At 39.2% G+C, this 72089-nt stretch overlaps 1 non-coding gene across 1 annotated transcript; it reads right to left on the reverse strand.

Annotated features, from left to right (window-relative positions):
• Positions 1–45679: 45679 nt before the first annotated feature.
• On the reverse strand, positions 45680–45752 carry TRNAF-GAA (transfer RNA phenylalanine (anticodon GAA)). Its single transcript has one exon. It is a non-coding gene; the product is annotated as a tRNA-Phe (tRNA).
• Between the last annotated feature and the right edge of the window lie 26337 nt (positions 45753–72089).

Consider the following 72089-nt stretch of genomic DNA (forward strand, 5'->3'; position numbering starts at 1 on the left):
CGGCGATGAGTAGGTGATTTCCACATTTTTCGGGCTGCGTCCGCGTATGTCGTTTAAAAGTACAACAGTTTCGCCAGCTATCCTGCTGGCGTCCTCAGGTCAAGGATGAAAAGAAGCTTGTTGTCCCGTCTTATATAGGAAAAATCCGGCGCCAATACCGGGAAATTTCTTGGCCAATCAGGGAACGTCCTCATATTTGCGCGGGATTATTCGTTTCCACGCACTGTGGAGTGGATATCCATCCTCTCTGTTAAAATTTTTTGGCCTTTTAACGATTTCAATGGCCTCTCTGATTATTCTCTGGAAGTATTTTCCTTCTTTCGCTATTATTTTAGCGTCGTCGAAGAGAATAGAGTGTCCAGGTTCACTCCAGGCGTGCTCAGCGATGGCCGATGCTCTAAACTGTTTGGCCTTGGTTGCCCTCTGGTGTTCACTCATGCGTGTTTTCAGCGCTCTGCACGTTTCACCGATGTACCATTTGCCACAGGAGCATGGCACTTGGTACACGCCTTCTGATATTAACGGTGAAATTCCATCCTTGGGTCCGGGTAGGGTGTCAGCTATCTTGGTGACGCAGTTGAATCTGGTCACCACATCATGTTTCCTTAAAGCCCTCGCGATTCTTTCCGAAGTCCCTGCGATGAAGGGGATGGTGACGTAAGCCTTCGGACGTGGTCTGGAGTCTTCCTCTCTGTCAGGAACAGCGGTGGTTTGTCTCTTCTTTTCTTCCTTCTCGGCCCTTTTTTGGATCATATGAGCGCTGTATCCATTCCTTTGCAGGGCATTTGTCAAGTGTTTCTTCTCGTTGGCAATAGAATCGGAGTCACATATTTTATATGCTCGGTTGACAAGTGTGTCTACCAGTGAGGTCTTCTGACTGGGATGGTGGTGCGATGCAGCATTAAGGTAGCGGTCGGTGTGAGTAGGCTTCCTGTATACTCTGTGTCCAAGCCTCCCATTCCCTGTATTTCTCTTCACCATGACGTCCAAGAAGGGCAGTTGATGATCCTTTTCCACCTCCATAGTGAAGTGGATGGCTTGATGCTGTGAGTTCAGATGTTTCAGGAACTTTTTTAATTCTTCCTCTCCGTGTGACCAAATGACAAAAGTGTCGTCGACATATCTTAGCCACAGTGAGGGCCGCTTGTCGCAGGATTCCAGTGCTTTCTTTTCGAAGCTCTCCATGTAGAGGTTGGCCACAACCGGGGAGAGGGGTGAGCCCATCGCAGCTCCTTCCATCTGCTCGTAATGGTCACCATTCCATAGGAAGAAGGAATTGCGGAGGCAATGCTCCACCAATCCTGGAAAGTCCTTAGGGATTCCGCGGGAGGTGAGTTCCTTGATGATATTCAGCGATTCCTCAATAGGGACGCTGGTGAAAAGCGATTCAACATCGAAGCTGACCATGAGATCGTTGTCGTGGATGGTGATGTTTCTTATTACGTCAATGGAATGCGTCGAGTTTTTTACGAAGCTGGGTGTCTGTCCGACGTGGTCCTGCAGAGACCGCGCCAAGTACTTGGCGAGTTGGTAAGTCGGAGCGTCAATCTGGCTCACAATCGGTCGGAGAGGTACATCCTTCTTGTGAATTTTGGGCAGGCCGTACAGTCTCGGTGGTTTCGGTGCAGTCGGAAGCAGGCGTCGTTGCTCTTCTTTTGGAATAAGCGATCGTTTAATGATAGCCCTTGTGCTTCTCTCCGTCTTGGCAGTCGGATCGCTTTTCAATTTCCTATAAGTCGGACTGCTGAGGATGAGCGATATTTTCCCTTCGTAATCCTCTCTATTTATCAGGACTGTTGCGTTGCCTTTGTCAGCTGGTAAAATGATTATACTCTCGTTGTCCCTTAGCTCCTTCAGTGCTCTCCTTTCTTTGCCGATGGTGTTTGATCTTGGTGGTTTTGCGCCATGGAGGATACGTGCGACATCTTCTCGGATTTCGTCGGCGGCCGCCTTCGGAAGTCTCCGGATCGATGACTCTACCTCCGCGATGATCTTCTCAAGTGGTATCGTCCTTGGGGTCAAAGCGAAGTTCAGACCCTTAGATAAGACTGCGAGGGTGGCTTCATCTAAATGAAGGTCCGTCAAGTTCACAACCGATTGGCCATTGTCAGCCCCATTAATCGAGGTCAGTGGATGCTGCTTACAATGAAGTTTGTTGAATTTGTTGACTTGCTTTTCCCGCGTCGCCATTAGACTGGCTCGGGAAGAGTCGTACGTAATCCGCTCGGTTGTGTCCCAATCGTCAGCTTGTAGGGTGGCAGCCAGCTCCAAATGAATATAGTACAATTCTTCGGAGAGGCGGTCGAGGTTCCAACGTTTATCGTGAATTCTCTCTCTCAGAAGGTCTTCGCTGCAGCGGCGGAGGATCTTCTTAGCCTTGGGTGTGTTCAGGTGGTGTTTGACTTCTACGCAGGTAGGAATCGTCTCCGTGTCTCTGCATCGTTGAAGGAACGCTAACGATGTCAAAAGTCTCTCCTTCCTCGTTCTGAGCTTCTCGAATCTCCTTATCTTCCTGTGAATCTCCTCCCCGTAGAGGTGAGTAATGTTCGTTCGAAGGTTTCCGCGGCGATGAGTAGGTGATTTCCACATTTTTCGGGCTGCGTCCGCGTATGTCGTTTAAAAGTACAACAGTTTCGCCAGCTATCCTGCTGGCGTCCTCAGGTCAAGGATGAAAAGAAGCTTGTTGTCCCGTCTTATATAGGAAAAATCCGGCGCCAATACCGGGAAATTTCTTGGCCAATCAGGGAACGTCCTCATATTTGCGCGGGATTATTCGTTTCCACGCACTGTGGAGTGGATATCCATCCTCTCTGTTAAAATTTTTTGGCCTTTTAACGATTTCAATGGCCTCTCTGATTATTCTCTGGAAGTATTTTCCTTCTTTCGCTATTATTTTAGCGTCGTCGAAGAGAATAGAGTGTCCAGGTTCACTCCAGGCGTGCTCAGCGATGGCCGATGCTCTAAACTGTTTGGCCTTGGTTGCCCTCTGGTGTTCACTCATGCGTGTTTTCAGCGCTCTGCACGTTTCACCGATGTACCATTTGCCACAGGAGCATGGCACTTGGTACACGCCTTCTGATATTAACGGTGAAATTCCATCCTTGGGTCCGGGTAGGGTGTCAGCTATCTTGGTGACGCAGTTGAATCTGGTCACCACATCATGTTTCCTTAAAGCCCTCGCGATTCTTTCCGAAGTCCCTGCGATGAAGGGGATGGTGACGTAAGCCTTCGGACGTGGTCTGGAGTCTTCCTCTCTGTCAGGAACAGCGGTGGTTTGTCTCTTCTTTTCTTCCTTCTCGGCCCTTTTTTGGATCATATGAGCGCTGTATCCATTCCTTTGCAGGGCATTTGTCAAGTGTTTCTTCTCGTTGGCAATAGAATCGGAGTCACATATTTTATATGCTCGGTTGACAAGTGTGTCTACCAGTGAGGTCTTCTGACTGGGATGGTGGTGCGATGCAGCATTAAGGTAGCGGTCGGTGTGAGTAGGCTTCCTGTATACTCTGTGTCCAAGCCTCCCATTCCCTGTATTTCTCTTCACCATGACGTCCAAGAAGGGCAGTTGATGATCCTTTTCCACCTCCATAGTGAAGTGGATGGCTTGATGCTGTGAGTTCAGATGTTTCAGGAACTTTTTTAATTCTTCCTCTCCGTGTGACCAAATGACAAAAGTGTCGTCGACATATCTTAGCCACAGTGAGGGCCGCTTGTCGCAGGATTCCAGTGCTTTCTTTTCGAAGCTCTCCATGTAGAGGTTGGCCACAACCGGGGAGAGGGGTGAGCCCATCGCAGCTCCTTCCATCTGCTCGTAATGGTCACCATTCCATAGGAAGAAGGAATTGCGGAGGCAATGCTCCACCAATCCTGGAAAGTCCTTAGGGATTCCGCGGGAGGTGAGTTCCTTGATGATATTCAGCGATTCCTCAATAGGGACGCTGGTGAAAAGCGATTCAACATCGAAGCTGACCATGAGATCGTTGTCGTGGATGGTGATGTTTCTTATTACGTCAATGGAATGCGTCGAGTTTTTTACGAAGCTGGGTGTCTGTCCGACGTGGTCCTGCAGAGACCGCGCCAAGTACTTGGCGAGTTGGTAAGTCGGAGCGTCAATCTGGCTCACAATCGGTCGGAGAGGTACATCCTTCTTGTGAATTTTGGGCAGGCCGTACAGTCTCGGTGGTTTCGGTGCAGTCGGAAGCAGGCGTCGTTGCTCTTCTTTTGGAATAAGCGATCGTTTAATGATAGCCCTTGTGCTTCTCTCCGTCTTGGCAGTCGGATCGCTTTTCAATTTCCTATAAGTCGGACTGCTGAGGATGAGCGATATTTTCCCTTCGTAATCCTCTCTATTTATCAGGACTGTTGCGTTGCCTTTGTCAGCTGGTAAAATGATTATACTCTCGTTGTCCCTTAGCTCCTTCAGTGCTCTCCTTTCTTTGCCGATGGTGTTTGATCTTGGTGGTTTTGCGCCATGGAGGATACGTGCGACATCTTCTCGGATTTCGTCGGCGGCCGCCTTCGGAAGTCTCCGGATCGATGACTCTACCTCCGCGATGATCTTCTCAAGTGGTATCGTCCTTGGGGTCAAAGCGAAGTTCAGACCCTTAGATAAGACTGCGAGGGTGGCTTCATCTAAATGAAGGTCCGTCAAGTTCACAACCGATTGGCCATTGTCAGCCCCATTAATCGAGGTCAGTGGATGCTGCTTACAATGAAGTTTGTTGAATTTGTTGACTTGCTTTTCCCGCGTCGCCATTAGACTGGCTCGGGAAGAGTCGTACGTAATCCGCTCGGTTGTGTCCCAATCGTCAGCTTGTAGGGTGGCAGCCAGCTCCAAATGAATATAGTACAATTCTTCGGAGAGGCGGTCGAGGTTCCAACGTTTATCGTGAATTCTCTCTCTCAGAAGGTCTTCGCTGCAGCGGCGGAGGATCTTCTTAGCCTTGGGTGTGTTCAGGTGGTGTTTGACTTCTACGCAGGTAGGAATCGTCTCCGTGTCTCTGCATCGTTGAAGGAACGCTAACGATGTCAAAAGTCTCTCCTTCCTCGTTCTGAGCTTCTCGAATCTCCTTATCTTCCTGTGAATCTCCTCCCCGTAGAGGTGAGTAATGTTCGTTCGAAGGTTTCCGCGGCGATGAGTAGGTGATTTCCACATTTTTCGGGCTGCGTCCGCGTATGTCGTTTAAAAGTACAACAGTTTCGCCAGCTATCCTGCTGGCGTCCTCAGGTCAAGGATGAAAAGAAGCTTGTTGTCCCGTCTTATATAGGAAAAATCCGGCGCCAATACCGGGAAATTTCTTGGCCAATCAGGGAACGTCCTCATATTTGCGCGGGATTATTCGTTTCCACGCACTGTGGAGTGGATATCCATCCTCTCTGTTAAAATTTTTTGGCCTTTTAACGATTTCAATGGCCTCTCTGATTATTCTCTGGAAGTATTTTCCTTCTTTCGCTATTATTTTAGCGTCGTCGAAGAGAATAGAGTGTCCAGGTTCACTCCAGGCGTGCTCAGCGATGGCCGATGCTCTAAACTGTTTGGCCTTGGTTGCCCTCTGGTGTTCACTCATGCGTGTTTTCAGCGCTCTGCACGTTTCACCGATGTACCATTTGCCACAGGAGCATGGCACTTGGTACACGCCTTCTGATATTAACGGTGAAATTCCATCCTTGGGTCCGGGTAGGGTGTCAGCTATCTTGGTGACGCAGTTGAATCTGGTCACCACATCATGTTTCCTTAAAGCCCTCGCGATTCTTTCCGAAGTCCCTGCGATGAAGGGGATGGTGACGTAAGCCTTCGGACGTGGTCTGGAGTCTTCCTCTCTGTCAGGAACAGCGGTGGTTTGTCTCTTCTTTTCTTCCTTCTCGGCCCTTTTTTGGATCATATGAGCGCTGTATCCATTCCTTTGCAGGGCATTTGTCAAGTGTTTCTTCTCGTTGGCAATAGAATCGGAGTCACATATTTTATATGCTCGGTTGACAAGTGTGTCTACCAGTGAGGTCTTCTGACTGGGATGGTGGTGCGATGCAGCATTAAGGTAGCGGTCGGTGTGAGTAGGCTTCCTGTATACTCTGTGTCCAAGCCTCCCATTCCCTGTATTTCTCTTCACCATGACGTCCAAGAAGGGCAGTTGATGATCCTTTTCCACCTCCATAGTGAAGTGGATGGCTTGATGCTGTGAGTTCAGATGTTTCAGGAACTTTTTTAATTCTTCCTCTCCGTGTGACCAAATGACAAAAGTGTCGTCGACATATCTTAGCCACAGTGAGGGCCGCTTGTCGCAGGATTCCAGTGCTTTCTTTTCGAAGCTCTCCATGTAGAGGTTGGCCACAACCGGGGAGAGGGGTGAGCCCATCGCAGCTCCTTCCATCTGCTCGTAATGGTCACGGACCCAAGGATGGAATTTCACCGTTAATATCAGAAGGCGTGTACCAAGTGCCATGCTCCTGTGGCAAATGGTACATCGGTGAAACGTGCAGAGCGCTGAAAACACGCATGAGTGAACACCAGAGGGCAACCAAGGCCAAACAGTTTAGAGCATCGGCCATCGCTGAGCACGCCTGGAGTGAACCTGGACACTCTATTCTCTTCGACGACGCTAAAATAATAGCGAAAGAAGGAAAATACTTCCAGAGAATAATCAGAGAGGCCATTGAAATCGTTAAAAGGCCAAAAAATTTTAACAGAGAGGATGGATATCCACTCCACAGTGCGTGGAAACGAATAATCCCGCGCAAATATGAGGACGTTCCCTGATTGGCCAAGAAATTTCCCGGTATTGGCGCCGGATTTTTCCTATATAAGACGGGACAACAAGCTTCTTTTCATCCTTGACCTGAGGACGCCAGCAGGATAGCTGGCGAAACTGTTGTACTTTTAAACGACATACGCGGACGCAGCCCGAAAAATGTGGAAATCACCTACTCATCGCCGCGGAAACCTTCGAACGAACATTACTCACCTCTACGGGGAGGAGATTCACAGGAAGATAAGGAGATTCGAGAAGCTCAGAACGAGGAAGGAGAGACTTTTGACATCGTTAGCGTTCCTTCAACGATGCAGAGACACGGAGACGATTCCTACCTGCGTAGAAGTCAAACACCACCTGAACACACCCAAGGCTAAGAAGATCCTCCGCCGCTGCAGCGAAGACCTTCTGAGAGAGAGAATTCACGATAAACGTTGGAACCTCGACCGCCTCTCCGAAGAATTGTACTATATTCATTTGGAGCTGGCTGCCACCCTACAAGCTGACGATTGGGACACAACCGAGCGGATTACGTACGACTCTTCCCGAGCCAGTCTAATGGCGACGCGGGAAAAGCAAGTCAACAAATTCAACAAACTTCATTGTAAGCAGCATCCACTGACCTCGATTAATGGGGCTGACAATGGCCAATCGGTTGTGAACTTGACGGACCTTCATTTAGATGAAGCCACCCTCGCAGTCTTATCTAAGGGTCTGAACTTCGCTTTGACCCCAAGGACGATACCACTTGAGAAGATCATCGCGGAGGTAGAGTCATCGATCCGGAGACTTCCGAAGGCGGCCGCCGACGAAATCCGAGAAGATGTCGCACGTATCCTCCATGGCGCAAAACCACCAAGATCAAACACCATCGGCAAAGAAAGGAGAGCACTGAAGGAGCTAAGGGACAACGAGAGTATAATCATTTTACCAGCTGACAAAGGCAACGCAACAGTCCTGATAAATAGAGAGGATTACGAAGGGAAAATATCGCTCATCCTCAGCAGTCCGACTTATAGGAAATTGAAAAGCGATCCGACTGCCAAGACGGAGAGAAGCACAAGGGCTATCATTAAACGATCGCTTATTCCAAAAGAAGAGCAACGACGCCTGCTTCCGACTGCACCGAAACCACCGAGACTGTACGGCCTGCCCAAAATTCACAAGAAGGATGTACCTCTCCGACCGATTGTGAGCCAGATTGACGCTCCGACTTACCAACTCGCCAAGTACTTGGCGCGGTCTCTGCAGGACCACGTCGGACAGACACCCAGCTTCGTAAAAAACTCGACGCATTCCATTGACGTAATAAGAAACATCACCATCCACGACAACGATCTCATGGTCAGCTTCGATGTTGAATCGCTTTTCACCAGCGTCCCTATTGAGGAATCGCTGAATATCATCAAGGAACTCACCTCCCGCGGAATCCCTAAGGACTTTCCAGGATTGGTGGAGCATTGCCTCCGCAATTCCTTCTTCCTATGGAATGGTGACCATTACGAGCAGATGGAAGGAGCTGCGATGGGCTCACCCCTCTCCCCGGTTGTGGCCAACCTCTACATGGAGAGCTTCGAAAAGAAAGCACTGGAATCCTGCGACAAGCGGCCCTCACTGTGGCTAAGATATGTCGACGACACTTTTGTCATTTGGTCACACGGAGAGGAAGAATTAAAAAAGTTCCTGAAACATCTGAACTCACAGCATCAAGCCATCCACTTCACTATGGAGGTGGAAAAGGATCATCAACTGCCCTTCTTGGACGTCATGGTGAAGAGAAATACAGGGAATGGGAGGCTTGGACACAGAGTATACAGGAAGCCTACTCACACCGACCGCTACCTTAATGCTGCATCGCACCACCATCCCAGTCAGAAGACCTCACTGGTAGACACACTTGTCAACCGAGCATATAAAATATGTGACTCCGATTCTATTGCCAACGAGAAGAAACACTTGACAAATGCCCTGCAAAGGAATGGATACAGCGCTCATATGATCCAAAAAAGGGCCGAGAAGGAAGAAAAGAAGAGACAAACCACCGCTGTTCCTGACAGAGAGGAAGACTCCAGACCACGTCCGAAGGCTTACGTCACCATCCCCTTCATCGCAGGGACTTCGGAAAGAATCGCGAGGGCTTTAAGGAAACATGATGTGGTGACCAGATTCAACTGCGTCACCAAGATAGCTGACACCCTACCCGGACCCAAGGATGGAATTTCACCGTTAATATCAGAAGGCGTGTACCAAGTGCCATGCTCCTGTGGCAAATGGTACATCGGTGAAACGTGCAGAGCGCTGAAAACACGCATGAGTGAACACCAGAGGGCAACCAAGGCCAAACAGTTTAGATCATCGGCCATCGCTGAGCACGCCTGGAGTGAACCTGGACACTCTATTCTCTTCGACGACGCTAAAATAATAGCGAAAGAAGGAAAATACTTCCAGAGAATAATCAGAGAGGCCATTGAAATCGTTAAAAGGCCAAAAAATTTTAACAGAGAGGATGGATATCCACTCCACAGTGCGTGGACACGAATAATCCCGCGCAAATATGAGGACGTTCCCTGATTGGCCAAGAAATTTCCCGGTATTGGCGCCGGATTTTTCCTATATAAGACGGGACAACAAGCTTCTTTTCATCCTTGACCTGAGGACGCCAGCAGGATAGCTGGCGAAACTGTTGTACTTTTAAACGACATAAGCGGACGCAGCCCGAAAAATGTGGAAATCACCTACTCATCGCCGCGGAAACCTTCGAACGAACATAGTTTTCCTCTTTTTCATAAACTGGATACCGTTTGCTTCAACTTCTTGGATTTTAATCTCATATCTATTGCACAAGCTATCGGGTCAACTCAGCGATTCTTGAAATCCCTCGGCTGACTGGAGAACCTAAAATTGGTCATCCGTAAACCTGATTTTGTGAATTTGGTTCCGCCCATCCCGGCTGTCCATCTGACACTTGCTTCTGAGCAGTCTGAGATGTGCAGTCTACTATACCTCCAATCTACCTCTATTTTCTGCTATACATTCATCAATTCTACCTTAAATTATCAATCAAACCCCTTATTGAAGTCTACGAAACGGGAAAATACATTCTGATTCTACTCCTCCATGATTCTCTCAATTAGTGACCGCATTACTGCTCTAGCATCACGCGTTTCTCTCCACATCCTTAATCCAAACTGTTGAAACCTTAAGTAATCATTTTTCATGCTCTTTATCATCTTCTTGGTAATAATGAGTAACACACTACATTCGTCCACTGCCAAACTTATTGCTCTAAAGTTCTCATTTATGGCTTACTCATTTATAGATTGGTAACTAACACTACTCTGACGAAATATTCAAACTAAACACTTCCCTTGTCATACAAATTAACTCATTAAAACTTTCCCTCCCACTTTTTACTAAACCTTTAATAGCTTCGTGGGAATAATATCTAACCTCACGGCCTTGTTTGACTCGACACCCTTAACGCCCTTTCCATACCTCCATTAAGTATGCCTGGATTTAACTTGTCGTTGACTACACCATCTTCCCTTTCCGTAGCTAAGCCCGCTAGTCGAAAACCTTTATCATATAGTTCCTCTATCTATTCCTTCCATCTCTTTGGAACCATACCCGAGTCTTTCAATATTATTTCTGAATTGTCATTGATTTTTTATAGATTTTTCGTTGTAACTTCCTGATAGTGCTTTTAAGTTTCCCCAATCCTTTGTTAACTTCCCATATCCTCACACAGCGTCTTTTATGACCAATTATTTTCCCATCTCATTTTATTAATCAACTCTTTCTAACTTCTTATACCTGACTCTGTGTTTATATTTGTTCATTTCCTTCTTCTGCCTTGATTCCAAATCAGCTGGTCTATAATCCATGGTTTTCTTGCCCTATTCTTCTTTACTGTTCACATCCTCTGATTGAAACTTGTGGTTCTTCATTTTATATACTATATTTCCATTTTTCTTCTAAAATATCCGTATTTCTATTAATAGCTATCATTTTATATGCAATCTGTTAGTCGTCCTACCTTTTCATCTCGATTTTTTCCTCCATATTTCATTTCAGCAACTGTTTTCCTTGAGTTCTCCTTTTTGAAACATTAGTTACACTTCATTTGTTCTGAGTAACTATATGCATAATTTCACTAGAGAAAATTTTGGAATCAAATGAAATAAATGTTGTAGAATAATTATATAGTCGAAAGGAATAACCTAAAATACGAGTGATTAATTCCTATGAACATTTAAGGAATATAAGGTTAAAGTAAAAACTGCGAAAATCATTCCTCAAACTGTTTCCAGAAGATTTTTATATAATATTGACTAAATTTGTAAACTAGCAGAGGTGAAGTTTGTGCCCCAAAAAAATTGATATATAATATCAAATTTGACCGCCGCAAACACTCAATCGTCCGTTCAATAAACGCCGATGATTATGGTTTCTAAGATACTCAAGAGAAAATACTACATATGTTTATTATAATATTTGAATGAATAATATTTTCATTGCTAAAGAGTTATTGCAATTTACATTGGAATTTAAAGTGCGCTTGGAAATAATTGATCTGATTGCCTTAACCGAGACCCCTGCTGGAATTCGTCCGTAAAGGTAATTTGATACTAACCTAATCCCCACTGGAATAACTTTGTCGATGATTAGGGAATTTAATCAGCTGTTTATAAAACTATAACTGCGCATTGCAGGTGTCTAATTTAATCTCTAAATAAGTAACAATAGAAGGAAACTCAACTGGGGCTAATATTTTATTTTATAAATATCCCCATAGGTTCATAGGCAGTTGATTCAAACTCACAACATATTTCCGAAATATGAGTACAATTGTTTTTTTTTCATTTTATCATTCATGTACATGTCTTTCATTTTGTTTTTGGGGATAAAGTACGGTATCGAGAAATAGCGTACCCTTGGGTTTTCATTCACATCCCACAGAGGCGCCATCACTGATATATATTGGATCGAGTGGAGCATCTGCCAGCTGTGACCATAATAAACAGTGGCGCCGGTCTCACTGGGGTTTGTGCATTGTCAGTATGAGAGCTTTTATAAACATTATAGTAGATATACAATGAGCTATTTTTCGCCGTTCATATTTGCGTGATGGGCTTTGATTAATATTTCACAGGTGACAGATGGGAATTGAGATTCCCATCTGTTTTGACAATGTAGATTCGCAAACCTTTCACAGAACACTTTTTATTGATCACCATGGAAAATACTGGGATATATCTCAGTATATTTACGGGTTCATAAACAATACAGGAAAATTTCCTAAGAGACAGCAGATATTGACTTCAAAATATCTTAATTGAATTTCCTTTCCTGAGCACTCACTGTTACAGTAAGACGTTATGCATTTAACAGTTATATTTGAGAAAAGAATACTGGTTGAACGTTATGCCGTAGTAAAGAATATACTTACGTGATTAACGTTTAATATTATCATCGATTTTGAGGGCAGTTATATTTGACTCCAAGTCGGCAATTATGATCGCAGTAATGATGCCAAACGGTAGGTTTGATACGCAAGTGAAAAGATCACACCGAATCAAGTCATAAGGCGCGTGAAGTTCAGACAGTCTGGTCGGCGTGGTATTTCTTTCAAATGCGTCACTTTTTAGTTTCCAATTATACTTATAAATAACCAGTAAACCACGCTGCTGATATTTTCAATGCTTGTAAAAAGGCATCACTGAAGATACATTGCGGTGCTTCACGATTTTCTTTGGTTCCCCTTATATAATACACGGCTTTCACCATTTGGATGATATCCAGACTATGGGCACATCTTCCACCGTTCATCTGATGGCCCAGAATTATAAGAGAGTACAGCGCGTTGTATTTCAATCCCTCTGTTTCTCTCTCGAGGAATCCTCCATCAAGAGCTCTCCATTCCTTCCCGAGTAACATCGGGATTAATGGGCTTACCATTTTTTTGCATACCAGGGCCTCGCATTGCTGCATTTATGAGGAAAGCATAGTTTTTAATGAAATTTGTTGTTTATGAATGGAATTCAGCCGTAGGGCACATGATATCTGTGCTCGAGTTGAAATGGAGGCTATAAAGAGCATATATAATCGCCATAGGATATGCATATCAATTGTGAACACGAGAATTGAGATGAGTAGAAGAAATCCACGGAGGATTTACTTCCTTTGTCTCAGACTTTTAAATGTGATGTTCCGAATCCTCCACCTTTCTTCAACGGAAGAGAAAAACTGCCCACCAAAAGTTGACCAATGTATCTGAATACTTAAAATAGAAGCTAAGACCTTCTCCACAGTGCGGATAAATGTGCACTAATCAGAATTTATGGCCTTACATAATTAAAAAAGGATACTCTATACTAAGTTTGATATATTTCAATATCCGCTCGTATATATACTTTGAATCCTTTTATAACATTTAAATTTAGAAGTGACAGGACGAGTTAAAAATTTGATATATCGTTTTTTAACACCTAAAACGATTAAAACTCGGTCCCTCCGGTCAGTAGTCCAGCGCTCCGCTCCCTGGACAACACATTCTACCTCGAAAACTTTGGTTGATACAGGTGCAGGTTAAGCTATAAATATTTACAATATTGTGAGTGTCAAACATATGTGTTGAATGTATTACATAGTATACCTACCGGGCCAAACTGTGTTTCGCCTGGACGTTTCGCCTGTATTTTCAGCAAGGATAACACGGAACCGATCTGAATGCAAAACGCAGTATTTTTTGCTTAATTTTCAAGGAAAGTCACCCGTATTGAATTCATTTTTTATTGTTTTTCTTTATAAATGCATCCACAAGCACACATGTGCGAGGAAGAGAATTTTTTTTATTCCTCATACCTCGGTTTTGTCTCGATAGCGAGGAGGGATGACGAGAGGCAAAGGATGCTTTTCCGGGTTCGAAAATTTAACGAAGATAAAGGGTTTGGATGGAAGGAGAGTGTGTGTGTGAGAGGGAGAGAGAGGGTTGAAGGTGGGAATGGATTCGAATACCTGAGGGAAAGAACGGGGGTAGGGAGAAAGTGTTGCTCTCGAGGTTTATATGGACAGGGTTGGTGGGGGAGGAGGGCTGACGAGAAGGGAGAAGGGACCGGCGGGTCGCATGGAAAATGAATGCGATGGCGAGGGAGAAAGGTGGCTGACTGGGGAAGGGAGTGTGAGTTCGGGGCGAGGGAGGGAAGTGTGGGAGGCGGGATTGGAGGTGAAGGAGAAGAGGGGGAAGGAGGGCGGGAAAGAGTGAGAGAGAGATGGAGGGTGCAAGGGTGCGGGGAGAGACGCGGATGTGCCGTTTGGAAGGATGAATCACTTTCCAAGTCGTTGATCTCGGGGTCGAGACCCCACGCTCTCCGTAATTATGATGCGGGATTCCCTAGTTTGGCTGATGGGACCCTTGGTCTCGGTGTTTCAGGGGTGAGGGAAGCAGCGGAACGTTTCCGGGGGAAGGCAGGGTAAGGCTTTAATACATTGGTGCCATCCGTTCTTGGTTTTGTAACCGTGTAGGCGCGAGATTAATTCAGTGGCTCACGGACTGCGTCGGTCGTAGTTTAAGTTATGGCGCCGGAAATTCTACGTGGATAATGACTGGGGTTGCCTTTTGATGGCGCAATGTGCCTTTTGATCAGGTTTTCCTCCTTTCCTGTAGCAATTGGATGAATATCGCTTCCTATCGTCATGCCTTATGGATAAAATATTTCTTCCAATTAATCGATTCGCTCGTATTTATATGACCTGAATCGGTTCTACTAATATTCACAGAGACGTGTTTGCAGGATTTGCTATGGTTTGGCAAAGTAAAAAATGACAATTTAAACTTGTGGAAAGTAAACAAAAAATTAATTAGTTTTGCCCGAGTTTGGATAGTTGATTTTCTTGATTTGATAATTTTTAGTTAAAAAATGTATGATTGCATTGTAAGAATCATACGCAATTATTCCTTCATTGGCAAAGTAATATTATTCACCGCTAAACCTGTTTGGGAAAATCCCGTTAAGGTTCTGACTTTGATTTAATGTGGCTCATATTAAATCAATTTCAGAACCTTAACGGATTTTCCTAAACTAGAGGTAACTAAATGATTTCATTAATATTTTCAATTTGGTTATTTTTTCATGAAGTTTTTTTTAATGTTAGGGCTGTGTAATCGCAGTTTAATTTTTTATCGCGTTTTTTCCAAATACTTTTTATTTCAATTATAATTTTTCTCTGTCGCTAAGCCTCCTTTTTAATTTTTTTTATCTTTTTATGCTTATCATTAAAATAATTTTATTTTTACGGTCGATGAAATTCATTCCTTTAACTTGCATTATAATCCGGAAATGTAAATGTTTTAACTTAACTGATTTTAAGGTTCTCATATAGCTTACATGTCTTTTGAAAGAGGTGGCTATTCTTAGCTTAGAACGATAGCAGAGCCATATATTAAGGGTTCAAAAAACGTAAAAAATGAAAAAAATTAAGAATAAATTAAACACTGAAATACAATTTACCAAGAGATTTACAGATATATTTGAACCTGAATATCTTAGAAAGTTGCATTGCTGATTGAAAAATGAAAAACGATATTCTATATCTATTCAATAGTTGAATTTTAAGTTGAAAGTAAGGGAAACTTTAATAAAGCCTAAATTCTCTTCATATTTCTATTTCCAGGATATGTTGTGAAACATTAATTAGTTAAAATGACTATTCCAACTAAAAATTATGAAGGGAATATCGTCGGGGCCATTTTTTATGGTTAATGCTATTGGGAAATTAAAATGTAAGAATCAAGACATTTTACATGACACTACAGTAATGAGAAATCAGTTATAGGTGTGATTCTTATTGTACAATTGTGCTGTAGATAACAATAAGTAGGTCAGCAATAGCTTTGTGTGAAGTCAACGAGGCCTCGGAGGCATTCAATATTACAGAGTAAGAAATGTTCACAAAGAAAATAGGGGTTTCTTGCTGCGTCCACCCTCTTTATACAGTAAATGAAACCAGGTAAGGAGAGTAACTTTAGCCAAGAAGTTTGTTCCCCAGTGAGACGTGCATACACTGGTGTGCTCGGTACAGTCCCATCACCCTAACAAAGGGTTTGCTTTGATTTTATTTGGAATTTACCCCCAAAAGTTTTCATTAAATATCACCAAAGTTATGCATCCCTTTATCTTAGTGTTTTACTACAATCAGTCACATCACTAAAAGCCCCGTATTCGGCAATCCACCATTTAATAATTTGAGCAGAGGATAAAAATGATTAAGTAAAACAGAGGAAGGTTTAAATAGTTATACCAAAGGATTACCGAAACAAATTCTGCCCTGGGATAACGTTTCACAGCAACTGACTTGTTGTAAAGTTTCTCCTGGCTTCCTAGCTAATTATTGATTTTAATTAGGAGACCAACTTTTCCAATTTTTTTATATCCACATCATCGATTTCATAATTAATTTTATGACACGAATAAATACGTAGATTCATTAATTTTTATCCTAATCCTTAAAATCAGTTATAAGACTTATATTAAGTAAAATGTGTACTTATGTGTAATTTCGAATGAGTTAGTAGGTATAGAAAGCTCTAGAAATAAACGAGGGTGGTCTGAAAAGTTTCCAACCTCAAAAATTTCAGATAATTTCAAAATAATGTTTTGTATCTAACAAAGATACCAAACTTTTTTTCTGAAATTATCTGAAATTTTTGAGGTCGGAAACTTTTCAGACCACCCATATATATGTGTGAATGTAGGTAGGAATGAGTATCAAAAGGGTCAAATTGTATATAAAAGGTTAAGAATGAAAATACTACAACTCCTGTCAAGCGTTTTGTAAAGGACATGGATTTGAAGAAAAAATATGACTCATGCTGTAAATATAATTGCTATATAACCAGTCTACTTGTGAGTGATTGCATGTGCTTCCATCAGTATACAAAGGAAAAGCTGTAGCTATTCAAAAGAAGAGTCATTCCAGCATATGCCTTCAATGAAAAATATCATTTCATTTTGCATGATTCGTACGGATTAACCGAACGGAAATCATTAAAATTTTACCCACAAATGCATCATCCACGCTAAACTACATATTTAAGTGTCTTTCTTTCTCGTGCAATTATATGAGCTATCAATTTTTATAGTTGAATTATTTATACTTTGAATGTAGGTCATCGAAGGCATAAAGCGTTCCTCCGATTGGCCAAATTTTCAGAGATGTTTCCGCTTTATCTTTGATATGATGATATGATTTTAAATAATTTTTTTTCGTATTGATTTGATTTACCATAAGAGTTTTATTTTAAAAAGTCCCTGGAGTTCTATTTTCTGCGTGAAATGTTTAGGCAACCAGTTTTCATGAATGCAATTCAACACACATTAGAAATGCAAAGGTATAAAATTAGCAAATTACTATACGAAAACCATCTCCTCTGGTCAAACATGATTGAAAGGTATTTATTTGAAGGACAGAGAAAGTGTTTTACTCCTAGGATTGAATGGGGTCAGTTAGGAATTGTTTTCACTCACTGTTAAGTTGTGCGTAAAATGGAAGCTCGGGCAAGCATGGTGTGGTTTGGTCCATCAGGTTTCAATTGCATACATCCGGAGGCCGAGGCGGTTTGGGTTGAATAAACAAGGAAAACGGTGGAGCGTAGGAAATACTCTGTAAGGGTCGCGGTTATATTAAGATCCGGAAGCTGGATTCAGCAAAACACACCAGGATAACAGCTTTCTCATCAAGAAATCCTCTATTGTCAATAAGGATTCGTGCCCAATGCTGACTACATAGAAAAAATGACGGACACTTCACGACTTAGGTGCCGTCTACGTGATGTTATGAAAATAATTGATAATTTTAAAGGTACATTAAAATTCAAAAGTACAGCAGAAAATTACGAAAAATTGCATATATTCATCAAATGCTTAATGCATGCTTGGATTTTTTATATAATTGACTTCGCCCTTATTTAATTTTTAACATTACGGTAACAAGTAAATAAATCAGCCCTAGCAATCACAATTTAAAATTGAAGGACAAAATTATAATTTTTTATGTAAATATTTATATGCTTCCAACGGGTTTATTACATTTTTATAGCAAAATAATCGAGAAAGTGCTAACATTATTGGAAAAGAGGCCAGACTGCTCGGGATTGATCTAAAAGAGGTGGGACGAATTGATACTGAGTGTTTTAAATCGGTGAAGGGTTGTCGAAGAACATGATAAAGGGAAGGATGTTCAGCGAGCATGGAAGGGGTAAAAATAGGTATTTCAAATGTTACGATAGGAGGAAGGAAGTATGCAGAATTGAAGAAGGGTTCATTCTACCGTCAGATGTCAGGTGATGCGTAGTTGGGAGAGGCAAGGAAATGTTTTGTTAGATCATTGTTAAGTCAGTGTCCATTCGAAATCTACTTTTGACGGAAGGATGCCAATAATAATAACAATGTTAGTATTTTAAACGATAGTTATATCAATTCATTGTGTACCCACTATATTGTATACTCGACGAATAGGTATGTGTACCACATACCTGTTCATGGACGTAAGAGTTATCATAATATGTATTTATCCTACAATAAAATATTATAATTTTGAAATCATCAGTTTTTCTTTTTTTACATCGTCGTAATAATTGCATAACAATATCACTCCGGTGACTCTATTTGAGAATTCGCGGGACTGGAAGGCTTTTGCCCAAGCTCTAATGATGGATCGATGTTCTTTCTACCGCACTGTTTCTCTATGGGCGCATTTGTTGTATAAAGGAAAAGTGACATTTTAAAGGAGGCGTCCAAGAATAAATTTTTATAATTTTTTCAGTGATTTTGCTTTTCTTTTTTTGTCACCATTGCTCTTTATGTTGCAGGTGCTACAAAGGCAGGGGCCAATTTTCACTCTTTCAATGTGGATAAGATGCATGGCTTACTCCATGGAATTAAATCGGGGTGAAGATTGGTAAATATGGCCAGATTGTTCATTAAAGTTTTAACTTTGTGAAAAATGTTGCTTTAGCATTTAATGTAAAGATTACATGAAATTTTTCCGTTTAAACTACTTTTTTTCCTGGGAGTTGAAAAAAAATACAGAAGTGTGGCCATTGGGTCTCACTCTAATATTCCTATTTCTAATAATCTCCACCTTAATGCTGCTGAATTTTAGAATTTTATCTAAATATATTTTAAGCAGGCGGAAATGTTTATATTATATGACATTAAATCCAAATGACGCCATGAATCCATGGATTTCTAGAATTTGTGGTTAATGCTTTGCTATGCGTTGACCAATCTCTGCATCAAAAATATATGCACATGGGTGCATCAATATGTTTCAGTATTAAATAGAAAAATGTATCGATACATGGAACTATTAAGGATGAAAAGGCTAGCATGGGACTATACATTTTCGAGAGCTGTTGCAAACAAGTCACTGAGTTAACAAACCAATTAATTTGCTATCTAAACTCGTAGCTCAATCGTGAGAAATTTTATTTTCAATAACACTATTGGTCATTTATGGATTCCAAGACTTCTAAATGTAAACATGTTTTTCATATTTATAATTTCGCTACAGTGACGCAGTAAAAAATTCATTAAAGTTGCTAATTGTGAAGAATGCATGCAAAAGAATGTACTTTTAATCGTAATTTAAGCCAATATTGGGTACCAAAATACAAATGTTTCACTTGGTGTACTTTAAAAATGAACCCGAACCCCGAAAGTTGATGGGGGTGCACGTACATTGGTGTTATACCCTACGTTCGGTAGTTTTATCGAAGTTTTTTGTGATCGGTTTTTTCTTCGCCTAATTACAAGATGGCGGATATTACGAAGGGCGGCAGGCGCATCACGATCGAGCAACGGAGGGGGGAAGGGGCAATGGAAAGAGAGCATCGCCTAGGGAGACGTCCTGGGTGGATCGGGCGGTGGGGGTTGACGGTAAAGTATAATGGGAGGGCAGGAGGGGAGAGGGTGGAGGCTCTCTGAGAAGGAGGCCGGGAGAAGAAGGGTGGCGCGGGATTTGGGTGGAACACGGGGAAATTGAATCGTGGGCACTGGAGCAATAAGGGAAGGAAGTGGGGATGGGATAAGACAGGGGTAGAGCTGGATAAAAAGGGGGAGAGCAAAGACAGAAGGAAGAACGGGGAAGGGCAGAGGAGGGTCACCTTAGGACGTAGGGTCTGACTCCAAGGATTGGACGGCATATTTTGGCGGTGGCGGACGGCACAATTTCGGTCTTGTAGTGAGAAGGGGAATTGGCGGCTGGAGTTATGAGGTGGATGGGAAGATGGGGAGGTGGTTTTCGATTGGACACAGTGCGAAATGTTCAGCAGCTTGCGTAAGGGGAAGAAGATTGGTTTGCTTGGGCGGCCCTGAAAACTCATGCGTATCCTGTAGCGACTCGTTTTCCTCCCTCCAAACCCTTTCCGGGTCCCTCGCCCTGAATGTCCTTATTCACATCTTTCGGTTCACCTTCTCTCGTGAAGGTTACAATAGGAGTTGATTGTGATGAGCCTTCCCCCAAAGGTTTCCCCTTTCACTTGCTGATATCCGATTTTTTTAAGTATTTCAACTTTGTGCTTTATGTGAAGCAACTATTACAATACTCACGATTTAAATCCATTTATAGCAAGGAAATAGCTGGAAAATAAAAGCTTTCAAGTGCGACCTATTTTATTATTTTGTGTGCTCAAGCTCATAGTCTAAGTCCGAGGAAAAAATATCTCCGAAATCAACTAAGGTTGATCTTCCTTTAATCGGACTACTTTACACTTGTAGATTTTCAAATAAATTCCAACATGTACTCGAAGACTAGTTTTGCATAGAATGACTAGGTTTGAAAGAAGGAATAGTACGAGGCTCGACGCTCGTAAATGGCCTATTCATGGCTCCGCATTTATCAAGTAAAAATTGAAATAGGATCAAGTTGGGAGGCACACCCATCCAGGTCGGAATTGAGCCCACGTACCAACTTAGCAGGCGAGGATGCCACCCCTCTGCCCCAAGATGGCGAAATCGGTCATAAATGTTCAACATTTTGCGTTAGCACTGAAGTATCAGAAAAAGTGATTTAGATTTTTTCGAACCACAAAATGAGACATATAATAATGCATCAAATATTGTTTATCAAATTAAGGAAAGGAAATTAACAAACTACTTCCAAGTTAAGCTTTGTATATGTTTCACTTCAACAGATATCACTAGAAAAACTGAAAGGAATTTGTTAGGAAACTTCAAGCCTAACTCAAAAGGGTGCGAAAAATTTGACCTAAAAAAACCAATTTAAGAATTATTCTTTGTGGCGAAAGATTTAATGAAAGTATATGGAATAAGCTCTGGTAAACTGTGTTAAATTACTTCGTCCGTATTATACCCTCAAGTCCACTATTTTGAGTTAAGGAAATGAATCGATTCCTGGTAGGTACATAGATACACGTTTTCAACTAGCCATTTCCTTGTGGAATGGTAAATGTTTTACCTCTTAGTATTACAGGAGAAGAGTTATATCACTTAGCAACCGATTATTCAGAAATTTATGCAGGTGTGATTTGAATGCAAGAAATGACAAATATTAATTTTCGCGTGCACCAGGGTTAAATTTCAAATAACCCAGTGGAAATTTCTTAATAATTATCTGGGGAAGGTATAATATTAAGTAATGCTATTGTCATTCAGACTCTTTGAAGTACGAACATGGACAAAAATGTTGTTTTCTACAAAAAACTATAATCATATGTGAGGTAGCTGATAACATAACGAACAAGAAGTTTTGCAACTTCACGTATCAATGTTATGTGAATAAGTTTAAATACTTTACGTTGGCAAAGATATCGAATAGACAGTTAATTAGCCGGTTAATTGGAAGGTTTTTAGTATGTAATCTTGAATATTATTCTCGATGATCTGTGATGATTACTTTGTTGATTCGGATGTTTTTAATGGAATAATTTTGTTACAATATAACGGTATTTCAAAGTCACGACATAGGTAACCATAATGTTTTTATTATCCAAAGTCTGATCTAACACAAACTCATGCGGACGAAAACATATATATATATATATATATATATATATACAGGGTCGCACCCAAAAGTGGTAGGACTGATTTTCTCTGGCACGAACGAAGCGGTAGAGGAGGGTATGCCTGGCAGGGTAAGGTGGAGGGGACTCTTAGCAACAAACCGACACCAACCTCAGTTGCCTGCGGGCTGTCGTTGAGTGAGGACACCGTTTTTAGCGAAGCTAGTTTTTTGTCCGCGTCGAAAAACAAAATGAATCTGAATTTAGAGCAACGTAATTCCGTGAAGTTTTTTGCGAAACTCGGGAAGACGGCAACTGAAACCCTTGAAATGATCAAGCAGGCTTATGGGGACACTGCCTTAAGCCGTTCCACAGTATTCTTGTAAATAAATCAGTCCTACCACTTTTGGGTATGACCCTGTATATTTATATTTATTTATTTATAGGAAACTAGAGAAATATTGAAAAAAATCACACATTATCACGCAGCTCCAACCATCAACTCTAATTTTTCGACGATGCAAGTCAGCTCAAACCTTTTTACTTGCCGTTGCTGGGACGAATGTTAGGAACAACTTGAATTTTGATGCGGACTAAACTGACAACACGAACTGAAGAGGATCGTTTCATCGTTAGACGTTTAATCCTCAGTGAAGTGTGTTCGGTCATGCGCAATGATTAGAATCACTTCTCTCATGTTATGGTTGATTATATTGCAGGAATTGATGCAAAAAATGGTCTACCAGGCTCTCCGTGGTAAAATATGCTTCTGTAAGCTCTTCAATTTTTTGTTCGCAATATCATTTTTAAATGCAATATTTATCCATAAAACTGAGAATTAAGTTCTTCATGAAGCAAAATAAACAATACGTAAACTGATGAGGGTAAAAATTAAGAGAAACATTACACTTTCACACACTTTAAATGTTTGACGACAATGGTTTCGATGCTACTTATCATTATCTGATGATAAAAATTCGTGAAGGAATTTCACAAATTTAAGCCTGAAACTGTTAACTTAAATATGTAAACTATTTACATTTGAATAGCCATATTGTTTTCAGAAATCAAGCCGTGACACTTAATTTGCACAGTTAATAACGGCTTCTTTCAAAGCCAGTAGACACGAATTTAGATAAAAAGTGCAGTGGCACGGCCATCCTAAAGATGAAAATAGCATATAACTTATTTGTTTCAAAATTTACGAATCACACTCGTAAAAATCAATCCTATTTCTGCAAAAGTTAAGGAAGGTTAAGGATTCGATTGAGTAGCAAATTTCTTAAACATTTAAATGGCTTTAGTTTTATGTAAAATCTCTCTCTCCACACTTTTGAAATATCATTCTCAAATTATTCTCCGTTTTTTCATTCCTTTCACCGAAGACCCGTCTTATTCCTATCTCCGAAGTCTAGACTTATTTCCTATCCTTATGCACGCCCCTATCTCCCCGCATAACCTCTCCTCGCCCCGCTCGCCCTCATCCCCTCAATGCATCCTTCATCCTTTTTCCGTTCCTCAAGTTTCCTTCCGGCTCTGCCTCGAACGCCTCTCTTCACCACTTCATCCCTTCCGTAATTAGCCCTTCATAACTCATACTTTTTGCCCTTTTTTTCATTACGAGCTCGTAAAAGCCTCTCTCTGTACCTTCAAGTGGTTTTTCAAGTCTTCCATTGTATCGTTTAGCGTAGTTCAAGTACCCTAACCCATGGCTTATTTCCATTTCTCACATATTACGCTTTAAAACGTCTAGTGCTTCCTATGCTTTAGGGTTGAGTGCTGGTTAATTGCTCTCACTGTGCAAAACGATGCTAAAATAATATTTTCCTTCATTAAATCCACATGTGCGCTTTTAAATTCTCTGCGAAGATCTTGACTCAACCTGCAATATAACAAATAGGGTTACTGCCTACAAGGTGGAAAGTGGCCATCGATTTGACCGCGTGATGAGAAAATCCGTCTCATCTCTAAGAAGAACAAACAAAGGATAAGGAGTGACGCACTAATTAATCATTTAAAAATTTAAATAATAATAATTTCCTATTAATTAATGCATTACCGCTAAATCTTACCTGTTTGAATTATTTTAAGCGCCGTAAAATCACTGACGTATGATGTTATGGTGTTTTGCAATTTGAATGAACACGTCCCTTTTCATATTCTAATCCTAGCAGGTAACCTGGTTACTGGTTCTTGGCATAGCCCGCAGCTGTGCTACATATAAACTCCTTTTTATGTTGTCACCTACACATAGAATTGACAAATACAAGTCACCACGAGCAAAACTAATGTTACGTAAACAAAGATACCCCTCGATCGTTTACTTCACAGGCACTTTACTATTTGTCATCTAAATGGTGGTCTGCTCTACGTATATAGGCAAGTCGCAATCATAATGACGGCATTTGGCCCTTAGTGAATCCCATATCTATCTTTCCAGATACCTTGTTTGTTACGTTCATGCCTTTATGCACCGGGCGCCAAACGATTCCCCATCAAAATACCCCGTTTTTCGGCCGTATCTCGTCCGTTTTAGGTAACTAATCTTCTTGTTAACTTTTCTCATTTCTCTTCCGTGCTCACATCCAGCGCTACCTTTATGTACCCTTTGCTTTTTTTTATTTATTGCCAATCCAAAAACAGCACTTTTGGTCTTTGCATCGGAATTTCAGCAATGATAAGGCATTACAAACACCCAAGCTCTAGATGGAGTAAAACCCACCTAATCGAGAATAGATCCTGCGACTTCTGGGTTGACAGGCGAGGATGTTACCCTATCGCCATCGGGGCCGGCTGCACTCTGTAGTTCACGTTCAAATATGTACTCTTCAGTATGTGTTTGCTCTCGATAATTTTCTCGCTGTTTTGCTGAAACTTTATTTCGCCATGTAAGGGTTGCAAGCGTTCTTATAAACTCTTGTTTTCTCTAGAACCTAATTTATCCGACTAATTTCTTTGTTTCTCACACGTTGCTACTGCTCTTTCAAGTTATTTTAATAACACCTTTGGATTAATATTTTTCTCTGCACGCTTCCACCAGCTCCCGGTTCGGTTTCGCTCTCGATACAAAGTCCTCCGTAAATAATCACCAACAACTTATTTTCCTGATAATCACCTTTTGTTAATAATAATAATAATAATCTGCTACTTCATCTGTAATATCACTCGTTCTCAATTACTACATAATCGGTTGATTTAGAAGTTTTTATTTTCCTGCTTCATTGATTGGCAGTTATAATAATTTATTTATAAAATATTGAAATAATTAAGAAATAAGTCCAAAGTACTCGTGCGTGTACTTTAGGGAGGTTCGTGTTGAGAATAACATAGTAGTCACACACAATATAGGCTACTTAGGTTTATGTAGAAAAAAGATATAACTAATTGGTCTCTGCAAACCACAGGGGTAAAATATTCTGACTGAATAAAAGCACACTCCAAGATTCGTTTATTAAGTCAAACTACAGCTCACGTGGCACTAAACTCAAACTAAACTAAAATGTTTCACACAAAAAGGCCGATCAGGGAATTTTCCTTTCCCTATGTTGTCTGTGGTTTCCCAGGAAGATGCGTTTATGATTTACTGGAAACATCGCACAGTATGGAAGAATCTGAAGATGCTCAGAGGTGTCGTCCGATAGCGACTGTGGGCTCTTCGGTCAGTTAGGCCAGCGCTCAACCAACTAGGCTAAAACTTCCCAAATATAAAAAAAGCAATTTTTTATTTAGAATAAAGATGAATCTCCTGGCGCAATTTTTCATCATAATTTACTCCTCTAATAAAAAATTTAAACCGCCGCTATAAATATGAAGTTGTATTTATTTCAAACCCAATTAGTGTTAACCAAATCCTCATGATTCTATCTCTCTCGCTCTCGCTTTTCTTAAGGACTTTTCAATTTCTCACAGGAGGAAAACAGACCGCGTTATTTTTTATTTCAATTGGTTTACTCTCCATCCTACCGTGAAGCCAAGACGACGCCCCACCTCGGGAAGAAAAGCTTTTGGCATCTGCGATTGACACATCAAGCTGAGACCGTTACCGGCGGGAGATAAAAAAATAATAAATATATTGAATTTAAAAGAACGAAACTGGTGGAGAAATTACTCGAGCGTTCCATCCCGCCAATACTTCGAATAGCGTGTCGTCCCTCTCTCTTCGCGTCGCCTCCTCCAGCCTCACACCAACCACCTCCCCGCCCCTTTCTTCCGAGAGACCGACTGCTTCACGCGCCTCACCAACCCACCGGAAACTTCATACTCCCGCCCCCTTCCACGCCCATCCCTTCAAACACAATCCGAAGGGTTTCTTAAGTAGTTTCTTCTCCCTTTCCTCCCCCCCCCAATTGCAACTACACCCTCTCCCTTCTCCGCACGACAAACCTCCGATTCTCCACCCCCGCGGAGAACCTCCTTCCGCCTCAGACGAAACTCCGAATCCCCTTATGCTCACGGTGGCGTGAGAGAGGGTTTTTGGGTTGCGAGGGGCGACGAAGGAGGGGATGAGAGGACGTGGATGGGGTACTTGGGGGGGGGGTGAAACCTCGGGGGAGGGGATACCCCTGGTCCTTCCACATCTCGAGGAGAAGGAAGATCGTGCTGCGGTCACTTATCCACCTCCTGTTCACCTCCATCTTCTCGCGATAGAAGTTTACGCTAATGTTGCCCGACTCCTTCCCCGGGATTGGAAGGAGCATTGGCCGCTTCAACCGCTTCCCGATTGTTTCCCGAAGACGGACCCTGTACTCTTTAAGGGGTTCTTTTTTTTATTTTGAGCCATAAGGTGGTGGGCTGGCGGGTTGGAAGTGAAGGCCATGCGTTTGTATGTGCGTTGGGCTCGAGATTACCGTTTCCGCAGGGGGGGGGGAGAGGAGGAAGGGGCACAGAAGACTGCCGGACGGCGTTGCTCTTGAATCCGTGGGTGGCGCGCTCGGCTGACCGACCGCAAAGCAGGGCCGGGCCTCCTCGGGTCGGAAGGCCGCGTGTGTGTGCTTGCGATGGAGTGCGTGCGCCCGAGCGAGGTGAGTGAGTGAGTGAGGAGAACGGGTCACGGGGGAGCGGGTTCGGGGGAGGGTGCGGCGATGGAGTGAGCCAGGCGGATGGGGGGGTGCAGTTTTGTTTCGTATCCAGTGAGGAGACGGGCGAGATGGGAGGAAGGGACCTTTGGCGGGGGGGGATGGAAGGGAGGAGCGAATTTCATTAAGAACGGCAATAACAGTAAGGAGAAGGGTGGGACGGGATGGCGGAAGAAAGGGCGCGTGGGTGGGCGAAGAAGGGGCTAAGACGTGGGAAGGGAGGCTCTCGAAGTCCGCTTCGGATGGGAGGAGGTAGGGAAGGGGTGGGTGGGTCGGAACGCCTCGTGGCACTAAAGTGTGGAGATACGGTACTAGCCGCTCCTCTGGTTAGCAATCCAAACTTGCCTCGAATTTCTCAGAACGGTAAAACTCTCGGGATTGGATTAGTAAACCGCGCATTTGTTAGGGAAACACCGAGTTAGATGCACATACGCCTCTCGGGATTTCGATGTTTTTTAATTTATTGTTGTCTACGGGAATTTAAATCCGCGTCATGAGTTCAATTTTTCTAATCCATTTGTGTCACTAAATTTAATCTCTCTTAATATTAGTGAATATCCCGTTGTGTCACAGTTAAGGAGGTGAGTTTAGGGTGAAGCAAGCAGTTGCTGTAGAAGTTCGTTCCTTGAGGACACTGCATGAGAAGTATCCTATGCTGTTATATTTAAGTGCCGCGTAGAAAGTTCAAAAGCGAACACTTTTGGTGTTGAAACAAAAACGTGTATGAATTAATAATGACGGAGGCATATTCCTAATTTTCGGTTATTCTAATGAAAATTCGTTTTGTTAATAATTTTAGAGTAAGTAAAGGGAAATTCATAAGAAACTTAAAAAAAATATTAAAACATCATACTTTTCCACAAACTGAAGAGGGAGAGAGAGAGAGCGCGTGAGAAAGCGAGTGATGGGAAGTGAGGTAAAGTGTTATCAGTTTATTTTTAAGGAACCATGCCATTTTAAATAGGTCAGACTTGATTTAGGGTACTCTTCAAGTACTTGGTGAATTCGAACGTTTGATTGAACAATTGAAAATGAAATTTCATGCGAAAATATATACTCGAATCTATAATCTTGATTCCCACTTGTTTTAAATATAATATTAAAAGGTAAGTATTATTCAGAGGTACATAAGGGAGTACCTTATGGTAAATGAAGTCGTGTGCAAATGTTAGTAAGATTAATTAATTGGTTATTTTTTGGAATCTAGTAAGTAGGTATATATATATATATATATATATATATATATATATATATATATATATATATTGTTATGTCATAAGACTAAAGATATTTAAGGTTCAAGTTCTTCTTCCATAATTTTCTTGAATGGGCTCCATCTTGTCTTTAAACTTTTCCTCCAGGAATTCTCGTAATGCTCGTTTAAAATTTCATTCTCCAGTGCGTATAAATAGTTCGTGTGCGTGTTAACTTGTTTGTTTTCTTCTTAAAAATTTGATTCCAACAAATCAGTGACTACTATTATTTCTCTGTATAATTGTATTATGCATTATGATTCACTTCAGTTGCATCAAATCTTGAACGTCCTACCCGCTGCTTCACCTTCAGAAAAAGGAAGTAGTCTGGACGGGAAGAATCACGTGTGTGCGTGGACGGAGGTAGAGGAGAGTGGTGGGTGTTCACTCGTTTCCGTCGAAAAACCGTCGTATCAGTGCTGCTAAATGTGCTGGAGAAGTTATAGCGCAGGCGGAAAAAATCAAGAGAGCGGTATACGTCTGGATGAGCTCATCAGATATGTAAAATTAGGCTGAGCTTTAATAATAATATTCTGCAATTCCAGTGCAAATGAGCTCTTTAAGCACACCAAATTCTTTGCCAAAAATTAGACCAGCATCGTCTTGACTCTTAATATTTGGAAGCGTGTTATCTTCGTTCGTGGAGAGTGCCACTCAAGAATTTTTGTGAGATGAACTGAGAACAGCATAAGTCTTTGGCGTAATTTTCAGCCTTGCAGGTCTAAAAATCGATCTTTAGTGGAGATAAATTAAAGTCCCACTCGCTGTTTCACCATTAGCATTGATTACAAAGCATTAAAAATAAGTAGTTATTCCAAAACATTCTGTTTTCACTACTTAAGAGGCTACACTAACGCCATTTGCATTCTGTCAGAGACGAGTTTCACAGAAACCGGTATGTCCATTCCGGTAAACGATACGTACAGGAAAGCTGAAAATATCTAGTCCCGGAACTGCTGGATCGCCCATAATACACCATTTTTATTACCTAAATTATTGGTCCATTTTTTATTTGAAATGTATACTGCTTTTACCTTTTAGCTGATAGAAAAAAGTAAATAGACATGCATGACTAGTACAATATAAAATTTGTGAAAAAAAATCTGTATATTTTTCTTTTATTCATCCTAATTATACGTATATACATCCAGGTGCCGACGCATCCAGCGGGTTAATTTTTTATTATTAAGTAGTAGTAGTATTTATGGGAGGTGACTGATAGCTAAGGTTACTTGCGCCATCAGGGAAACCCGGCGTCGGCATTATCCTACTGTTAACGAAAGGCACCCAAAGGCCTGCAGTTTTATGTCGCATCTGACGGGCAGCGGACTCACTCAAAGTACCCTTCTAAAAGCACCTCAATTAGGGATCGGGATACCGCTATAAAATATTTGTCTCCAGGATTTGAACCCGGGCTCTCTCGGTGGGAAGCCGGTAGAAGGTTCTGAGTCATGTTCAGTTAAACAATAAGCAGAAGCAAATTTAATCGCATTCTTCCTTTTGCAATCAGTATAACTTATAGCCTTGTAGCCCTAGAAAAAATATGAATAACGTGCATGACTATGTTCGAGACAATTTCGACGCAAAAGTTAGTTAGTGCGCTTATTATGGACTTGGGAACAATTGCCCGTTTGAAACTTACGGCTCTGGAGAATATATTTTTTTTATGGTCCTTCCCTCCCAAAACATTATTTCCACGATGAAAAATTTCCTAATTCAAACTCAGAATGGGGTCTTGGAGGCCAAAGGGCGCCAGTCCAGTATTCCAACTTTTAAGTTTAGTATCTAAATATAAGTTTACTACCCAAAAAGATGAACAAGTGTTCCCGTAAACGACATATACCAAGGTTAATGTCTCCCTGAGGAGAGCTTCCGGTAGCTGCTTTAGTAACTGACGCTAATAAGATTTATTAATTTTGGTCTGAGCGGAGTGAGAAGAAGATCCTCAAGGGTAGGGATCGGTGATGATGTGGTGCTTGGTCTCAATATTATTTATGTAAAAATACCGAAACTAAATTCTCATCAAATTGAATAAAAAATATAATGTTTCGCCATTAATGATGGCTGATTGTAATGTTTTCCGTGGATCGTCAACGGTATTTCAATCAGTAACTAAACCGAAGGTTGATTTTTTTACGGCAAAATTTAACCCAGAATTAATATCTAGGAGGCGTAAAATTTTTATTTTCGTTATAAATCCTTTCTCTTCGCAGCAATTTAGTTTTACTCCAAGTTCCAGGAATGAGAGTATCACTACCCGTTCCAGAGTTGGGGTTGTCCTAAGGCATCACCCAGCTTTTGAACACAAAACCTCACGATCAGGAGCCGAGCGATGTTCACATTAAATTACCACAAACGTGTAGTATATAAAGGGGTTCCAGAATTTTAATACAATTGCTGCACTCCCTAAAATAAGAGCTTCAAGCTGGGAATAGAAAGAAGAAAATAAAAGTAAAATAAAGCTTTGTAGTTTTTGGGGAAAATGTAAAACTAAGAAATGTAAAACTTCCTGATATAGTTCCGCGATTCAAGTCTTAGTAAATTGTCGTTACTATGAGTTTGAAACACTTACTTTTTCCAATAAATTGTGTGAACGAATGCGTTTAAAAATTTAAAAATTAAATACCGTGGGTGCATCGTAATTTTTCAAATGACGTAAGCATACAACGAATAAATGATAAACGGTTATATCCAATTCCAGTTAACAATGGCAGTGGTCAGGTTTTATTTGTTGCTGTAATACCGCCAACTTTCTGCTTTAACAAATAACATTCGAGAATGCTTTACCGTTTAAACAATATTTCTTTTTGAGTATCAAATTTGCAAAATAATAGCAAGAATACGCAAATAAAGAATTTTGATAAGCCTTACCCCAGTCATATTATAATTATATGCTTCACTTTGTTTTAATTTGACAATATTGAAATATCTGAGGTAGTGTGATTTATATTATTTAGTTTTCCTAGCCAGTGGCGATTATTGTTCTTCGAAGTATCACTCCATTAAGACAACTAAAAACATCGTTTTAAAGAGTTTGAAGAGGGTATTAAAAAATTAATTCAAGGATTTGTACTGTTTATGGATATTTTAAAATTTTTATTGCAAATTTGCTACCAATTATAAAAATATTTTCTCATTTTTATTCCATTTTTTCGTAGATTCCAACGATAATTCTTTTAATGAATACCTGACGGATTATCTTATGTTAACGGTTTCCATCAGTGAAATCTACCACTCAATTTTCTATCAAAATATGTTTAATTTAAATAAAGATTTATAATTATTGAAGACTCAGAATAGTTCATTTCATCTTAATTGTTTCGTGGTTTATGATGGAATTCTAGTTTCCAACGTCTAATTACTGTGTGAAAGTTTCTCATTCGTAATAGAATTCAAATGTCATGAATATTTGATATTGCCCATGTTAAATATGTATTTTTTTTAGATTTTGTCGCTCAGAAGTTTTATTTTTTGAAGAATATTTCTGAAAATAACATTCTTTCTAAGATGTTCCTTCAGAACTTAATTTTAAAATCTAACTGCCGTACCGTATTGTACCTATACGTGGAATTTCCGTAATACACCTCTTGTGGCAAGTCAGGGTGAAAAATTGCCTAGTTGTAAAATAATTAAAAGTTATTTAATTTGAGTATTTCCCCTCAAAAATTTATCTTGACGGCACGGTTCCGTAATTTTTGGTTACGCGATTTTTATGATGGCCTAAAATAAGCCCCTGAGCTTAATACTTTCCCAATATTATCAAAAAAACCTATACATCAGCCATTTTTGAGTCACCCATCTATTTTAAACCTGCAACCTTTATGCTGTCCTATGAGTTGCCTGACCAATATTCTAACGAGAATGAAGAAATAGTCTTGCGGATTCGAAAAACATACCGCTTTTATACATATTTACGACATTTACGCGGCAGTATTAGGTGCGGCACTTTTAATTTTAGTACTTGATTAAATGACGATTGGACAAAAGAATATAAAATGTCCATTATATTTGTGAAATCAATGTTCATGATGATAATTTGTGACGCTAGGAAAGGTATACATTTCAGTTTTTCTCTCTTTGAATATAATTATTTTTTGTGTTTCTCCTTCATTCCCAATGGTGATCTTTTTTCATTTCCTCATATGGCATCATTCATATCATAAGGATGCTGTTGTAATTACATTCAGTCGCATCATTTTTCAAAAGTCAACGTAGAAAACCTAGCTTTGCAGTGGGTTCGAAACAAAGTTTAATGTGAAGTAGTTTCTCAATGTTACGTTTTTTTCATAGTCTCATAAAAGTCTCATCTCCTTTTGTGTTGCTGTACAACTTCCTGAATTGATCGTATCTCTTAATCAAATAAGATCCTTTGCTTAGACTTGTGTGTGACTAGTTAAGTCAATATGAAGCATGGCCTGTGTCATATTTGTCGAGCGACGATAAAAAAAGGACCATTAATTTTTAAAAATGACATCCACTCCCTCTCTTTTTTTCCTTCGGCTCACTGCGGGTTCCCTTTGCTTAAGGAGTGCAGGAATTCGCGGAGAATAGTTACAAATAGATGTAAATAATTAATGGTACTTTACGGCATCGGAAACGTTTCAGAGGAGAAAGAGGGCATAAAAAAAGAGCGACTTTATTGCTTTTGTTTGTATGGTTAGGATGATATGATGAATTATTAATCTGTTTTAGGGGGAGCAAATTGGATGAGTCACTTGGAAAAAAACCGCCTTATATTCCCTTGGTGTTACCTTCACCTCGGATCCTCCACCCTCCGCTTCCCCCGCCTCCCCATCACCTCCCAACTGCCTTCCCTTAGCATCCTCCCCCCTCCACCCACCCCGCAACCGCCCACTCCTATTTTGTGCTTCGCCATCAAAAGAACTTTTCCCATTTTCTTCTCGATTCCCAGAGGTGCGGAGTCATGAGGGGGAGGACGGAGGGTGGAATGGGGAGCCCTCTCCCTTCCTTTCTCCCAACGTCCCCAACCATCACCAAAGCAATGGGTCTTAGCCTTGCATTCAAGGAGTTAAAAAAATAAATAAATAAACAGATAAATATCGGGCAGTGGAAGAGCTATGTGGAGCCCTGCGATAAAACGTTTCATATTTTCCCCCACAGCGAGGGTGGCGTATTTGGCTGTAATTTGAGCGTAGGTGTGCAATGGCTCCCTATTAAAATCTATTTAAGCCTCAATTACTTCTTTTGTGTAGGTGAATGAAAAATGTGTATCTAAAATATTAATAATTAGGATTATACGTTGACCTGTAAATTTTTCTACTTTTCACAAACTATACCCTACATGAGTTTTCCTTTCTGTGATTTTATGCTCAAACATTTCAGAATACAATTCTCTAATATATTTTCCTAGCATGTGTATGAAGGGCCAATAAAAACTTTTATTTCCAAATTTTATGCCATGTTACTCTGTTTAGCATATGAAATGGCTTGAAACATTTGGCTTTGATTACAAATACAAAGAGTATCAATCAGAAAAACAAGAACCCAGTCATCAATATACAAGTTGAAGATGGAAAAAATTAAAACAATAAATTAAAGTGTTAGAAGAGTATTCATTCTTTCAGAATCCCTATTAAATAAATGCTTGGAAAAGGCAATGAAATGAGCACGGAAAGGAAGCATTAAAAGCATAAAAATGAACGGGAAACAAATCAATTGGCTCGTTTGCACCTCACTTATAGCAGAGTATCAAGGGTTTAGAGGTGCAATGGGAAGGTAACCAAAACAAAACATCTAGCATGCGTAAAAGAGAAGATATTTTCAGATACTACATTGAGTAGAGTAATTGCTACTAGGAATTAACAATTATCTTGGTAATACTGTAGCACAGGATCGAGGGAGATGTAGGGATCTCAAATGGAGAAGACCTCAGTATAACATATACGGCGTTTCACCTGAAGAGCCAATTACTATAATGAAGGCCCGACTACTAGTCTAGAAACAAGAGAGATATATATAACTGATGAGATCACCTAGTTTCCTTCTCTTGTTTCCATATTTTTTTATTTTTCATTTCATCGAGAACTTCATACTGATTCCCCTTGTCCAAAAAGTGTTGGTTTATCACCTTGCAACGCCAACTGATTTGCATCCGATGGCTTTTCGTGCTACCTCTAAATATATACAAGAGCGATTCTAAAAGTAAGGTCTCCTATTTTTCATGAAAATCCAAATTTATTCTCAACTTTGCGTGCATCATTGGAATGGTTGAGCATTTAGCAATTTTCCTACATAGTTGCCTTGACGATCAATTACTATTTGCATCTATGTAAGCAGCTTTTTAATACCGGCGTCGTACCTTTCTCCCGCCTCGTCACGAAGCCAACTGACGACTGTTCTCCGGTATAAATTCATCGCCATTTTGTCGAAGTGTACGGTGAGAAGTATATGAACATTAAAAAGACGCGGAAGTGGTGCAGGTAGTTTTTTGATGGCCGTGTTTGCCGGAATCAACGGTGGCTCCAATGGACGAGATGATGTGATATAACCAGGGAATTACCCTTCATTAGATAAGGGAAGGCCTTAATGAAGAGAGTGGCTTCTTCTCCATACAGAATATTATGTCGAAGGTTCTCGGTAACAACAAGGTACCTCACCAAAGGAGTGTTTTTGCATCATGAAAATACACGTCCACATGTGTCACATCAAACGACCACCCTGCTCAATGAATTCGGCCGGGATATCATCGACCTCCTCCTTATAGCCCGGGCGTTGTTTCCAATGACTACCACTTGTTTTCCAATCTCAAAAAACACCTTGGAGGATAGAAATTCAAGTCGGACGAGGAAGTGTATGAAGCAGTCGTCAGTTGGCTTCGTGACGCGGCCGGAGAAAGGTACGACGCCGGTATTAAAAAGCTGGTTGGAAGGATTGAAAAAGTCATTGATCGTCAAGGCAACTATCGTGGTGGCGATGAATTTTTTTTAATCAGGTCCCTTGGTGATGTTATATGATTCCTTTTTTGTAGAAAAGATGAGACATCTTGTTTTCCTCACATTTAAATCCAGAAATCGGGCACATGTCAAAATCTGTAATTTAGAATTTTCAGTCAATTAAAAAGATAGGTAAATAATTAAATTTTTGAGTAGGAAAGAATTTTGCATTCTGTACGAATTTAGGTGAGTTTTTCTGTCTCGGAAAGAGACTAATAATTGTTTTCCGACAAAGAATATGCGTAAACTTATAATAGGGGTTTGTGGAACACGATATAGTATTCAACTTGACTTAGTATAATACGGTCGCCATGATCGTTAGGTTTATGGGACGACTCTTACCACAAGGTAACACATCCGACACTACTAAACCTTGCGTTGTGTCGTGATTTCAAAGGAGAAAGAGGGACTCGTGGTGACACAGTCGTATACATACGTGCTTCAAGTGCATCCCGTTTTGCACTCTTGAAAGGAATGGGCTTCATGTCCACCACCTGGGAACCTTAACTCCATCTTGCAAATCTTTGAAGACCAAAAGGAATTGGACAATATACCTTGGTATGTTATCCTGAGTTAAAACATGAGATAAATGCTTCATATATCTTTTATCAGCATCTTATCAGTAAATGCTTCGATTGACGGCAAAAACTCCTTGGCATAAATCGCCTGGGTCATGTTCACACGTAAAACGTGTTGCTCTGCAGTATTGTACGTTGCTAGCTGAGGAATAATTGCAATACGGACAGTTCCTAAATTACATTCCTAAAGTACATCACCATGTAGATATAAAATCGTAATCACATTTTTAGATTACATTAACGATAACTACACTGATACTAAAATTAAGGGTATTCAACTATATCCTCGTATAAACTGTACAGATAAGTGTTATAATTTTCCTATGCACAGATCAGTTTGAAATTCTACTAAATTCATTAAAGCGTCCATTTCCTTCTCTTAATTTTAGTCAATTTTAAGAAAAGGGTAAAATGCAACTTTGAAAATTGAATATTAACATTGAGCCTTGCTCTCTGCGAAGAGTAAATTAATTTGAAAATTAGGTTCATCAGAAATCGTTCAATACCCTTCTGAAATTTAATTGGCTTCTCCCTGTTTCGCAATATAATTTTAAAGCAATGACCATCACATCCCTTGCGCTGTCATTTTCATGATGCAGCAAATCAAAATTATTTATTCTCGGTCGCAATTTGAGTGAAACGTTAGGAGTAAAAAGTCACATAGCTCCCATATAAAGACTGAAAAAATAGGTTTGATTAATCAAAAACATTTTTAAAACATGAGGTCACTTTCACCAGTACCAGTGAGCCTAAATATACCAGTGAACTGAACTAATTTGTAGGCTTGAAAAGTTTTGTCGGTTATAGTAATGAGGAAAGGCTAATTTCAAAACAGTCCTAGAATTGATGACCATTGACGGTTTGTTTAACCGCCAATGCTACCAAGAATAATGAATTTAAGAAGGATCGCTATCCAGTGGTAGCTGAGACGAATAAGTTACTTTCGTTCCAACCCCATTTATTATTTGACAGGAAGTTTTAGTTTTATTATTAAATTGACATCTCCACTTGTATCCTAAAAATTCATTTCTGGCATTAGAGAACAATATTTTAATTACATTTTTCTTCCTATGTGGTCGCTTTTTATGCCTTATAATAAAATTTTGACAAAAAATATGAATGTAATATTTGCATACTTAAAAGTACGGACGAGCGGTATTCGGTCAAAAAACGATTATATAGACGATTGAAATTATAAAATTTGAGAGTTTCGGAAATATTCTCTGAACCATTTAATTAATTTCATGTTCCTATGCTTCAATTCCATGAATTAAAATTGTGTATTTACTCTATGGATAATGTAAATCGTGTTAGTTGATGTGCTTGAAAAGGAAAAGATCTCTGTAGAACAGGTCATATGAAAGAAATTTCCGCCTAACTTCTTAATCACAACTTTATTCAGGATGTGTTTATGAGTCAATTGCTGTTAATAGTTTTGTGAAATATGAATTGTTTTTCATGATCTCATCCATACATTTATTATTTCTACTGTTCACGGCTTTATAAAAGAGAAATTTGGAGCATGAAAAAGCCCATAATGCACTCAAACTGCAGAATGCGTCAGACTAATTCTGTTGAAAGAAGATTAGATCAAATGTTTTGAATTATGAGGGTCAGTGGAATTGGAGTGAAAGCTTCATGATTGCTGTTGAAGAAGGGCCGGCAAAATATTTGAATTTTTTCGGTGGAAATTATAAATACCAAATCGTTCATTATAATGACATTATAATTAATATACGAAACCTGTTTGTTTCAATATTTGTTTACGGCCGAGCTGGCAATCCGAGCAATAAAAACAAAACAATTGACGAATCGAATCACTTGAAATATTTGGCAGCAAAATGTTATGGATTTTTAATAACTTCGTGAGCGTAAGGCAAATAGCAAATGAGCATTAATAAAAGAGTAATTTATGTAAAATATGTTTCTTCTGCGCTCGTAATGAAATTAAATTTCATTTGAAAGTTTTTGGGGGCTAAATAATTTTGAAACAACAAATATTCAACGTGACGCGTGTTTGCAATCCGTTATCTCATTATTACAATTCGCAGCACGTGGAGAGGGAGAATCAAATCACCTCGCGGAAATCGTTTTTAGTTTTTAAAAATTATCCCCCAATTTTATCTTTGAATTTTGGGAATTAAAACGAACATAATGAAATTATTTTCAGCGATTTCACGAGCATTATTATCTGAAACTCACATCCGGACCACGTTTGCCGAGACATATGAAGGTTCATATTTTCCCTCGTGAGAAATTACTCATTATAATTTATGTTATATACACATATGCTTAGAATTGATGCTAACACAATCTAATTTTTGGAGGAGACTTTAAATTATATGCTATCTGTCTTATTTGCTTACTATAAGTTGTATATTTTTACTGCAAAACGAAAATCTGTATTTTGGTATGCATATTGTCTGTATCCTTCTTGCTCTATATTTGAGTAAGCAGAAAAAGCATTCTCCTTAAAATATGTGGGTGACACTTAACAAAAAAAACGTTGATATCTGTGAGTATCTAATAAGTGAAAGTCAACGTACGAGTCTCATATTGGAGGCAGAAAACCTTTCATGTCACTTAAATAGCTTGTTTTTGACAGGGTTTATCTATTTAGTAATTCATGAATTGAAAGCTTTATGTAATCCGCAAAGCCTTGAGTTACCCATTTTAAATTTTACTGTACCGTATACGGCTTTAAAAAAGTGAAGTATTTTGAAATCAACGTATTGATGAAGTGAAAACGGGAATCACTCCATCTCCCTTCACTTGGAGGTGCGGAATGAATCCTTGACGAGAATTTAATGGTGAATAATTAATGTTCAATGTAAATGGACAAACCACTATCATATACTCATTTGTCCAATTAATGTAGAATTAATATGTATTTGGACTCAAAAAGACCGTGTATGATGTAGTAAAATGCATTTTAAATAACCATATGGTGTTTAAATCGTCACAATTATCTAATGTATATGTATATATAAATAAATAAATATATATATATATATAATAAAATATAAATAAATAAATAAATATATAATAAAATATAAATATAAATAAATAAATAAATAAATAAATAAATAAATAAATAAATAAATATATATATATATATATATATATATAAGATATTGATAAGATAAGGTAGGGTTTTGGTGTTAGATGCAACTAAATATGATGTGTCTCCCAAAAAAACACAATCCAGCAACCTACTCTACATCAGGTCCCTCTTCATCTCTGAGTACTTCCTCCCATCATCCCGTCCAACATCCCTATCCTGTTCCTTCCTTTTCATCGTTTGCCTAACATTCTTCCCTCTAATACAGTCTTCAACATCCCACTGCCGATCAATACTCCCTTCATCCACTTTTCCTGCCTCCATAGGATTTCTCCCAACAAACCCTTCTCTTCGCCCACCATACCAAGTACTTCCTCAGTTGTTTTATTTTCTGTCCATTTCACCTTCTCCATTCTTCTCCACACCCACATTTCAAAAGTCTCCAATCTACGTCTATCCTCCTGCTTCAATGACCACGTTTCCGCGCCGTACATAGCTACGCTCCATATCAAAGTTTTTACGAGTCTTTTCTTAACATCCTTACTCATCCTCGTCATCAACTCCCTCCTCCTTGTGAAAGCCTTTTTGCCTAGCGCAATTCTTCTCCTTACGTCCCTACTACTTTGACCGTGTTGGTCCAAAACACTTCCGAGATACGTAAACTGTTCTACCTCCTCTAGTTTTTGCCCTTCTATTTTAATGCACATCTTAGCCTATTTCTTTCCGGAGAATTGAATAAGATTTTTTTATTAACATTGATTCTCATCCCATATCTGTCACATTGAGTTTCCCATTCACTCAACAATGCTTGCAACCCCATGGCGGACTGATAAACTAAAGCTTGGTTATCAGCAAGCCTAATTGATTTTATCAATTCCCCGCTGAAAAACATTCTTAACTCCAGTTCCTCCCATGCCTCTTTAATCATTTTCTCTGCATACAGGTTGAACAGCTGCGGTGATAATGGGCAGCCCCGCTTTATGCCTCTTCTTAACACTGCCCATCCGGACCTCCTATTCCCCACTCGCACCTTAGCATTCTGAAACATGTACAGGTTGTAGATTAGCCTCCTATCCCTCCAATCTATTCCTATTTTCTGCAGTATACTCAGTTTTTCCCAATTCACTCCATCAAAGGATTTTTCTAAATCTACGAAGCAGACAATTACCTCCTGGTTGTATTCTCTATTCCTCTCGGTTTATGATATCATTACTGCAATGGCATCACGCGTACCTCTCCCTTTCCTAAACCCAAACTGATCATCCTCTGAGTAATAATTTTCTCTACTCTCTATCCTTTTTTTGATGATCCTGAGATAAAACTTAGCAGCGTGGGATATCAAACTTATTGCCCTGTAGTCCTCACATGATATAGCCTTTACCTTTTCCGGAATGGGAACTGACACTGATTTGATAAATATAATTTATATGACTGGTGCAAATAACCAGTCTACGTTTTACTGGAATTATTTTCAGAGTTACTCAATGTTATTAAAGTATTTTTGGGTTGTGTATGAACTAATGTAAAATAAAGTTGCCCAGAAAATGATTTCGAACATTGCATTTGCACTACTTAATTTTAAATAAGACGATTACACTATTGAACTCAGAAGTAATAATATATTCATCTATGAAATAATATTGGGTACGTGTACTTTTTAAATCGAATCTAATGTTGACGTTGTGATCCAGCATTTTCAGAGCATTAAGTTCATTCACAATGACTGAGATGAATTCGAATTCCAATCAATGAGAATGATTTTTAAATCTTTTAATTGCTGCGTTCAATGTCAATTAGTGGATGAGTCCGTTAAAATTACTATCATGCCATCTCCCGCAGTTCTTGGAATTGGCTTCGCAATTTTTCCATGGCTCAATTTTCATAGTTTAAAAGTTGAGCAAAACGAGTCATGCATTGCATACGTTAATATGCATACATTAAGTATACCCATAAATTATCCGTGCTTCGCATATTTAATCCAAACATTTTTGATAGCATATTGCGCATCCTGAATATAAAATATTTTTCCAAGGGGTTTGTGCAAAACGTGTAGGAAACATTACGGAAAAATATATTTTTCAGATATTTCTAAAATGTCACAAGTCTTCTAAGTACATCCCTTGAGCGTCGACTCACTTTTATTAGCGGCTTTTCCACGACTTGAAGGCTTCCTGGTAGGAGGATTCCGGAAGGTCATTAATGGTAGGCATGCAAAGCTTCTTTGACAGCACTTTGGGGCATTGTGGTGTTCTTTGAGGGATAATTTTACTTTTGGGAATAGGAAATAGGTCTGCAGGTGTCGATTCGGGACTGTAAAAGGTTTGAATAATCATCTCAACATCGTTTCGCGTCAGGTAGTCGGTTACTTTGGAACTTCAAGTGCTCAAGACCTTCGGGAGGAGTTAAAGTGCAGATATTTCGCATCGCGATATTTTCAGTAATAATTATGTGTTTCGCACTGTCATCTTATCAATGCCAATATGATCCTTATCATGCAAACTCTTAACTTCCGGGCTGAATTCAGCACTTCATGCACAGCCATCCTGCTCATGGTCGTCTTTCACACACTCTTCGCCATCTTTGAAGAGCTTATCCAACTTAAAAACCGCTGTTTGTGACATGCTTTCTTTCTTGAACACTTGGCAAAACATGACCAACGTGTGTGCGCCTGATTTACCCAGTCCAAGAAAAAGGTTGATGGCGTACCGCTGTTCAATCGCAGTAGTGTTAGTAGTTGTTTTAGGGGAGGCGACCAACAGCTAAGGCCATATGCGCCAATATTAGGGCGGATGGATGATAAAGGAGGAAGGGCATAGAGAGACCCGGTGTGTCAATAGGCTACTGTTAACAAAGGGTGCCAAGGGTTCCGCAGTTAAATGTTCCATCTGACGGACAGCGTACTCGCTCGAAGCACCCTCCACAAAGGACTTCAAGTAGGGATCGAAATACCACTGAAAAATATTTGTCTCCGGGATTCAAACCCAGGCTCTATCGGTGAGAACCACGTTACGTGAGTACGTTAGCCACAACACTATCCCGATCTCCTGGTTCAATATTTCCCTACCTTTTGCACCGAGTTACTCGACAGGAGTCCACTGAAAACAAAAGGCTGAAATAAGCTGAACGAAAATAGGCTCGCAGGCGATTGGTTGCTAATGCGTGTTCAATGCCAGACCCTCCACTACCGCGCCTGCGTGGTACGAGCGGGCTGCGACGTACAGTCACGTCAGGAAATAATTGTTCCCAATAGTTTCTGTCCATACCATGTATTCACTCATGTGCCGCAGGATACATGAAGATTTTTCTTTGGAAAAGTACAGGCATAAAAAATTAATCCAATAGAACTATTAATACGGAAAATATAGAAATCTACACTGAAAAATAATGTGTATTTGTAATTTTCTATTGTTTTTAGTCATTACTTTAAGCGGTAATGGGAGTTCCTTAAACAATCAATATTCCATAAAAGCAGCAAAATCAGCGAGATTTATTGTAATACGGATAGATTTAAAATGTCTTTTTTTCCTCGTACCATTAGATATTAAAGTACATATTGCAATCAAAATCGCGTAGGTAATCGAGAGCAATCGTGTAGGAATTAATTAGAATTGGTACGCATATATTTTTCGAATTTTTATCGTTATACGAGGGTCATCCGGAAAGTAGTACCCGTTCGTGAAATAAAGACACAAAAGTAAATATTAACAAACATAAAAAATTTTATTTGAAAGAGGATACTTTAAACTACTTCTCAACATAATCTCCAAGCAAATTAAGGCATTTGTCATAACGTGTGACAAGTTACTGTATTCCTTCTGCATAGTCCTTCGCCGCCAGCTCATTGAGATACGCGAGGGACCCATCTTGCACAAATTTTTGCATAATGCAGATGGTGTTTAACAATTTCATGAACAATTGTTCGAGAAACATTGGGAAAATGCTCACAGATGTCATCAATTGTGACGCGCCGATCGTTCCTCACGAATTCGTCAACTGAGCTCACCAGTTGGTCTGTAATGACAGACGGTCTCCCCGAACGCTCATCGTCGTGTGTGTTCCCCCTCCCCATGTTGAAGTTGCGACACCACCGCCGAACAGACGACTCGTCCATTACATTGTCTCCATACACCTCCTTTAATTGGCGATGAATATCACATGGGCGAACGTTTCTTGCATTGAGGAATTTAATCACTGCCCTCACTTCACAACTGGCGGCGTTCTCAATTTTTTTAAACATTGTAAACAATCACAGAAACAACACAGGCAATGCTAGCGTCACGCAACTTGGCTCAGAGAAGGCAGACAAGCCACTGAAGCTATCTGACCTCGTCCAGCGGCTACTCGTGTCGTCAGCACTTCATGCGGCACGAACGGGTACTACTTTCCGGATGACCCTCGTATTTTTCTGGTAGTTTCATTCTTTTTTACGATTAGGGACTTAACACCCTCTACCACACGCCCCCACGGCGGCTTGCGGGGTAATGATCCATGTAGATATTCAAAATTCAGTTATTAAAAATTTTTAATTTTGGACTTTAGTTTCAAATGCCAAGTGTCATTGCATAATTTCAACCGTAAGTGATTACAGGGCAGATTTGGCAGCCATAGTGTCAATATCCGAAGGCCATTTTGTAGAGTGTGCTTATACATGATAAACCTTGTGGCTTGCTTTCTGTTACTTTGGAATATATACCACCATCTTGAATTTGGACAATGGTATCGCAAGTTGTTCCAATCCTCCAAGTTCACTTGGGTGCCTACTAGCTTGTAGCACCCATTTTTATGGGAATTATTTCAGATTCACGAAGCTGGTTAATTTAAAATTGTCATTTTTTAGATTATACCTTCACATGGTTTCTTTTAATTATAAATATTCTTTTATAACTGAGTGTGAATTCATTGCCAGAAAATCTATTATTTTACGCAAGCGCATATTTGGTCTGCCTTAGGTCTTCTTTTCTCAGCGAGATATGAAGGCTCCACAGGGTACGGTGCGGTTTCATTCTCTTTGCCCCCTGAAATGGTAAAACCCTTCTCACATCTTACTTCCCTCATGTCTCCGTCCCCACGCTCCTTTCCTTCCGTTAACTCTCGCTGTCGGCGTACACAAAAATCTCCCCTAGGTGTTATTTCTTTACTCAACTTCTTCCTTTCCTACCTCCCATCCGGCAAACTGGGACGTCAATAAATGTCCAACGCGAGAGGAAACAGAAGGTAACATCAGAACGTGTTTTACTCTTTTCTCTCTCCCCGATCTTCTTTTGTTCAAACATTTCAACCCCCCCACCCCTTCCCGATCCACTCGCTGTCCAGCGATCCCTATCCTTTATAGATATATACATTCCACTGCGGCACTCCCTATGCCTTAAGGAGGCCTTTCCTCGCTCCATCTTTCCCTCTTTCCTCGCTTCTTATTTTATCATATTTCGTCTACTTCCACAGTTACTTGGACGGGTGCTCACCCCCTTTCCTCCTATCCCTCGCTCGCTCCGGCGTGAGAATGGAGGGGTTGGAAAGGTTGAGTGATGGAAGTTGGGGAGGTGGGAATGGTGGATGAGAGTAGATATGGATGGGGGAGAGGAAGGGATCCTGAGAAGTTTTGCGGTGGGGGATGATGAAGGGTGAAGGGTGGACTTGCGGGGAGGGGTTGAGGGGTTGAGGGGGGGAGGAATTTTTGGGCCGGGCGTCGAGGGCACGGATGTGAGAAGTTAGAAAAGAAGACGAAGGATGGGACGGATGAGATAAAAAAAAGTTGGAATGGTGGTTCCTTGATCCGGGGCCGTTTTAATTCAATCACTCAGCCAAATTGAAATGCATTATTTCATCTACTTAAAGGTGTCGTTGTAGATAGGTTCTTGCTTTCGACTCTTGGGATTTCATTTCAAATTTGCAGAGTCCTGTGCGAAAGACAGCTGAGTAAGTGATGGCCCCTCATGAATTTATGGGAGTGTTTTTTGAATTTTTTTTCAAGGTTTGGTGTTCAATTGAAACAATTTGGTCCGCAGTACAAAAATTGGAGGTGTTTTCGTGAAGTACTTTATATGCTAAGTGTACTTGTCATCAAGGAAAGGTGCGATTGCCCAAACGTAAATTTGAGACTCTTCAAGAAAGCGTACTACGCTAGTGCACTGCTTCAAAATAAGTTTCACCCGATATTTCGTATTACTTTGGCTTAGTGTATTGCTAACATTCGTCGAGAATAGTGGTAATTGGAAAATCATAAATATTTTTGGTAAGGACTGCCTTAAAAAAATTGAGTTCTGTCTTTTCCTTTATTGAAAGTTCATAAAGTAATGAATAAAACACTCGAAAGTATACATAGCATGATATTTTCTCTCTAGGTATTATGCATTTACTCAAAAAGAGTATTTTGTGCAATCAATAAAGTATTAAGATGTTTGGGGTTGATGACTTCCATTTTTATGTAACCATAAAGTTTTATTAAAAATGAAATAGGTGAAAATTATTAATTCGGCTCAGTGCCATGTTAACTGATTCATTAATTGTACATCATCTCCATTAAATAAAATAGTAATACACTTTACTCAAGATTTCCGTAAATATTTATTCAAACTCTCGTACATATTCCCTGTTAAGAAAATGTTTTTTGTAAAATAAATCCGTAATTAACTAAAATACCATCTAAAGAAAAATCTTATGATTTTAACCCATAGCTAAGGTAATATTTTTTCTCAGATTACATCGGTAGGTGATATTAGAGTTAGAAGCTATGGGAAATTGGCTGTTAAAGAGAGTGATTTAATATTTCTATTGCACAATTGGAGACCACAACAGTAAATATTATGGAGGTGGAAAAAACGAAAAACCCGAAATTGGAGGGATGAAAAGTGTCAAGTAAAAGTGTAACCAAACGACCGTCATTATTTACACCTCCTAACTACATGCTTCTACCGTAATAATTCCTTTTAATCATAGATTCCAAATAGATTCTACTAATTATTTTATCAACCGAAATAATGGCTAGAAAAAATATTGCCGAAACCCGGGATTGAACCAGGGACCTTTAGATCTTCAGTCTAACGCTCTCCCAACTGAGCTATTTCGGCTCATACTGTATGTAGGGTAATAGTTATTTCACATTTTAAATTATGCCAGCCTTTGTAAGGCGTACATATGTTTTTATAAGACCCTAGATTTACAGAATATTAAGCCGGAAACAAAAAAGTTCATACAGTGGCATGAAGGAAACTTTTGGGGGTAAATCTTCGCATAATACCACAAGACAACAATAAATATTTCAATAAAATAAAATAAATACATATTTAGTCCTATATATACATATGAGTCCACATATACACGCAAACTCACTCTTTGGCTGAATCGCGTAGAGATTCTAGAAAGTTATATTGGTAGCTGAATCGGGTAATACACTGAATCGGATAAGGTACCTAACTACGGAGTAAAACATGCTATTAATATTTTTGTGTTTTCATTATCTTTTAATTTTCATTAAATAAGGAAATTTAGAATTCGGATGAGATACTTGAAGTTCTATGCCAATAAATGCCTATGCCTAAAATAATTAAAATGTGCCTATATCTTAAGCTGTGGAGAAAAGAGAAAAGGAAAACTTCCAAGGAGGAGAGTAACTTTGGAGAAGCATTGGCGGAGCATCCTTGGATTGAGAGCCAAAGAGAATCACAATATGGGAAATTTGGGGTAGCATTGCGAGTACTCAGGTGAATAGAACGAAAGTCACGTCCGAATGCATGTGGAGATCTTCCTCCTTTTCTTTTCCCAGTTGTCACTTTCCGGTTAACTTCTTTTTGTTCCGTGATAGCACTTCAGCGTGGCTACTCTTAAATCCCCCCTCCACTACTCCCCAGGGCCTAGTCTTCTGCAAGACGATAGACTTGCCGCCGCGGGCTGTAGGAACCACGGGAGAAGACGCTGTGGGGGGGGGGGGGGTAACACTGCAGAGAAACAGCTGCTCTACGGATGCCAAAGACTTACTTTCACAGAGAGAAGACGGGGAGGAGAATGAACACTCCCCCTTTCTCCTCTGCAGTTACAGAGGTCACTCCCTTGTTGTGGCATCATGATGATGTATCCGGAACGAAAGTGCTCAAGAGTCTTGGAATAGTTTAAATTCTGTTTGAATTTTAAATTGCCAACAAGACTGTCATCTGATGAATTTTAAATGAATCCCGAATTTTTTAACCATTTTTATAAATTTTTCTGGCGAAAATTTTGCCCAGTTTCCTCTTTTTTTATTGCCTTCATTCAAGAAGAAGCGACATTATCCTGTGGGTCCCTTTGGTTTTTCAGTAAATACTCACTTGTGCTTAGGTTGTAATGTTCGTTGTTAATGCTTGGATTTCAACACAAAGCATTTGATAAACGTCTAAACGGTATACTCCCCAGGCACCACTCGATGATTCAGAGGACATTGACTTAAGTATTTTCAATTATATTTTGTTGTCAATGAAAAAGCTTGTCTGCTTGTTACAATATCTTACCCTGCCGGGAATAGATTCATCTGTGAATATAAATATTAAAGCATATGCTTTCCCTGACTGATTTTCCTGCGCACATAACCTGGATGGTTATAGCAAATTCTTATTTATGTAAACTATTTCATGCTTACGATATGGAATACGTGTGTAATGGATCTCAGAGGGTCTCTCGAAAAATTCATATTCCAAGACGGTAAGTTTGTCGAAAGAAATGTCTTTCATCATCCCTTGGAAGAAAAACTTAATTTCTTACCGAGCAAGATCTGAACTTTAAAATTCATTCCATTAAGCTGCATGGACGTGAGCAGGTATGGAATGTAAATTACTCTCTCCATCGTATTTTCACGAGAAAGTCAATTACGGAAGCCACTTTCTCAAACATTCATCTATTAGATGGCTCTCTAGAAATAATGTACACTCACGCTTTTGAAATCCCGCATTTATTTTTGCGCAGTGTGATTATATTTTGAGAAGTTGGTGATAATGGAAGTGAGAGAAGTCCACAGTCGGAGGAAGTTTCAAAATTATTCACAGCGGCAGTGAATACATTTAGACTCCCGAGTGCTGACACTTGAGAGATTCCTTCGTAACGATAACCAAATCGGTTCCTTCTAAAGATAACTTCTCCGTCACTTCAGGTATACCTTCCGCCCAGAGCTTCCTTCCCCCACTTTCCTTTTCCTCATCTCCGTTCCCTTTTTCTCCTCTCTTGGGTTTTCCAGCTCATTGCTAAGCTTTTTTTTTACTTGTATCATAAAGTTCCATTGGACCTTCCTCATTTTTTTGTTCTTCTATCTTTCGCTGGGTTAAAATTATTCATTGGTTATTTATATTTTTACTTATATAGTAGAAAGCGTGCATTAATAGTCATTGCAAGCAAATTAAAAACAATCTATGAATGCTACCTTACTGACTGGCTTACCCATCAAATTCGAAAAAAATTCCTCACTATCACTCGTCCCTTTTCATGGTGTGCAACCCGCCCGTGGGTTTCCCGCAGTGGTTTGCAACTTTCTAAAATATATAAGAAAGATATTTTTTTAATATTGAGAATTGAGGTTATCATTTTAATTTTGTCTAGCATGTAGCCTCTTGTCACGGGTCAGTTGGAAGGGGTAAAATAATAATGAGTATATTGAAAGAATAAATTATCATCACACCGCATAAACATATTTTCGAAAATCAGAGTACCAAATACAACATTAAAAACTAACTCTGCTTGAGATTTTGCGAATGATTACATGAAAGCGTATCATAAAGTGCTCATTAAAATGAAAATTAGAGCTGTAGACTGATTAAGATTAATTGTAGTGTTTTTACTCCGACGCGGTAGTTCAGCGGTAGGGAGTTGGACCACTGACCGGAGGGCCCGGGTTCGATTCAAACCCTCTGCTTCACCCTAGCTGTGTAATTTTTCGGGTACCAGATCTTCGTTGGAAACCATAGCTGGCAGGGAAAGGAGCTGTCCCCCCTTTCTCTGATGTGTGACGTTTACCTGCCGTTGGGCTTAGTATTGGGTAGTCTACCATCACCCAGAAAGCCGACCTTCGATTGATTGATTTGGTTGATTACTGCATTATGACTATGATAAAGTATTATCTTTAATTGCTTGTATTTCAAAGTCCTAATTTATCTAAAAATTATTATGGAAATTTTGCAGGATCTAAATTGATATATTTCTTGCGAATGTTTAAACAGACGCTTGATACTCTTCAGATAGAAATAAAGTGAATATTAGCTATTTTTTATAGAATCACCTCTCCTAATTACCATTACAAAGTGACCACATGCCAATTCCATCGGATCCTCCTAGTAACCAATCCCTCTGTTTGCTTAAATATATCATTAATGCCAGTCATGGATTTGAAAATTTTGAAGTTCAATTCGGTCACCTTGTTGTAATATTTTTCTAGCGTTTTTTCTGGTCCCAGTAATTAATTGCTTCATTCTCGGAAACTTTAATTCACCATCATACTTGTCCTTCAAATAAATCATATTTTTTCATCAGTCGTATGAAAAAATTCCATATCTTCTTGCGCCGTAATTTGCTACTTACACTATTTATTTACAGTCGATAATTAGGGTTCTCATTCAAATTATGTCTTTATTTGCATAGATTCAATGTGGTCCCCTTATCACTTTACTCTTTCGCGACTAATATAAATTCATTAATAAAAACAAAGAATACTTGATATGAAATGGATTCTATTGTTCGCATTTCTTGTTGGCGACAGTACATTTTATTTTATCCGAAATTCATTGAAGAAAACGTATTTTTTTGAAATGAATAGGATCGCTTCAAAATTGTGAGTAAAAATACGAAGAAAGAAATTCAAGAAAACATATCACTCCTACGGCATCGGCATATAATGGTAGCTTATATTCTTCACCTTGAGGAAAATAAGGTAGGTGACTTGGTGAATTAAAGGCATGTAAGATTATTATTTATGCAACGCTGAATTTTCTGAATCTTCAGAATAAATCTTCCGCTATCTCTCTCTAAAATTCAATTTTGACGGTTCATATGCATTTGCGGATTCATGGCACACACTATATAGTCGTTTGTATAAAAATAAGATCATAGAAAATCTTTCATCTTTCACGAATATAGCCATAAATATTTCAATAGGTAACGAGCATTATTTAAATTTGTCTCTTATAATAATAAAAATAGGATACTCTGTGAATATAGCATAAAATAAATTTTAGGAGAAACGCGATGGTCATACAATTTAATGCCCTGATTTGGTAATATTAATTGTGAACGTAATTGGTGAAATTATCTGAATAAATATTGCGTAAATCGAACAACTCGGTGAACAATAGTGTATACGAGTACATAAACTCATAAAAGGAAAAATTGCGTTACTCGATAGCATTAAAATAGTTTACCTGAATATCCAGGCGCCAAAATACTAGATTAGTCCCTGATAAAAGAACAATATTACCCTAAACACTAAATATTACCCTACTTTCACCCCAAATAATAAAAGTTTAATATAAAAGTGTATGAAAATTTGGAAGTTCATTACATTTTTAGCATTAGATCCTTGTGTTATTTGGTCTGTATGCTGAGTTTCAACAATGAAGCCTTCTTAAAGAAAGGATGAAAACTCCTTATTCCGAAGAAAATTGTGAAGATAAATGTTTGCACTGAAGCAATCTTATTTTTAAAGATATTTCTAAGACTTCATGTTTTGCAGGTAAATAAATATTAAAACTTTGCTGATTCGCAAAGCACTAAAAAATGCACCCTAAATGTAAAATAAGTATTGTAATAATCATTTCCGATGAATGTGCCAAAGAATTACACAATTATTGGTCATTTTCAGTAGGAATCAAAGTAAAACTTCCAAACTAATGCCTAGAGTTGTTTATACCTTCACGATTTCAGACGTAAAATATGTCTGAAAAGCACCTAATCGCAGTTACATATCAATTATATGCGAATGATTTATCGAGTCTCGTTGCAACTAAATATCACTGACGATGGATCAATGTGATACGTATAGGGTGTGACACAGTTGTTGACTGTATATTTACACCGAAGTGCATTTGATTTAAGCTACTGATTTTTGGCGGGGGAAACTTTTTACTTTTTCTTCAGTTACTCCATTGGATATGAAAGCAACGCTTATAGCTTTATTTTCAGGCGTTTTTATAAAGTTAATCCTGGTTTACTTTTAGACGTTTTCTGTTAAGGATGGTTTTTCATTTAATATCTTCCGTTGCTTTCGTATGCGATAGACAACTCCCACGTTAAAGAGAAAGACGGTACATTTTTAATAGAAAAGAGTTTTTGTTCTTTATAAAATAAGAGAAGATGTGGAATGAATAAATAAATATATACATCTATTCAATCATCGAATCCTCACTCAGCCACCCTCAGCCACCGTAAATAATGTTTTAAAACCGGAAAATTTACATTAGTGAGTTTTGTCTTAATTTTTTCTGCGTGTCAGTGATATGTGCTCTGTCTTCAACTCATATGTTATTTGATTGGATTCACGTTTACACCAGCGAGTACATATACGTATTTATATTTTTATGAAATTAAGTACTTGAGGTATTAATGCAAGCGTGGGATAATATTTTAGTCTCGCTCCCAAAGAAATCCCATCTATAGTTTTTAGCGCAAAAAGCATATCGGGAATCCTTTTGCACACGATACGCGCTTTTACAACTCCATATATGGCGTCTCAAGTTTAAAACCTTGGGCCCGTTCTGTTTATTATGTCTTTATGTTTCTTAGCTTAAATAGATACCCATACTTGTGTGCTCTAAAGTGATTAAGCAAATTTAGTTCAACACTTATTTCTCCAGATTTGGTAATACTGATAGACCTTTTTTCTATCATTTGCTAATTTTAGTGAACATGCTTTTGCACACATCTCAATATGTGAAGGCTCCAGTTCCCATATTTCAATGTACCTTTTAATTTAGAATTTTTTATGCTTCGATAATATTTTTCGAATATTATATATATTCTATAACTAAGGTGCCTTTAATATGCCCAGCTGTGACTTTATATTATTGGTGGAACAAAGTACATTTTATTATCATTTTCATAGAGCATTTACTAGTTTGAATATTTAGCGGCATCCTGTTTTTGAAATATGCACGCATCATGACGGAATTCAAATGATTCCAAATACTTAGCGCTCTGTTGCAATAAATTCAGGTTATTGAATTTATATTCTTTTTCTCGCAATGTCTGTCTATTTCTAATTTATCCTCGATAATGCGTCATTTTTTATAGAGCCTTAGTCATTCAAATATCATGAAAAAGAAAACGGTAGCATGCGAGAATTCACAATGATTTGCCACTGATCAAAATCTTTGTGCAAATCTGTTTTCACCATTCTCATTCCGCGTCATTTGGTGGTATCTTAACTTGTGCCTGACCTTTATGGCTATCATAGCCGTAAAATGTATAGTATCATTGCTGTATAAGTATAATTTGTATTATTTCACAATGAGGTTTACGTGTATTAACAAATAAAGTTAAGTGTGATAGAATACAAAGTATATTTATTCAGTGATCATGAATTTTTTACAAGATAGAGCCTGAAACCATCGAATTCGGAAAGAATCATGATGAAAAGAATAATATGACAAGCAGAAAAAAGAATGAGAATTTTTTGGGAAAATCCGTAAAATTACAGGAGTTAAGTAAAATCGGGAATGCTCGGAAGATAGCGCGAGGGTGGATATCCATGGCCCGGGAAAGGTCGTCCTTTTCGAATCCGAAGGGAAGAGTATGCATTAGTGTGTCTCATGCAAATTATGCCTCCGGGGCATATAAATCATTGAGGTCGGAGGCCTCCAGGTATTTGGGCGTCTTGGGGAAGGTGGGGGGGGGTTGGAAACGAGTGGATTTGTGGAAGAGAGGGGGGAGAGAAGAGGAGTGGGTGTCGAGGAGGGTGGTTTGGATAAAATGAGAATTCGAATTTCCCCGTAGCCCTGGTGGAAGCAAATAGATGAAGCGATGCGCGAGCGAAGAAACTTGCGCCGGTGTCGCCAAAATCCTTTCTTCGTAGGTCGATTCTATACATCATCATTGTCTTGTCTCATTATAACCACTCGAGGGGGATCGGAATATCTAAAAAATGTATTATTACTTACAGTACGACTTATCGATCGCAATAAATTACGTTTGTCATCACTATAGTCAATCAGACTTTTAGCTAGGTTTGCAGGATCTTATAACTCATCAGCTCCATTCGCTTATAAATTAAATTGTCAAAACAATTATTACTAAAAAAAGGGTTCCTTATAAACTTATTCACATTACATTAAGTCAGTCAATGATAATTACTGACAAGATAAAAGTATTGTTGTCCTCGTATGATAACAGCTTGTGTGTCGTGTGTCAAAGACTGATGATTTGTGGTAAAAATGTGTATAACGCCATTATAATCTTTTTAAATTAGTGCGTAGGCACGTTTGATAATTTATTTCCAACAAAATTCGTTCATATCTGCCATATTACTTGTTCCGAATGAAAAGCTCAAAATTAAATAGTTAGCCATTTGTTAGATATAACAGCACCCTAAATCGTGGATCAAGCATTATAAATACAAGTCACTTCTACGCTTCAAGCTTTTAAATGACTAAGGGTGTCAACTAAAAGATATAGTGAAGGATCTCAGGTTTTCCCGGCGTATGGTATTCAAGAAGTTCTCTCGGGTTTCCCACCGGGTCAGGTTGCAGTACACCGACGTTTCGAAGGCTGACTCTGCCATCGTCTTCAGGGTGAAGTGAAGTACTTCACCCTGAAGACGATGGCAGAGTCAGCCTTCGAAACGTCGGTGTACTGCAACCTGACCCGGTGGGAAACCCGAGAGAACTTCTTGAAAAGATATAGTTTTTTTATTTCGGAGTTGACTATTTAAAAAAAACGGTCGATGGTGTTAAATTAAATAAATTATTAGTTTTTGCCTTTAAATGGTAATGATGATTTCCAGCATACTAAAAATGCGGTATTGAAATACAGGAAACAGCAGACGACATGGAGAAAGGGACGATGCCCTGAAAATTTTAATTAGAACGCCATCTGGTTCTACCGGGACGTTCGCCTCGTATACAACTTCCATTTAGTTTTTGTGTTGCATGCTCTGATTACTTCTGCCGGTAAATAATTTTTATGAGACAATTGCCACTGTCCTTTTCCTGGTACAGATCTACATAAGATCCTGTATAAATCAGCATAGAGAAGAGTATGACACGAACCGTGCAACGTGAGAAAATTACCGATTTGACAATGAAATGAACCCGGAATGACCCAAAAAAGAAAGCACCCGACGAATGGATGGCGAATACTTAGTATTTTTCCCACAAAAATTTACTCGGTTGTCAAATTTAAATGCACAAAGGGGGAGAAAAATAAGGGAAAGTGGACATTGTGACAGTGAGTGACGTCGATTTTTTGAAGAAAAAAAAACTCAAAGTAATAATGAAGTCAAAGACAACGGGATTAAAAAGAAGGAATGAATTTGAGTTTTTGGGCGAGGGAAGTCGTCCCTTGACATGTCCTGCAGCAAGGCGGAAAAGTGAGGGAGGGGGGATGGTGGAAACAAAGAAGCATCGCCGAGGAATACGGTTCGGGGGAAGGGGGGGGACGTCAGATGGCGGGGGAAGGGCAGAGGTTGAGGGGAGAGCAAAGCGGGACGGCGGCGTGCAGCCCCTCGGGGCAGAGAGGGGTGAGCCGCGAGAGGCCTGGAAGCCGAACCTCCGCAGAGCCGAAGACGGCATAAATCCACAAAAAGAAAGGAGAGGGTAGAGAGGGGCGGGTAGGTGGGGCTCCGTCCCTTTTCTCCTCTCCGTATAAAATAACACACAAAAGAATGGCGAAACTTTTCCTGCCGTGGAATTCAGTGGACGCTAAAGAGTTTCTGTTTCCCCTTTGTTTCCGCGGTGGGAAGGGCGATGCGGGAGAGGGGTGGTGGGATGAACGGAGGTGGATCTTGGAGAAGGAGGGGGGTGGGGTTTGGTGTGCATGAAAGGAAACGCAAAAGATTGTTCATCGTCCGAGAAGTGTGCGCGCGCATGACGACTTCGTGAGCGGGGAACTTGTGCGAATCTCCGTCGAAGCGCACTCCTTGTGTCCACAGTTTTTTTTCCGACGAATTCATCCGTGGAAAATGATGATTCCGACAGACGTGGTTTGACTCAATAACGAGACCGAGTGCGGCGGTATGAGGCGCGACGAAGGCGGAATAAAGAGGGATTGAAGTCGACTGAGTTTGAAAGAGAGAGCGCGCCACGAGGGGGTGGGGGGTGGGTTTTGGGAGCAAGTGAGAAGTTTTGCGTTTCGTCTAATTCTTTATACTTCTCCTTCATCTTGATTCGAGGACGGAGGTCGTTTCTGGGCGGTGAGTTCTTTTGATGGCTCGCCTTCCCACGGAGAGTTCTTGCGGAGAGACTTGAGGCGTAAACCCCTAAGATAACCATAAGCCAAGTGTCTTTTGTTCCTTCCTGCCTTACTTAACATGCATCGCTTCCCATTTTCCCTCATTGTATCTCACTGATCTCTTTCGGTCCAACCCTTTTTCTCCCTTTCCTTGTCGTATCTCTATTTCTACTTCACCCTTCCCTCACGCCCTCCGCCTATCTTTAGTTTTTCAATCTTCATCGCTCTGACTGTAAAACGACTTCGAAGCTTCGATCCTGCTCAATTTAATACATCGGTTTCTTTTTCAATTCATCCGTTGGTTCCGTTCTCTATACGCCCATAATGGCTGGTTTTGGGTCCCTTTTTTACGAACTAGATTCACTTAATAGTGCCAAAAAACAATAGCATGTCACGTTTTGGGAATGGTTTATCTTTCCTTTTTCCATTGAATATGTCCATATTTACTCTTGAGAGATACTGGGTGATTTTGCGGGAGAATTTTGAGTGTCACTTATAACTTTGGAGTTGAAAGAAGGGTGTTAGTGTTTCCGTCGTCATCGTCACCATCTTCTAAAGGCGGAACCTTGTCCTTGTGGCTATTGGTCCCTCTCCGTTACCGTTATTTCCTGTTCATTGTAGGCTGTTACTCTCATAGTACTTTTAAATATCATCTATAAATTACTTTATTGGCCTTCCCCTCCCTTTTTTCCTATTATTCTTCCCTCCATTACATTTTCCAGGAAGTTGTTCTCTGAGAGCATATCCAACAAATTTAATTTTCCTTTTCTCCATCTATTTTATTGAATTCCTTTCCTCTTTAATTTTTCTCAATGCTTTTATGTTGCTTTTCTTTTATATCCAACTTCTTCTTGTTATTCATCTCCAAATCAACATCTCCATTACTTCCAACCGAGCCATTTCCTTCTTTACCAATACACAAGTCTTACATCCATATAATAATGCACTCTAAATAAACGTTTTTGCAAAGGATTTTCTAATTTCCAATTTCATATGTTTCTTTTCTAAAAGGTTCCTTTTATTTTCATATGTGCGCTTCGCCAAGGCTAGCCTTCTTTTCACTGCAGATGTGAATCTGTTGCCTCTTGTAATTACACTCCCAAGATAGCAGAACTCTTCTACTTGGACTATCATTGATTAACAGGGGGTTCTTTTCTTTTTCTAGAAACTATAATAATAGTGGTTTTCTTCACATTTATTGTCAAGTTCCTTTTTTTCAAGGCTATGGACAGGGTTTTGAGCATTCTATTAATATCTTTGGCTGATTCTGCCAGGGTCGCAATAGCATCTGCGAACCTAATGCCGTGTATCTTTCTTCAATTTATCTTTATACCATTTGTTTTCTCCTTCTTCGTCTACATAGCCTCTTCAATAAATAAGTTTAATAGATAAGGTAAAGTGGAAATCTTTGTCTTACTCATTTTCTAATCTTTCTCACATCCCTTTACACTTATAAAAGTGCTTTGTTTCTAGCGAAGCTTAAATAAAAGCTTCTTTTCTTTGTAGTCTATTCCTTTTCTCCTTATGGATTCAAAAACAAGTTTCCAATCTACAGTATCGAAGGTTTTATCCACATCACAAGACAAGGAAAATATTCCTATTCATTTCTAGCCTTCTATTTTGGATCAAGCGCAGTGCCAGTAGGTTGTCTCTCGTTCCTTTACCTTCCCTGAAGTCAAATTGAACTTCTCTTGCACATTCCTCCACTTTCTTTTTGATTCTGTTCCCTATTGTATGCAGAAGAGCCTTGGAAGCATGTGACAGAATAGCAATTGCTGTGTAGTTGATGCATTCATTTGCTTTCCCCGCTTTTTGAATTATAATAGTTTTGCTTTCAAAGTATTCAGGTATCTCCCCATTTCCATAACATCCATGCACTATTTCAAATAATCTTTCGCTGATTTTATTTTAAAGGTTTTTTAAAATCTCAGCCGGTACATCCACACCCGTCGTTTTTCCAGCATTTAGCTTCTAGAGGGCATGCTCGGATTCCCTCTTCGTGATTGGGGGCCCAATTTCTGTTCCTGCTTTTTCTCTATTTTCAATATTATTTTATCTTCTAGCTATAACGTATCTTCACCATGTTGTAGCTCCTCCTCGCCTTCTTTCCATCGTTTACATATTTCTTCATTATCTACCAAAATTCTTACCTCTTTGCTATTAATCACTGTAGAACTTATTCTCGTTTGAAAATGTAAACCTTGGATTTTCCGATTGGCTATATTTTGTTTCCCTGCTTGAAAATATTCTTCTATTTCTTTCGCCCATATTTTTATCCACCTCTACCTTTCTTTTCTACTTTTTTCTGTTATCTTATTCTTTACCCTCCTGTATTCTTCCATATCTTTCTTTGCTCTTAGCTTATTTCTCTTCTCAATTGGGTTTTAAATTTTCTCTCCCATCTAAGGTTGCCGAGCTTCAAATTTCTTCCGAACCAAGATTTTATCCACCACTTCTGCTTTTCCTTTTTAATTTCATTCCACTTTACTCCTTCTTCCCATATCTCAGCTATTTCATGTCACTTCTATTCAACCTTTCTCCTTGTTTCTTCCTTCTTCAGTTTTTCCTGTGGCCATTCATTCTCAACTGATCTTCTCATTTTTTCTGATTTTTAGGTTGCTCTTTGCTAACACTAATTTGTGTTTATTGCCAACATCCGGATCTGTGTAACTGTTGCTGAATTATATTTGATTCCTTAACCGTTATTTAACGATGATGTAATCAATCTGACACCTTTTCATTTTTCCTTTTGCTTTCCATTGTACTTTCTCCTCAACGGTAATTAAAACAATGCATTTGTAATGACCATGTTATTTTGATCACATAATTTAAGCAGCCGTTCTCCTCTGTCATTGATGCTTCCTGGACCGAATTACCCTGTGATTTTCATATCAGTGTGAAACCCCACAACAGAATTAAAATCTCCCATTATAATTATATAACCATCATCTTTGTCATCCTAATCAACTCATCAATATCCTCGTACTTTACAATCTCATCATCTTCTGAACCTGATGTTGGGAAGTATGCTTGTATAATCACCAAGGCAGTAGATATGCTTTTAATTTTAATCATCATTAATAAATCATTTATCATATATGAGATATATTTGTTTTGCTAAATTGGAATTTACAATTAATGCTATTCAATTCATTCCCCTCTTCACACCTACACTATATATTACTTTGAAATCATCATTCTTGAGTTCTCTATTTCCCACCCACCAGATTTCAGATATCCCCAGTATATCTGCACCATTGTCTTACATTACTTTCGTTATTTCTTCTAATTTACTTCACTTCTCGCTGGATGACGACCTGAATAACCTTGTTCCTTCTTTCACAGGATCTTGGGTTCCGAAGCCTATAGTAAATAATATTCCTATTTATACAATCTATAAGCCATTGTCCATGGCTGCGTAAACAAGAGATATTCATCAGCATACTTAATGGAGTGGTTTTATCTTGCATTCCTCACTCTATGCCGTTGGCCATCTTTGTGGCTCCTCCACCTTAAGGGGCTGTTTCTAGTCCCTGGAATAAGAAGGTGCCCCATCTTCATCGAAGGATGGAGGGGAAGGTTTATACCAACCTGAATTCAGTCGTAAGTGCAACGCTAACCACCTTTAGGTATCCATTCCACACCAAGAGGAGATGTGGTCGGATGTTTCCCTTTATCGAGGATATTTCCCTTTTTTGTGTTTCCGTCGACATCTCATTGAAATCAAAACGAAATGGAAAGACTGTTTCTAGCTGGATTGACTATGCATAGGATTAAAACAAAATACACAGTTAGCGCAAAATCTCAATTAATATATTGACTGAAATATCTGCAAAGAAGGAGGAGATATGTCCTCGGTTACCAGAGAATCAAGGGAGCTTTTTTCGTTTGGCTTGCTAAACTAATAATGCATGAAAGATTATAATTCTCCAGCGAAATCATGCACTCAATCACGAGATTTAATTTGAAATTGACATTGATTGTTACTTTGTAGGAAATAAAGGAATTGAATGCCATAAAATGGTATGATCAAGCATGATATATTTTAACATAACAAACGATTTAAGCTTGTGTACCTTATTGGTCCAGGTTAATAATATGGTTGGTAATAAGAGTCGTAATTGGTGTGGGAAGGGGAAGGCGTTTGTCATCACAAGAAATCAGTACACAGACAAATTGACAGCTATGGCGCTGTAGAAGATTACAACTGTTGGAGTAGAGAAATGGATTACCATGATTATCGGTAGTTTCTCCACAAGTTCTGTCGAACACTTCAGAAAAATCTCCTTTCTTTTACTGGGAAGTGAAGAAGTACACTTTTATGCACGAAATATTTTTCATGTGTTTCTTCTTTAGTTTATTCTCCAGTGGCTGCAGAGTTATTGTGTAGTTAACTTTCAAAAACATGTCCAATGCAGACGTAAACGCTAAAAAGATAATGTACCATTCCTTGTTTCCTGATTGTGATCTTGGGCTTAATCAGTGTCATGCTTCTCTTCATGGCAGGTGACAGTATCTCCATATTACTGAGACACATTTTATACGTTGACGGCGTAAATCTCAAAAAATCATCTTGACTAAATTTACTCACTTAGATGGGATTAAAGTTTGAAAAAATAGTTTATTGGATGAACGAATTTCATCCAATTGCTCATTTCATAGCTCACTATTTCGTAATCATTATTGTTACCATCATTATTAATACGTATTTCACGTATTTAGGTAGGTTTTGGAGGGGCGTAGCATTAATGTATTGTGGTATAACAATTTGTACAATTCCCTCTCGCTACCAAAAACTCAACCGTCAATTGCACACTACAGTTCCTCTTCAATTGCGCATACTTCTTATCTCCCGTCATTCCATCCAGCATGCCTATCCTATTCATTCCTCTTCCTCGTTTGCCAAACATTCTCTCCTCCACTACAGACTTCACCATCCCATCCCCAATAAAAACGCCCTGAATCCATCTTTCCTGCCTCCTTTCTATTGTTAATAACCCATTCCTCCCTCCCACCCTATACCTAGCACTTTGTTATTAATTTTCCTGTCTTTCCACTTTACCTCCTTCACCCACATTTCTACAATCACCAATCCACGCCTATCATCTCGCTTTAATGACCATGTTGTCAGCGCCGTACAAGAATACAATCCATATCAAAGTTTTGACTGGTTGTGTCTTAAACCCATTACTCAGCGACCCTTACATCAATTCCTTCCTCCTTGTTAAAGCTTCTTTACCTGACGCAATTCTTTTTCTTATGTCTTTGCTCCTTTCCCAACTTAGTTGAAAAAACTTCTGGGATACTGCTCCACCCGCTCTATTTTTTGCCCTCCTATTTTAATGCTAAGGTTAGCTGTTCAGTTTCTCGAAAACCGCATGTCATTTGTTCGGTTCAAATTTATTTTCATGAAAAAGCTATGACATTGGTTTTCTAAAACGCTTAGCAGTACTTTCAACTTCATGACTGAATTGCATACTAAAGCTTGATCATCAGGAAACCTATACGATTGTATGAATTCCCCACGATTTTCATTCCGTTGTTTCCATGCCTGTTTTACCGTTTCCTCCTCATATTCGTTGAACAGGGCAGGTGATAATTGACACCCCTGTCTTACTCTTCTTTCTAACAGTGTCCAAACGGAATCTCCATCCACCACTCGCACCTGAGTAGTCTGTGACATTTAAAGATTTCGGATAAATCTCCTATTCAGCCAATTCACTCCAGTTTTCTGCAATTCATTCATCATTTCCACATAATTTACTTTATAAAAACGCCTTCTCAAAATCTGCCTGTAGTTAAAACCAAATGGCTTACAAAGAATGGCCTTTTTAGTATATGAATGACTTTTCTATTTTATTTGAGAAAACATAGCTAAGAGGAAATCTACAATCATAAATTAGCAACAAAATTAAACCTTAGCTGTGCTTTCATGATTCGCTATCTTTCTTAGTCTTTCTACCTGAGTGATACAATTCTTTCATTTAAGGACAAATATGTTTCTCAACCATAAAACTTTCAAGTTCGACCCTTCACCGATGAATGAGAAATAGTTGGCGTTCTTGAATTTCTATACAACCCAATACGATCGTCGGAAAAATATAAAACATATCACCAATAGGCACGAGAAATTCTTTCTCGTATCGCAATTGGCCTCCATGTGGATGAATTGACTTCTGAAAAGATCAATAACTGTTATAAAGTTCGATAGAATACAGTTACAGTCTTTTTCGTGAGAATATGGGCGAAGTCCAAAAAAGAAGCAAACTTTGTGCGCTGCTTTGAGCAATATCTCTTTCAACTTGCGAACCTGGTGCAATAACCGAAGGAGGACTGAAATGTTGAAGAAAGTTTTGGCCCTATTATCTCTTCCCCGAAACTACCAAGCAAAAAATGACTTTCCTGCTCGTGAACATTGCTACCTCATTGCACTGATTGGAAAAAGTCACTCCATTGGCTACAATTTTTAGTGGAGTAAAGGAAGGAACTACTTTTTCAGAAGACAACTTTGAAATTTCGCATCAATACCTTTAACACACGACCGATTTTGTTACCTATAGACATCCATTGGAAAAAAGTAAGTTCTTTTCCCTTTGTACCACCTAGCGTATGAAAAATATCTTCCATAGCAATACCCACTAATATTCCGCCAGTCGACTGCCGTCACGGATGATTGGTTGCTTTTTGCGGAGAAGTATTAGTCATTGATTTTGATTACCGCTTTCCCCGGACCGAGATGAAATGAAAAACTAAATAAATATGAGAATTCCTGAATGTGCTGCATAATGAAGAATGCATTTCAGAAGTGTTTCAAAAACAAAATTTTGCAAAAATTCAGGAAACATCTCAAAAATCGTAATAAGTCTTGTAATTAGATTTTCAATGATATTTCCTGATTGATAACAATTGTAAAAACATTCTAATGACATCAGAATGGATGAAAGCATTCTCTTAAAATTAGGTATTGCTTTAGATCTTAATCGGATTTAGATTCTATTCTAGAATAAATTCTTGGATATTCCACATATATTTTTTTATTAAACACGACCCGGGTTTCGACTTACAAAGTCATCATCAGGTGACGCCTGAAACCATTATATTCGGATTTAAATAAATTGGATTGTGGTGAAGTCATTCTAATACATAATGAAATACCAGTCGTCGGGTGTTCGCTAAACTGCGCCTTGAGAAATGTCACAAATGCGGACCGTAGCCATTACTACGTCTTTGTTCGTGGGTTTCTAAACGAATAACCTGAACTCTAAAGTTCACGTACATTTAAGCATTCTCTAAACCGCACAATAATGAATTTAAAAGTTAGAAAAAATTTGTAATTGAAGTTATATTTTATTATAATATGAATCACGTATATGTACGAATTATCAGTAGTTGCAAATATTCAGATATAGAGGGTTTTAGGCTGGATCAATTACTGAGAAAACATCAACTTACCTCGATATCGGTCGAATTAAATCGAGTTCGCAATTGAGCAGGTGTTATGCGGAAGGGAAATTGTGACAAAGATGGAGCAGGTTTTCGGTCTAGCACGATTGCATGGAGTTTGGGGGGATTTGGGATTTGAAGTGGATTTACAAAGAGACCCCGTAAATTTAAATATATTTTCAAGATTTGGAAAGTGCTTCTACAGAGGGACATTTAAAAAGTAGTTTTCCGCTGGTTTTCTTTTTGGAGAGGACAGAATAAATATCTCTTCGAATAATTTTGAGGGACTACACGCCTGGGAAGTAGGGTAAGTAAATGAATACGATGCTATTTTTCTTTGTACGACACACGCGAGGGCAATCCCAGAAGTACCCGACTATGCAAAGAAAACAAATGTTTTGGAAATAATTGTATTTATTTCTCAACATGATCTCTTTTCAGCTCTATACACTTTTCCCAGCGATGTTCAATAAGTTCCATACCCTTTTTGTAATAGGAACTGTCTTGCTCCTCAAAATAGTCATTTACTGCATCACTTCTTCATGGTTGGAAAATCTTTGACCACCGAGCCATTTTTTCAAGTTTGTGAACAGAAAATAATCCGAGGGGGCTAAATCTGGCGAATAGGGTGAATGAGATAGCAATTCAAACTTTAATTCATGAATATTGACCATTGCAATAACGACTCTGTGAGTTGGTGCATTAAACAACACTTTCTTCTTAGCCAACTCCGGCGGTTTTCGCTTGATTTCTTCCCTCAAACGAGGTAATAAGTTCGCTTAATATACTCGCCGTTGATAGTTCTTCCTTTTTCAAGATAGTCAATGAAAATTATCCCACGCGCTTCCTAAAAAACCGACGCCATGACCTTGCCTGCAGATGACACGGGCTTCACCTTCTTTGGAGGCTGTTCTCCCTTTTGAATCCATTGTTTTGATTGTTCTGTTGTCTCAGTTGTGAAGTAATGGACCCATGCTTCATCCCTGGTATTGAATAGGCGCAAAATTCTGCTTTACTGCTGTGAAACACTCAATGAAACATCTTCACGACACTGGTTTTGCTCGAGTGTGAGCAAACGCAACACCCATCTTGCACACAAATTTCTCATGTCCAAATATTCTGTTCATATGCAATTTACCGCACTTTTTGAAATGCCCACTATGTCTGCTAGGGTTTCGTCTTATGATTGAATTATAATTTTGATGAAGGACTGTAAAGATATATAGTGTGTTTTTCTGATTATTCCATTGTTCGTAGGTAGAGTTACACAGTTGGATTGATTGTTCGAATGCATAAGGATGATAGAAAGAATGTAGTATAGCAGGCGGCAAGTCAGAAATTGGTAATTTTATTAGGAGTCAATCTGTGGCAATGCCCTTTGAAATGCACGAGAAATAGAACTCTAGGTGACAGGTCTATTGTGCTAACTTGAAGTAATTAATTTCAATACTATGTACCCAAACGGTGATAGAGTGGTGGTCAGTCATTATGGCGAGAGGCTAAAAGTTGGAGAGGAGAGGGACGTTGAATGTTTAAGGAAAAGAGAAAAAAATGAACAAAAAGAAAAGATGAAGAGATGGAGGTTAAGTGGTAAAGAAGATATATAACTCTGAGAATGGCGACTATGACTTACTGCACGTTAACTGAAGGCAGATCTCGAAGAAAAGGGTTGATGCTGAAAATTGCAAAACATAGCAAAACATTTTGTAGTGTTAACATCTTACACTAACTAAATATAAATAAGCGTGATCATCGATCAGTATTGATCACCAGAAAGGTGTTTCCAAGATTATTCAGGTCTCCCACCGGGTCCACGTCCGTAGGTTTGCCTACGCAAGGCAAACCTACGAACGTGGGCCCGGGTACGTGCACGTGGCCGGGTACGGGCACCTGGGCGTGGGTAGGTTTGCCTACGAACGTGGACCAGGTGGGAGACCCGAATAATCTTGGAAAACATTATTCGCCGGGAAAGTACCAGATCATTCTCCAGAAAGGTGTAATCTGTACTATATATATATATATATATATATATAGTACAGATATATATATATATATAAATATAAATATAAATAAATAATATATATATATATATATATATATATATATATATATATATATATATATATATATATATAAATATAAATATAAATATAAATAATATATATATATATATATATATATATATATATATATATATATATATATATATATATAGTACAGATATATATAAATATAAATATAAATAAATAAATAAATAAATATATATATATATATATATATATATATATATATATAAATATATATATATATATAAATATATATATATAAATATATATATATATATATATATATATATATATATATATATATATATATATATATATATATATATATATATATATATATATGTATATCCCTCCCCTGACTACAAACTTGACGTGGAGGGCTTGTGCGTTCCGATGACCCCTAGAGCTCTGCTGGCGGGAGCAATAATAATTGCTCCTGGTAGGGTCACCCATGCCAGATAGGTCGAAGGTTAGGAGCCAGACGAAAGGTAGTCCACGCAGCGTCTGTTCCTCAGTGAGGCGGCTGCAATGGCGTCTGACCCCAGTGGGGCGGCCAGTTAGTGATGGTGTCACGTTAAAAACACTATTGAGGAAGGCAACGGGAAACCACCTCAATTATCATACCCAAGAAAAAATATGATGAACAATAGAGATATTTTGAGTACTGGCAACCACGGGGCTCGGCCCAATCGGCCGTGTGTCGTGCCTGGCAGCGGGGGAGGCAAGGCTTCCGCGGTCGTCATCCCACTAAACCCTTTCAAGGGAAAACCAGCAGCAGCAGGACAGAAGACGTAGGAGAAGAAGACCAAATTAGTTAGAATAGGAACGTGGAATGTTAGGACAATGATGAGGACAGGGAAATTGGAGAATGTTAAGCGAGAGATGGAAAGGGGAAATATAGATATTTTAGGTCTATGCGAGGTGAGATGGAAAGATTGCGGGGATTACTGGAGTGATAAATATAGAATAATATACAGCGGTGGGGACGAGAGCCAACGAGGGGTTGCCATAGTATTAAATGAAGAGGTAAGAAGAAGCGTAGTCAACAAAGAGCAGGTAACGGATAGAAAACTACTAGTGGAGATAAAAGCAGAACCGACGAACTTAGTTATTATTCAGGTATACATCCCACCGAGCAACCATAAGGAAGAAGAGGTCGATAGGATATACGATCAGTTAGAGGACATGATCGCGTGTGTTCCTGCAGGGAAACATTTGATAGTGATGGGGGATTGGAATACGACGGTAGGGGAAGGAAGAGATAGTGATGAGGTGGGGGACTACGGTTTGGGCACGAGGAGAATTTAGTTGAATTCTGCAGGAGACAGGGGTTAGTTATCACCAACACTTGGTTTAGACACCACAAAAGACGCAGGTATACATGGAAAATGCCAGGTGACTCAGAAAGATATCAGCTAGATTATATTCTGGTTAGACACAGGTTTAGGAACAGTGTGATAAATTCCCACAGCTTCCCGGGAGCGGATGCGGACTCAGACCACAATTTAGTTGCTATAATATTTAGCGTACGTTTCAAAAAGATAAGGCAGGGGCGGCGAGTTAGAAAATGGAATTTAGAAGCATTAAATGGGTTGAAAAGGAAGGAATATAAACAGGCGGTAGAGAAAATCATGGAGGATGGTAAAGGGCTTAGTACTATCGAAGAAAAATGGGATATGATCAAGAAAGGGTTGTCTAAAGCCGCAAAAGACACTATTGGAACCGTTAACGCTAAAAGGACTAGGAAACCATGGATCACGGATGAGATGATTACAAAGATGGATGAGCGGAGAAAATGGAAGAATATAAGTACAGAATTAGGCAAAATGAAGTACAATGAATTGAACAATAAATTGAGGCGGGCAACAAATAAAGCAAAAGAAACATGGTGGAAGACGCAGTGCGAGGATATGGAAGGTCTACAGAGGAAGGGTGAAATCGGTGCGCTGTACAGCAAAGTTAAATCTTTATCGGGAAGTAAGGAAGGAAGAGCTATGCTAACAGTTAGATATAAGGCGGGTAAGGTAATAGTTGACGCAGGAAAGATCCAAGAGAGATGGAAGGAGTATATAGAAGAACTGTATAGTAAAGAACTCAGACCAACAAAGTTAGACATCGAAAAAGAAAATGACGTAGAGGAAGACAGCTTAGGTCCAGGCATACTAGACAATGAGATAGAAAGGGCATTAAGGGAGATGAAACTAAATAAGGCCGTGGGGGTCCCGTCCCCGTACGTCCTCGTCATCAACTCCTTCCTCCTTGTAAAAGCCTCTTTGCCTAGCGCAATTCTTCTCCTTACGTCCCTACTACTTTGACCATGTTGGTTCAAAACACTGCCGAGATACGTAAACTGTTCTACCTGCTCTAGTTTTTGCCCTCCTATTTTAATGTTTACCTTAGCCTTTTACTTTCTAGAAAATCGCATAACCTTTGTTTTATTAATATTGATTCTCATCCCATACCTGTCGCACTGAATTTCCAATTCACTCAGCAATGCTTGCAGCCCCTTGGCTGACTGACAAACTAAAGCTTGGTCATCAGCAAACCTAACTGATTTTACGAATCACCCGCCCACTTTCATTCCTACCTCGAGTTCTTCCCATGCCTCTTTAATCATTTCCTCTGCATACAGGTTGTATATATATATATATATATATATATATATATATATATACACATGTGCATCTTGTATAGTAGTAAAAAAATATATTTATTTATTCAGCATATGGTAAAATGCGAAATGGTTTCTTTGTGAGAATGACCGAGCGCTTTCATTTTAATCTTGGCTAACGTTATCCAGAATATTTCGTCTGAATTCTGTTATACTGCGGGTATAACAGTATTTTAGTTTTAAATTAGACATAGGTGTGACTTCAACCTTTTGGACGTGACTTAATAATATTTAATTACAGATTGGACATTTATATTGCCAATATTATAATGTGTTTGGTACTTCAGCAAAATATTTCAACCTTCGTATACCAATTATCCGCATATATACCGTGTTTCCATTATCTCCAGGTATTTTTTTCTCGACGGAATCACCAATTAGTTAGCATCAAGGGATGTAACACTATCTACGTTTGCCTTCCTTCGGCTACGATGATTTAATTTCTATTTAATGCTAAACTCTTTGGATTCTAGGAGGTGGCTTAATCTTTCCCATTATATTTCCCCATATATATCCATTATATTCCTAAGCAGTCCCACATTACTTTTTTGTCTATTCGCCTAAGCACGTCATTATCTTCATGAGCTTCAATCCAAGGATTATTATTCGTCGACTCTACGAGATATTATGTTACTTGTGAATCACTTCCTTACCTCATTGCTCCTTCTCTAGCATCAAATTTTTTCTAGTAAATCGTCCTTGGTCTTCCGCTTTTATATGTCATTCCGACTTTTTCTTCATAATTTTTCCTTTTTTTATCCTAACCTCTCTTCTTTCAAAATATGCCCAAGCAGTTTTTTTTTCATTGTTTTTGAATGTTCTTCATTTGTTGCACTCTATATTTTTTTCAATTCTCCGTAATACCTTATTTCCAACTAGTCTATGCCATTAAATACTAATCGCAAATTTATATAAGTTTTAGGTTTCATGCATAATTTTAAAAGGACCAGTAAAATTATGTATCTAAACAAGTACTCTTACCATATCTACGTACATATCTCATTTTCCGTTTTCTTTTCCATTTGTTTGGAGTACATGCCCTTAGAAAAGGCTTAATAATGTATATCCATATTCCGTGTTATCCATCAGTTGGGTTTTATTTTCTTCTTCTATATAACTTGAGTGGAGTGTGCAAGAATTCAGTACGAAGAAGAGTGAAGGACTCTTTCCCCGCACTCTTGCTGCCACGCACGCCAACCGCTCTTCATATTCATAATTTTTAAGTATTTAATTCATTCTCTCTTGTTTTTAAAGGAAAATAAGAGCTTTTTCCTGTTTATTATTCTGTATAATATGACTACGTCCCTCCATGGACCTCCACATAGGGTCAGGTTGCCTTTGACCTACAGGTAACATTGACTGCTTCCCGTACAGTTCCTATGCTTTTTTAGATTTGGAACTGGTTAATATGCCAGAAGAAACTACTATTGCTCCCGCAGGGACAGTTATATGTTTCGAAAAAACTTCCAACTCTTACGCGCTAACTGGGCTTAGGTACAGAAACAAAGAATCGGACGCATTAGCAACCACGTTTCGATGTATACGTACGAATGGGGCATACGTGTCTGCGGGCATATTATCTGAGTTTATCTTTATCATACGTTAAAAATTACAACTCACTCTAACAAACGTTCTTTCCTAATGCCGCAGAAGTATGACCCCATGGCAGGTTGGCACTACCCCGCTATACTTATTGATTTCACGGTTTATACTTGAATACGACTTAAAAGTTTTTAAATATTGATTAAAAACACATCATGAGAAAATAACAAGAAATACTTTGGAATAGCAACTTTGACAGGGTATGGATTAACTAGACTCTTAGCAGAGCTCACTCCGGAACACAATAAAATATTCGGAACCGAAAAAATAGAGTTTTATTCAAGTTCACGCTACCTCTTCAAGAGAAGTTCTCCCTGTCTTGATGATGATCACTGCTTACTCGACTTTGAATGGAAATTGCATATGTTTGAAGCAGATGGTCTATCTGAAAAGTATAACTGTAAGGATTTACTCCAAGCCAGCAAAGGCAGTACATTTAATCGCATGTCTTTGGTCGTTAGTAGGGAGTAAAGTTTCTTAAAAATGAAAATAATGTATTTTAAATTAGAATACAAGCTGAGGCCATTGGGTATATGACAGAAAATAAGGCACTAGAGTTAGAGCGTAAATATTTTAACTGAAATAAAAATGAGTTATTTTATATATTAAACGAATTAGAAAGTTTAAATATATTTTTCTACATTTACTTAAACTGAATTCCAAGTTTTACATAACGCAGGGATCGATCAAACCATGCATCATTTTTAGCACCACAATAAGTTAAATTAATTATTTACGGTATGTAATTCTCTAATGGAAATAGAATATTTTTTAAAGAAAGAAAAATAAAAAAGAGTCCTATTTCCTATGTGTAACTTTTCCAGTAGATCCATTTAATGCACAGATTCGGTTATTCTTTTATCGCCGCGAGGAGTGAAGAAGAGTCTTCTGCTGAAAACAGAAGATTATTTACTTTTTTTAATATCTAATACAGAGGGATATTTCTACGTCCGATTATAGCAATAAAATGCAGAAAATCCATTTGAAAATCGAATCATGAAAAATGAAATCATGAGGAAGGAATTTTTTTCAAGATAAAAAAAACAAATTCTGGGACCTCTGGTGAAGTTCCCCCTCATTTTTCCATCTATAATATTTAGACATTACTGTTGGGCTTTCCCATAATTGTATCTTTTTTCCATTTACTTACGTATTTAAATTTATGGATTATGCGTCATTCATGATGCCCTACTTAAAAATAATTTTTTCGGTATTTTATAATAGGAAAGATCAAACATACCTTGAAAGATAATCACTCCCGGTATAAATTGAAAACCAAGGGGATTACGTATCGTCATTTGACCGAAAATCGAATGATAATGAAGGTATCAAACGGTAGAGGAGTAGAATTTCTTTCCAGGCTGCTGAGGTGTATCTTTCCTACATTAAAAGCGGGCGACACGGTTCTTCTTTCCTCGCACCCTCCAAATCCCTCCCCCGTCACCCCTTACCGACACCGCAATCCTCGCCCTCATCACTGTCCCGCGCCCCCTCCACCCTTCCTCCTTCATTCTGTCCCTTTCTCTCCTTAAAATAAAAACCTCTTCTCTCTCCCTCTTCACCCCTTTAACTCTTCTTCGCCCTTCCTCCATGTCCCCCCTCACCCTCCAAGCTCCTCGACACCGCCCCGCTTTCCGGAAAGAACGCTCCACTCAAGCGCGTCCCCGTTTCTTTATTTTCTCTCTCTTCCATTTTTTCATCCCATTCCGCCCCCATGCTCCTCCTCCTCTTCTCACATCCTTGCTCTCCCTCCGTTTCCATGACTCCAGCCTCCCTCTCACACGCCACTCGTCCCGTTTCCCCGAGAGGAGTGTCGGCTGCAAACAAAACTCTCACGCGTGACGTCTGTCTGATAGGGTACAAACGACGGGTCTAGACGGATTATAATAAGGGAGAGGCGGGGTGGGAATTTGGGGTGCGACATCACGAGTGGTCGGCGGACTGGAGGACGCCGAAGAGGGTGGTGGGAGGGGGAGAGTCCTCCAGGAAATGGATTATTTCTATATTTAAATTACCGCACAAGTATCTTTTGATGGTGTCTGGGTGGATGTGTGCGGTATTATGATATATCACCTGAGATGGTAACGTTGATTGTGCGGTATTCCATTTCCAATATCGATCCTTCGCAAAAGTATATCGAGAAGATGAGAACATAGAAGAATATGGCTGGAGTATGTCCTTTATATCGAAAACGCTCTACATACGGAGGGAAAATTGCACGTTAAGACAAAGAATAAAAAACGTTTGATCGAAACCTAAATATTCATGCACGACCTGAATGCGATTTATCGACAATTTTGCGAGCTAAAGTTTCCTTTTCAATACAAAATTCAGACTTCTGCACCAGAGAGCCAGCAGGTAGATAGTACGACTTCCCGATACCTTCATTATCGTAATAAATCCCAAGTTTCATCTGACGAAACTCTCCATGTAGGCCTTCTACCCGCAGATAACTTCATGTCAAGCTATTTCTCCATGTATTCTTGTGCTTTCAGCAGTGCATCATCCTCACGAAGAGGAAACGGAAAAGCCAATAAACCCTGGGGTTTCTAACTATCCTGGTGGTGAGTTTATATCTGAACGAAAAAGGTGAGAACCTAATGTGAAGTCTATAACAGCTAACATGTTCTGTTCGCGGGCCCGAGTGCTTTCATTCAAGATGAACGGAAGATCCCTTCCTAGTTTCTCCTGTCGCTTTAAATGTACGACTATTTCTCGAAGTGGTAAAATATACCCAATAAAACGAAAATAAAAACCTTGCCCTAGAAAAGAGCAGAGAGGAAGCAAACTTTAGTTCTCTAACATGACGAAGGCGTCTGAATTCGGCCAGCAGTAGTGCTTATAAATCGCTGAAGAACGGTGAGGTAGCTAGGTAGCTTGGACATAAGGAAAAGGGATAGGAACTCATAGTATTTCTTATGATGTTGTAGCATGATTACTTACCTATCGACCTTTCCTCTTCTGTGTCGTCTATTTCTCCTTTGGTGGGTGAAACAGCCTCCTAACTGCATCTCTTGGTCAAACAATCCCGCCACTTGGTTGCATAAAGCCCCCGCAGATCTCAGTTTAACAAAAGTTTCCTCGATAGCTCAAGTGGCCAGAGCATCGGCTCGGAAACTCGAAAGATCCGGTGTTCATGTCTCGGGTAAAGGAAATATTTTTGCGCTTGTAATATGCTCGATTCCGTCTTCCCATCTTTCCTTTGTCCGTCATTTAATGTGTTGTTCCTATCC

The sequence above is a fragment of the Hetaerina americana genome, unplaced genomic scaffold, assembly GCF_022747635.1.
Source record: "Hetaerina americana unplaced genomic scaffold, ioHetAmer1.1.p SCAF_8, whole genome shotgun sequence".
In the NCBI taxonomy this organism is placed as follows: domain Eukaryota; kingdom Metazoa; phylum Arthropoda; class Insecta; order Odonata; family Calopterygidae; genus Hetaerina; species Hetaerina americana.